Source organism: Hyperolius riggenbachi, chromosome 12 (assembly GCF_040937935.1).
Source record: "Hyperolius riggenbachi isolate aHypRig1 chromosome 12, aHypRig1.pri, whole genome shotgun sequence".
Classification (NCBI taxonomy): domain Eukaryota; kingdom Metazoa; phylum Chordata; class Amphibia; order Anura; family Hyperoliidae; genus Hyperolius; species Hyperolius riggenbachi.
In genome coordinates, this window is record NC_090657.1 from 46,265,296 (window position 1) to 46,337,384 (window position 72,089).

Here is a 72,089-nt window from a genome sequence, read left to right on the forward strand (position 1 = left end):
ACCTTACTGGAAAGAAATATGTTAATTACTTTTCTTCCTCTCTTTGCGACACCACGGCAGGACCGGACTGAGGCATATGCGTGTATGTAGCTAGTAAAAGGTGAGGTGTTTTTAATTTCGTTTTCTCCCATTTAGTTGACTCTTGGGTTTTTGATTTAGTTCCCACTAGACTGCTAATAAAAACTGGCATGTTTGCATGGTTAGAGTAAGACTCACCAGATCGGGGACACTTTGGCGCAGTTGGTAAGCTTAAGCGCGTTAAAGCGTAACCAAGAGCCCGTCACTGTTTTCCTGTTGAGTGCTGTAGCCCCTCTGTATATATATATATATATATATATATATATGTATATATATATATATATATATATATATATATACATATATATATATATATATATATACATATATACATATCTATATATCTATATATATATCTATATATACATATCTATATATCTATATATATATCTATATATACATATCTATATATCTATATATATATCTATATATACATATCTATATATCTATATATATATCTATATATACATATCTATATATCTATATATATATATCTATATATACATATCTATATATCTATATATACATATCTATATATCTATATATATATCTATATATACATATCTATATATCTATATATATATATCTATATATACATATCTATATATCTATATATATATCTATATATACATATCTATATATCTATATATATATCTATATATACATATCTATATATCTATATATATATCTATATATACATATCTATATATCTATATATATATCTATATATACATATCTATATATCTATATATATATCTATATATACATATCTATATATCTATATATATATATCTATATATACATATCTATATATATATATCTATGTATACATATCTATATATCTATATCTATATCTATATCTATATCTATATATAGATAGATAGATAGATAGATAGATAGATAGATAAATCATGCCAAATTTCTAGCGTACATGTGTATGTGAGCCCAAAATGGGGGGGGGGGGAGAGAGGGAAGGGGGATCGGGGGGGAGGGGCCCAGGCTGAAACTTTCTTGGTGGGCCCTTGGTGTCCCAGTCCGACCCTGCTGGTGGGGGTTCCGCCGACACCTGTGCGGTATCCATTATTTCTGGGTCTCGCCATTTGTTCCCCACTGATGACACTGCTGCTGCTGCTGATATTCTGATAGGCGGAGGGTGTGTTCCCAGTACGCCCTCCGCAGATGTAAACAATAGTCAGCTGACAGCACGGTGTCAGCTGACGTTACAGCTGACACCTAGGCAGGGCTTTGCTGTGTGATTGGATGTGTGGAGTGTGGCCGGCCACTGATTGGATGATGAGTTGTATTTAAATCTGCAGAGTGCTCCCAGTCACTGCCCGTGATAAGCATAGCTTTGGCTAGTTGCTCGGTGTGCTCTTACTTGTAAGATTGCTGGATACCGACCTTGGCTTGTATTTGACTATCCTTGTCTTTTGTGATTAACCTCTGCTTGATTACTGGAAACCCTTGCCTGCTGCCTGGACTGACCTTGCCTGGTACTGGAAACTCTTTGCCTGCTGCCTAGACTGACCTTTACCTGTTACTGGAAACTCTTGCCTGCTGCCTGGACTGATCTCTGCTGGTTACTGGATACTCTTGTCTGCTGTCTGGAGAAACCATTGCCTGTTTACTGGAGACATCTTGCATGCTACCTGAACTGGACGATAAGTATACTCAACCTAATTCCTGTCAGTTATTGAACAACTTGCATGTAGACTCATATGAACTATATCACATACTGCCTGAAACATCCATTGCCTGTTGAATAACTCTGCATGCAGACTTGCATGAACTGTATCATACCTAGATTACCCTTTGCCTGAATCTTGCATGTGGTCTTGCTTGATCCCTCTTCTGATACCTGGAAACCTGCACTTGTCATCTCTGCTATTACTGACAAACGACGCTGATAGCCTCATTCATCTGAATTAAGGTGGCCATACACTGGTCGATGTGCCATTAGATCGACCAGCTGACAGATCCCTATCTGATCGAATCTGATCAGATAGGGATCGTATGGCTGCCTTTACTGCAAACAGATTGTGAATCGATTTCAGCCTGAAACCGATCACAATCTGTTCAGCTGCTCCTGCCGCCTGTCCCCCCCCCCGTATACATTACCTGAGGCTGGCTCCCGGGCGTCTTCTCCGCACTGCACCGCACCGCTGTTCTTGCTCCATCCCGGCGCTTCCTGTGTTACTCCGTGACCAGGAAGTTCAAATAGAGCGCCCTCTATTTCAACTTCCTGGTCACCGGAGTGACACAGGAAGTATAAGCGTACACTGGGACATGCGGAAATGCGGTGCAGCGGGGAGAAGAGGACCCCGGAGCCAGCTTCAGGTAATGTATACATGCTCGGATCGGGCCCGAATCGTACGCCGCAAGCGACGCGCTCCTACCGCCGGGCGATCGAGGGTAATTTCCCGCACGGCGCGATCGACGGTCCGATCCGATTTCGGGAGGGAATCGGATCGGCGGGTGCGTTTAGCGCAAGCGATTGGCAGCAGATCCGATCCCAGGATCGGATCTGCTGTCGAAACGGCCGTGAATCGAGCCAGTGTATGGCCTGCTTAAAGGTAATAACCCTGTGTGATACTGATAAACTATTGAACTGTGTTACTAGCCTCATTAGGGTTCTAACAGGTTATTCCTCTCTGCTTCAATCTGTATGCCTTGCTCGTTAAGACATGAGGGTAACCGTAGTCAGGAGACAAATAACGTGTCCTGTTCACACGGAAACTTGTCAATAGGTGAAGACGTGGGCTGGGCTCAGAGCCATGGTACTAGATAGGGGCATACAGACTGGCTGGGGACATAACCTGTCAAGCCTTACAGTATGAAGGACCAAAGCTGTATATAGCTGCAGCACCGAAGCAAGGGGGAGAGGAGCATAGCAGCAAGATACTGTGTTTTAAAACTTTTCCTCTCCAGTTGATTTTAGGGTAAAAAGGTGCATCTTGTATTCTGAAAAATATGGTATTTGAAAAAGTACTGTCAAGTTTACTATGAGTATTTGCCTGCTTGCTGGTAGGTAAATAAGGAAGTTTATTGATAAGGTGGGATCAAGCCCATTGTTTATTTTAGAAATTATTACCTGGTTGCAAAGTGAAATGAAAACATAATTTTTAATAACAAACTAAAAAAACACTATGTTTAAAAACTTAAAATGAAACACTAAGTTTACCACAGATTTATCACAAAAGTGGATTTGCCCTTTAACAATAATCAAAGCAACAGGATAGATATTTGAATTTTTTAATTCTGCTTAGACTTAAGGTGTCCACGCATCATACAATTTTTTTTTAGTATTTTGGTTCAATTCGAGCATTCCGATACAATTTTCCAACTGATCAAAACTTTTGATCGGAATCTTTGAGGTACCACACATATTTTCAAGATTGCCGCAATTTTGGAATAATAGATCGTAAATTCCAGAAAAAATTGGTTGGTTAAAAAAAATTGATAGAAAAAGGTGAATTTTTGAAACACAATGTACAGCCGAAATTTACGGTTTAATGTGATATTCCTGCGATTTTGCTTCCATTGTCAAGCAACATGCTTATATAATATTATACATAACTACAGTATAATATATATATATATATATATATATATATACACACACACACATACATATATAATATACAGTATATATCCTTTTTGTGGTTTATACAAGCCATAATAAAGTTTGGTATGTACTGATTAGTTACATACAAATTTCTCTGGTTGAATACAATTTCACAATCCATTGCGCACCATACAATTCTTGATAAAAGTGGTCTTAATTTTCCAACATGTGCAATCTCAAAAAAAAAAAAGAAAGAAAATTGGAAATGTAATCAGATTTTTCGATTAAAAACAAGAAAAGGTTTATATTGTTTTGGGACAACCGATCGTATTGTGTGTGGCTCTAAAGCTTTCACTTACTGAAAAATACTGCTGACTCCTGTACACATTTTGGGAACTATTGATTGATTCCAGACATTTGACGCTGGATTCTGTTAACTGTCCCGGTGTGCCTTTGAGAAGGACATGAGAGCAAGGCTTGTGAAATAGTAGTTTCTGTAAAAACGTTCAAAGTGTACTGGGTTGCTCAGACTTTATTTACACAGACAAGAAACAAAAGTTTCTGGTACAGGGCACTCTGTACATCAGGCAAATAGTATACATGATTCATTTACACAAACAAATGTATTCAGAAAAGAAGAAAGAACAGCTCAGCTCATACGCATCACCAATTGTATAAACATATAACAATATTTATTAGGTCAACAAAATCAAACATACCGTATATAAAATGCACAGTGACAATCGCTGCACACTATGTCACAGCATGTCACAGTCTCAGACTGAGAGGAGCATAAAGGAACTGTAAACCTTAAAATGTCCACAGACTGCTTAGCCATTGTACCCCTACCCCACTCCCTTCCATGACCCCCTTTTCCCCTTACTATGGCAATGCCTGTATGAGTCTTGGTCATGCCAATAAAACTATCTCTCATTTGATTTGATAAAACCAGCTTTTGAGGAATCGGAATGCTCTGCCCGCAATACTGATGGAGCAGAGTGGTCTCTGTACACGCAGATAGGCACCCGGTATAACAAGTTAGAAGTCTTAACTGAAGAAAGCGTACAGAGATAAATCATACACCACCATCAGGTAATGCAGCTTACTTAGAACAGAGAAGAACACAGAATAAATACAGGAAATCACAATACCATAGAGATAATTGCAGCACATTATAGACCGTGACATCTTGTGGTCGCTTTAATATACTGCATTTTCAGTAATCCTATTGTTAAATCTAACTTCCCTTCCCCAACAGATTAGCCCTAAACTGACAATATAGCAAAGTGATTTGTCAATGTTATTTTTCAATGTTTCATATGTAATTTATTCACTATTTCTGCATACAATGGATAGTTCTATAGCACTAATACACCGTACCATACTTTCTTGAACCCAGGTTCAGTGTTAGTGGGGTTCCATATTGAACCTGTCCAAAGTACATCATTGTATAGAGGTCCTTACTTGCTATTAACCATTTCAGCCCGTGGGGATTTTTCACCTTATGCATCAGAGCAATTTTCACCTCCCATTCATTTGCTAATAACTTTATCACTACTTATCACAATTTATAGATCTACATCTTGTTTTTTCCGCCACTAATTAGGCTTTCTTTGGGTGGTACATTTTGCTAAGAATTATTTTTTTATAAATGAATTTTAACAGGATTAATAAGAAAAAAATTGAAAAATTCATTATTTCTCAATTTTCGGCCATTATAGTTTTAAAATAATCCACGCTACCATAATTAAAACTTATGTATTTTATTTGCCCATTTGTCTCGGTTATGACACAATTTAAATTATGCCCCTATCACAATGTATGGCGCCAATATTTTATTTGGAAATAAAGGTGCATTTTTTCCGTTTTGCATCCATCACTATTTACAACCTTATAATTTAAAAAATGGTCGTAGTATACCCCCTTCAAATGCATATTTAAAAAGTTCAGACCCTTAGGTAACTATTTGTCTTTTTTTTATTGTATATATTTTTTTTCCATTAAAAATTTTATTTGGGTAATATTTTGGTATGGGAAATAAACAGTTAATTTTTAATGTTATGATATGTGTAAATTTTAATGTAAAAAATATGTAGATGTAGTTTTACTATTTGGCCACAAGATGGCCACCTTGAATTTTTTTTTTTTCTCCTTGTGCTTCTCGCTAACCGGATGCACAAGGATGGCGCGGAAGATTTTACGTGCAGAAAGACTGAAGCCTCTTGTAAGAGCGCTTCGGTTTTTCTGCTGGAGGACACGGATCGGTGATCGGGAATTATGTTCCCGTTCACTGATCCCAGGGCTACTGGGGGACAGCACGGGGGCGCGCCCGCGATCGCGCCGAAGCACGGCACTGCAGCAGAGCAGCTGCCCGGACGTGAGCTTCACATCCGGGCGGCAGAAATGGTTAATGTATACAAATTGTATGTATATCGGAGATGATACAGTTTATTATCATTTTAAATGGTTTTATATGTTTGTTTTTGTTGACCTAATAAGTGTTATACATTTATACAGCAGGCAGTGCCGAGTTGCCATTCTTTTCTCTTTTCTGAATGCAGTGTGTTCCTTATAGCACAGCACATGTAGTGTTTGGACTGGCGCAGCAGATTTCACAAATTAAAACATCAAGCTCTGAAAATGTAGCAATTTTCTTTGATCTTCACAAGGCGTTTAAAATAAATTATTCTAATTTACTGAGGAAGGTCTGGTCTCTCATTGGCTTACAATGCTTTCCTTTGTTTACAGAGATCCACTGAGAATTGATGCTCTATGGGAATGTTTGTATTCTACAGAGATTTCCTGAGATTTGGTACTCAAGATTCACAAAGATCTGGTATTTTACAAAGATTTCTTGACATTTGGTACTTGACAGAGATCCACTGGGATCTGGTACTCTACCAAGATTCACTATGATCTGGTACTGTACACAGATTTCTTCAGGTTTGGTACACTATGGAGATCCAGTGGGATCTGGTAATCTACAGATGTTCATTCAGATGTGGAACGCTACAGAGATATCTGGAGTGTTGGTACTTTGCAGAGATCCACTGGGTTCTCAAGACTCAGAAAGATCTTTTAGGAGAAAGAGTGCATTGGATCAGGCCTACCGCGTTTGATTAATAGTTTTAGGCCCCTTTTTCCACATGCAGGCTTGACCTGCGTTGCATTATCCTGTTTTGCTGCAAGGGGCCACAAAAGCAGTGAAAGTCTATGGAGACTGTCACACTTACTGCAGTCCCTTGCGGTAGAAAAAGTGAATTGGTTCAGGCCCGGTGAGTTTTATCTTTCAGCAGGGAGAAGCAGTGAGGGATCAGCGCCTGCATAAGGAGGTTGAGATCCAAATAGAGTAGTGCAATGTAGTGAGAGTATTTTTACTCAAAGAACAATATCTGATCTGTAAGTAATTGATCATTTTCTGAATCCGGTATTTATAGAATAGGGCAGATGTTCTCAACCTGGGGTCCGCAGTCCTGTCAGGGGGTCCCCCAGGAGTGCTACCTATACTGGGGCACCACCTGTACCTGGCTATCTATACTGAGGAACCACCTGTACCTGGCTACCTATACTGGGGCACCTAAAGCATGCTACCTATACTGGGGCACCACCTGTACCTAGCTATCTATACTGGGGCACCTATAGCTCACTACCTATACTGTGGGCACCTGGCTAACCTATAATGGGGTACTATCTGTACCTGGTTACCTATACTGGGGCACCTATAGCTCACTACCTATAATGGGGGCACCTGTACCTGGCTAACATATACTGGGGTAACCTATGCCAGGACAGGAGGACAAGAGCTGACACAGAGAGGGAAAAGAAGTGATACAGAGGGACATAGAGAGGCACAAAAGAGGCACAGGGGGACAGCAGGAGAGAAAAGAGGCACGGGGAGAACAGAGATGAGACGGGAGACATGAGGTGACACAGAGGGGGACAAGAGAGGCACAAACTGAGGTGACACAGAGGGGGTCAAAAAAGAACGGATTCAGGTTTAGGTTAGGCATCGGAGGGGGGTTGTTAAGGTTAGGCAGCGAAGGCAGTTGGTGAGCGTTATGCATTGGTTGAGGGAGGGTTCTGTGTGAGAATAGGGTTTGGTTTAGCTGTAGTAAAATATTGGTATAATTTACTGATATTTTACGGAATTAGCACTACAAAAGTAGAATATCGAAACATTTACCAATATGTTACTATCGGCTATTTCTGGGTGCACAAATTGTCAGTCGCCCTTTTTGCATGTATGTTTCTCTCACCCCACTCTGTTACTCAGATCACGCAGCACAATATGAGTACAAGGTAATGCTTTGTCAGTCACTGGATGGGGGCATGGAGATTAGGCAAGTCGAGTTCACTCAAGAGTTCACTCAGATCCATAGGATGGGTGTACGGTAATGGAGGTGCATGAATAGATAGGAGACCCAAGGTGGAGGATCCTGCCCGAAAGGCTTACAATCTAGAGGGAGAGGTAGGGCCACGTTAAGGTAGGGGACCAGAGTTCAGCTGCGGGTTTAGAGCTCCAGTGGGGAAGGGGGGGGGGGGGCGTATAGGCCAGAGTGAAAAGGTGAGTTTTGAGGGCCTTCTTGAAAATGTTGAAGGAAGGGGAAACCCTAATGGGGGGGAGGTAGGGAGCTCCATAGTGTTGGAGTAGCTCTTGAGAAGTCCTGGAGGTGTGCATGGGACTGGTTGATAGGGGGGCAGACAGGCAAAGTTCATTGGAAAAGCGGAGTAACCGACTAGGTGTGTATTTCTAAGTAACATCGGAAATGTAGGTTGGGCAGGTTTTGTGGACGGATTTGTAGGCCAGACACAGTATCTTTAATTTGATTCTGGACTGGATAAAGCCAGGGATTTACAGAGGGGAGCTGCTGTAGTGGAGCGATGGGAGGAGTGGATAATTCTGGCTGCTGCATTTATTTTATTTATTGAAGTACTTCAATATAGCGCAGACATATTACGCAGCACTGTACAGAGTGCCTTGTCTTGTCACTAACTGTCCCTCAGAGGGGCTCAAAATCTAGTCCCTACCATAGTCCTATGTCTATGTATGTATCGTGTAGTTCATGTATCGTAGTCTAGGGCCAATTTAGGGGGAAGCCAATTAATTTATCTGTATGTTTTTGGGTTGTGGGAGGAAACCGGAGTGCCAAGAGGAAACCCATACGGACATGGGGAGAACATACAAACTCCTTGCATATGTTGACCTGGCTGGTATTCAAAACCGTGGGCCCAGCGCTGCAAGGCGAGAGCGCTAACCACTACTCCACCATGCTGAATTCCTGATGGCCTGCAGCGGGCACTTTGGGTCATAGGCAGGCCAGACAGAAGGGCATTGCAGTAGTTGAGGGCATGGATCAGGCGTTTGGTGGTGGCAGAGGTCAAGAAAGTTCTTGCAGATGTTACAGAGGTGGAAGGTGCAGGACTTTGTGAGATTTTGAATGTGTGGAGTGAAGGAGAGCGCAGAGTCCAGGGTGACATCCAGAAAGCAGGCTTGAGAGGTAGGGAAATGATAGTGTGGTTAACAGTGACATTCACATCTGGGAGGGTCAGGGATGGCCGGGGTGGGAAGATCATAAATCCCGTTTCGTTGAGGTTTAGTTTCAGGAACCTAGCGGACATCCAGGAGGAAATGGCTGAAAGGCAGGAGGAGACCTTTTCCATGGTGGTGGTGGATAGGTCACTCCTTTGTTGCCTCTTTGTAGTACTAATATCTTTTGCTCAATATTTAGAGTAAAAAAAATGACGTTGGAAATTTGGGCACACCAGGCACCGCCATAGGCCGTAATGTGAGTTATGACTACAGCAGCACTCAGCTAGTAATTTGTGCATGGTCAAAATTCGGAGCCCAAATTACAATAAAAACTGCGTAATTCTGACACCAGCAATAGCGGATAGCCGAATTACATCTTACCCCACAGTTGACGGCGGCCTGGAGGGGGTACAGTAATTAATGGCACCCAGACTTTTGCAGGAGACGGGTTAGTCATTTCCCTGCTTCACCCTGCACCCAAATTTACCAGTGCCTTAATTACATGTACACCAATATTTACCCTTTTTCAATTATCTCACCTCTTTTCCATCCTCTCACTTCCCTCTCCCGCTCTTCTTTCTTACTCCCCAATCTACCATCTGACCCTTCTTTCTTCCATCTCCTCCATTCCTCTTGCTTATCCATTTTAATCCCATCTTTCAATAATTCATCTTGGGCATCTCCTCCTCCTTTCATCTAAAATCTTGCCTCCTTACTCAATCTTCCAACTCACCCTTCTCCCCATCTAACCAATTCCTCATCACAGCTACCTCTTTTTCCCTTATATCTTGCCACTATCTCCTAAAAACTCCTATTTATCCAAGCCCCTCTTTCTCGTTCCTCAATTTTACTATCCTCTTTTGTCTTGCCCTTTCTGTTGTGCTCTGTCAGGAGTAGTGTGTGTGGGAATGTAACTTAGTTCTACCATTACCGTAAGTTGTACACAGAAAAAAAGTACATCACAGATATACATTATTGTCTAGTTAATCTTATGGGATGTTTAGTGATCAGACATACTTTTATTAAACAAACTACACAATACCACATGGTCTACTAATCACACTATAATTACGGCAGGAAACACACTGCTGCACGCCTCTAGTTTCCATCCGCCATGGTTGTTGCAGGGAATTCCAGTTGGACAGCTACTCAGGGTCCGGAGGGACTGCAGCAGCGATGGCGATTATGAAAGGGAGGCTGAGGAAATGTGCAGTAGATTTAGGCGACAGGGTTATAATCAGGATATCTTGGAGAGGGCAAAATCACAGAGTGATGGGACTCTGAGAGAAACACTCTTAATACAAGAGAAGAAAAACACAGAACTCAAAGATGATGTGGCACGATTGGTTACACAGTATGGAACACACTGGAACCAGCTAAGACGATTACTTGCTAAACATTGGCATATATTGAGACTTGCCGCCAAAATTATTCAGGTGGTAGGGGAATATCCACACATGGCGGCAAAAAGGGAGCCTAACCTACGTGACATGATGGTGAGGTCTGAATTTCAGTCCACCACATGTCAATCATCACGTATGTGGTTGGGCCCTTCAACCCGACCTCTTGGAAAGTTCCCCTGTGGTAGATGTACTGTTTGCCACCTGGTTGATCGTGCCAGAGTGTTCATGGATTCAAATTTGAGAAAATCTTATGATATACGGTCTTTTATAAACTGTGAAAGTGAATACAACGTGTACATGATCAAATGTCCTTGTGGACTTAAGTACATTGGGAAAACAACACGTATGTTAAAGAAAAGAATACAGGAACACGTGAGCAAAAGAGGGGGATGAAACTAGCCCATTGGGACCTCTTTTTCAGCTATTCCATGGGAGGAACCCACATTCCCTGAATTTTAAGGGGATTATTAAGATGCAGGTACCATCAAGGGGCGGTGACTTGGATAGAAGATTATGCCAAAATGTGTCAAGCACGATCTTTAGATTAGGTATGGTAATCCCTAAGGGCTTAAATTCTGAGCTGCTACTATCACCTTTTCTACCTATTTAGAGATATGAGAGATATTTGTGGGTGAAAAGAATGAGTGATGTGGGCTGCAAGGGTCACTTTAAGAGGCTGTGCGAATAAATGGAGGAACCACGAAGGTCCCACTGTGTCTATGAGTGCCATCCTACTTGGATGAATTGTATTGTAGGTAATGTCAATTGAAAGTGCTTTACAATAAGAATGAAGGTGCCCAGCAGTATAACTATGTGTCAAAGTTGTGTGTAAGATGATGTGGCCAACCACTGAGAGAGGAGGCGGAGATACGCAAATGGTTGAAGGAGGATGGCTTTTAAAAGTAGGAAGACGGTGCCGCTCACGTGACCGTCTGACGAAGAATGAGGGGCGGGCGATACTAGTAACGGAAGTGAGCCGGAGGGTGATGTCACCCGCCATGCTGTGCTAGGAACCAGGACAGCGCGGACTCTGTTTTGTATGGCAACGTGTGGGGTTGAGAGGAGACAGCGAGCCGTAAGATTATACAAGCTGATGCAAGGGCATTGTGGCGGGGAAACAGCCATGAAGAGGTGGTGAGAGCCCTCTGGGCACCCCTCTATACTGCATGCTAGTCTCCACTCCCCCATATAGCAATATGTCTATTTGTACAGTATGAACTGTCAGAGAAATAGGAGGCAAATCGGTGGAGGTGCCCTTAAAACGTATTAAAGCCAATATAGGGTATTCTAATAAAAATAAAAATATAAAAATAAAAGAGGTGTCTTACCTCATCAGAAGACTCACATAGGTGGAAAAGGGAGTTTTTTTTTAAAATTAAAGATTAAGCTGTAGACAACGCATTTCACGGTACACAGCCCGCTTCATCAGGTCAATAAACAGAAACCGTAATTGCCAGCCGTGCAGTGCGGGGGCGGGTTTTTTTTCCGCATGCGATTGTCATTGGTTGCATCAGGGCAACCCACCTTTGTGAGTATTCATTACACACATCATTATATAACCCACTTGTTCTAACGATACTACACCATAAGGGCTCCTGGTCTCATCCTTTCCCTAGGCTGAAGACGTTCTCCCCCTTAGTGTGGTGATCGTCAAGGACCTTCTCAGACACTTGTCAGAGCAATAACTCAGCATGCACAGATGTTTATCCTTGGAGCGGTTAACTCTTGACAGGATTTATTGAACCTGGACTGTGTTATCCACACTTCCTGGACCCAAGTGCACACTTTTTGATGCCATACAATAGGAGAGACCCTCCCGGGAGTTTAGGACATTAGTGTGTATGCAGAGTATGGATGCTTAGTGGGTGTGACACAGCCGGCTGTGTTGGTTAGGCTGTAATACACTTTGAAGGCTCACGTTTGTACGGGGGATTGTGGGATGTTTTGTTATGCAGACAGAATAATAAATTATAGTGTGATTAGTGGACCATGTGGTTTTGTGTGGTTTGTGCAGTTAGCGGTTTTCCACATTGAGGCTCCCCTATTTATAGGGTGCACACACTTATGTGTACTACTTGAGCGCTGGATACTAAATTTTGAATGTACATACTTTTATTACACAACTTGATATCTGAGGGTTGACAATATTTCCCAAAATAGTGGATTGTCAACGCTTATCTAGGGAGAGTGGCGCCCCCACCTTCATGTTTGAGAACATGTTTATCACAATCCCTGTGTCCACAATGTTCTCCTCAGCTATAAATAGGGGAAAGCACCAGAGTTCATTACAACAATTTCACAATGAAGCTCTTCAGTGTCCTCCTTTTGGCTGCTCTGGCTGCTGGCAGCTTAGCACTAGACAAATGTACCGTGCTGGATGCCTTGAGAAATAGTGATGTCATCGGCATTAAGGGCTACACGCTTGAAGATTGTAAGTATTTTTGTCTATCTTTTTGTTAATCAAGGACTATAGTGTCTATAATTTAATAAAAATATTATTTTTTTTTTGCAGTATTTATTAATCAATGATTGAGGCTGGTTTCTCAGTGGGACGTTAAAGTCCCACGTTACAGCAGCCAGTAACGCAGCCCACCGCACAGTAATGAAAAATCAATGGGCTGTTCACAGTGCCCACGTTGCGTTACATAGTAACGCTGCACATTCTGGTAAAGTACAGCATGCTGTGCGTTATACTGGGCTTTAGCAGCGTTAGGCTGCTTACACATGCTCAGTGACTAGCCACATGGCTAATTAATATTCACTGCATTGTGCTGACGTAACCTGGACTCATAGTGTTGTCCAGATCATGAATGAATCGTTCATTTGATCCGGATCTTTTTTGTGAGTCGAATCATCCGGATTATCACAATGAACGATTCTGTTCACAGTGGATGTCTGTCTGAAAGAAACAAGAACATACAGAATGTACAGTGCAGGGAAAGTCGTGTCCTGCTTGTCATTTCTTCCCGAGTTTGCTTCCCTAGTAAAATGATTAAAATGATTCAGTTCCAAGATCCGGATCTTTTCAATGATCCGATTCAAATCATCCGAATCCTTGAAAAGATCCGGACTTCCCATCACTATCCTGGAGCGGCTGTTCTATCAGTATAGATAGAACGAAAACAGCGCACCAAGAGCCGCATAACGCGGCTCAATCTGACGTCCAACTTCAACACCACCACGCGTTGCGTTAGGGGCACGTTATGCGATCTTAACGACCCCTAAAACGCAACGTCTTGGTGTGAAAGAGGCCTAAGTCAGCGTTTGCTCACTGTGAAATATTACCTTACCCTGAGGTAAGACATATGGGGGAGGGGGGGAGGCAGAAGGAGTCTTAGAGTGGAAACATTTTTAGATTTTTGTGTCACTGTGAAGTATAATTAAAGGAAATCTAAAGTGTAAAAACAAAAAAAAATCAGTTTAACTTTTGTGGGTCTTTTTACAGCCCCCTGCCGTCCTTATGAGTCCCTCCAGCCAGCAGCTGCAAACCCCACAAAGCTGGCCAGCCACATGTCTCCTCACTGTGCTCCCGCTTTCTGGGAGTGTTCCCCGCATGCGCAATACATGAAAATCGCTACTGCGCATGCAGAGAGCGCTCATGGCAGTGGGTGCGTGATCAGGGTGCGCTCAGCTTGGCGCCGCACATGTGCAGCAGCTGCCAGCTGGTGACCAGCTTTACAGGGGTCGCCGCTGCTCGATGGAAGGACTTGGAAAGACTCCGTGAACACAGGATGACTCCAGGGGGCTCCAAGAAGTCCCAGTTTGTTTTTTAGAGGACAAATGGGGTGTTCTTTTGATGACATATGTTGAGTGGTATTTTTTATATTTTTACAGAAATAGGAGAAAAATAAGGCCAAAAATGCAATTATCTTAGCTAGAAAAGAATATGTAAGAAAAAGATGCATTTATTTATTTATTTTAAAAATGCAATTTTTTGTGCCTCTTGAAAATAGTGCCGGCAGACCATAATTAAAATTGATTGCAACCTCAGATTCCAAGCTAAATGAGAAAAAAGTAAAAAGTTACACACATGCATTATTTACATTGCCTGTTATGCACAGCACAAGTTATGCAGTACATAGCGAGTTACATAATTTGCGTAAATGAAACAAGCGCACTCTGCACACGTTGTGTTGGCAAATTTAGGCCAGTGAGAGAGGAGATCAGCAGCACAAGGATGCACTTCCCCTTTTATCGCGATCACTGTGATTGGATCTCACATTAAAGGGGTACTATGGTGAAAAATTTTAAAATTTAAAATATGGCAAACAGACAAATAAGAAGTACGTTTTTTCCAGAGTAAAAATAGCCATAAATTACTTTTCTCCTATGTTGCTGTCACTTACAGTAGGTAGTAGAAATCTGGCAGAAGCAACAGGTCTGGACTAGTCCATTTCTTCATAGGGGATTCTCAGCAAGGCTTTTATTCTTTTTAAAGATATTCCCTAAAAAGGATTTAAACAATGATGCTGGCCAGCTTCCCTGCTCGCTACACAGTTTTTTGGCAGTTGGACAGAGCAACTGCCATTCACTAAGTGCTTTTGAAAATAAATAAATCCCTGAGAATCCCCTATGAAGAGATGAACTAGTCCAAACCCTGTCACTTCTGCCAGATTTCTACCACCTAAGTATGTGACAGCAACATAGGAGAAAAGTAATGTATGGCTCATTTTACTCTGGAAAAAAATGTACTTCTTATTTGTATATGTTTGCACATATTTACAATTTTACAATTTTTCACCATAGTGCCCCTTTAATCATATTACTTGAAGACACTTGACTGCCTTTTCAGGCGAAGCCGTCCTGAAGACCCTGCATCACTCCACTTCTAGCGCCTGGCCCTGCCTCCCCTCGGAGAAAAAACGTCAGTCTTTTTACCCCAGGTTTTTCTCGGAGGAGAGGGGAGACAGGGCCAGGCGCCAGAAGTGGAGCGATGTGGGGTCTTCGGGACGACTTTGCAGGACATCACACCACAGGTAAATATAACTTTTCTTACGGCAAGGCTGCATGATTTTGTATATCAGCCTGAACGTTCTCGTTAAGTATCTGCATGTTGTGCTGCTGCTCTACATAAAGTGGGCATAGAGAGTGACAGGCCCCCTTAGATCCCAAGCAACCACAAGAGCTATTGTTGCGCATATTTTCCAAAGAACAGAAAGAAATAGGCAGCGCTCCTAGGCTGCAAAGGAAATGAAACCAACAGAGGTGTGCAGCTCCCCCCCTGGGATTTATACACACCTTGCATACAAATCAGATGCAAACTATGTACTAATCCCTAATCTAAATAACTTGAATGCAAACTGATACACATGAATGCAGCTAGTCACAAGTAGACTAAGGCCTCTTTTCCACGGACTGTTGAGCTGTGTGCTCGACAAGCAGTTACCAGGCAGCAGTGAGCAGTTGTGAGAGTTTGAGAGGCATTTCACTGCCTACCAACAGTCCGTGGAAAAGAGGCCTTACATTTTTTATACAAAAGGAGGAAATGGCAGCGCTTTCAAATACAGGCTGCACCCAAATTAACCAGCTACATAGATATGCAGAGCCCAAACATGGGCAACTTACACAACTTCAGGGATGTTCATAGTCATCCAACTTCGCTACGCAATTACGCTTTGCCAAACTACGGCTTTGAAATAAAATATTCGCTTTGTATGCATTTCGTAGACTAAGCGTTAAAATACGCAATTACGCTTAGTGGATGCGGATGCTTATGCCCATATGCAGAAAATTTTACGCAATAATTTCTCTTATACCGGGACCTCTTCTATGCGTACATTCCCCTTTGTAAGCATACAATTGCACGCGGAAAATTAGACGCGAGTAATGCATTTGTAGTTCACTACGCAATACACATTTTAACTATGCATAGTGGGCGTAAGCGTAGTTTTGAAACTTCACCTACGAACTACGATGCGTAGATGAAAACTATAATGCGTAAATTCGCACTGGCGTACTTTCTGCTCATCCCTACAAAAACTTGCATTCAAAACGAAGCAAAGTAGGACGTTAAAAGGATACCCAAGGTGACATGTGACATAATGAGACAGACATGGGTATGTACAGTGCCTAGCACACAAATAACTATGCTGTGCTCCTTTTTTTCTTTCTCGGCCTGAAAGAGTTAAATATCAGGTATGTAAGTGGCTGACTCGATTCTGACTCAGACAGGAAGTGACTACAGTGTGACCCTCACTGATAAGAAATTCCAACTATAAAACACTTTCCAAGCAGAAAATGGCTTCTGAGAGCAGGAAAGCGATAAAAAGAGCCAATAGTTCATAGATTTTAGCTCTGACATACTTCAATGAATGTGTCATTGAGCAAAAACAATAAAACAGTTAAAACTTAAAAACTAGATTTAAACATACAACTGTGGAATATCTTAAAACAGTGGTCCTCAAACTAAGGACTGCGGGCCGAATGTGGCCCCTTGAGGCTTTTTTACTGGCCCCCCACACACAAAATGTATTACTTATAGATACAGTCAGCTACATCTTTAAATATTGGTTGCCCGCATATAGAATAGCAGTGATGGCACCACCCATCCACATGGAAGCCAGAAAGCAGTCATTTGCTGGTCTCCAATTAAATTCCACATTAGGTAACACTGCTGTCTAATTGGACTGCAGGTTGTCACCTGGGTATGCTTCACTGTCTGGCCCACAAAGACTTCTACATAATGTTATATATACTCTGGCCTCCCCCCCCCCCCAGCAGTCTGAAGTATGTTGACCTGGCCCTCGACCCAAAACGTTTGGGGACCCCTGTCTTAAAAAGTCATTTTAGGAGAAGGAAGAGAGATACAATTGTTTATTTCATTGGTTTATTTTCGCCTCAGGTGTCCTCTAAAATATAGGCTGCACCTGAATTGACCAGCTGCATAGATATGCAGAGTCTAGTATTGAACAATCTGTGCACAGGCTGTTTTTGAAGCCAACGTCCTCCTTTGCCGCATCTGTTTTGAATACAAGTTGCATAAGTTGCCCATGTTTGGACTCTGCACACCTATACAGCTGGCCAATTCCGGTACAGTCTATATTTGAAAGCGCTGCCATTTCCTCCTATTGTTGCGCATATGTTGGGGACAACTACTTGGGGTGCAGTTACATTTGGAAAGTTAAGTTCTATTTATGAGTTATGCGTATTTTCCCTCTTGCAGTTATGTGCATGGTTCATCATGCCAGCTTCTACGACCACACCCTGAACAGAAGTCCCCCTGAATATGGCATCTTCCAGATCAACAGCTACTGGTGGTGCAATGATGGCTACACTCGCGGGCGCAAAAATCTCTGCGGAGTATCTTGCAATGGTTAGTTACAACACAGAATCCATCTCCTAATATATATTTCAACTCTATTCATCTTGAATCACTTTACTAGTCAAAAAGATAAAATGACCCTGTAGTACAAATTGCATCTCATAAATTATCTCACAAGCCCTAATACTGTAATATTGTTTCTCATGAGTTATTACCTGCTTCTCACTAGGGTTGGCCAATGAGGTTCCAAAAAATTCTCTTTGCATTCAAATTTCATGTAAATGTTATGCAGCTTGAACTGTGGCTGGATAAAGGTTAAAGTGGACTTGAACTCAGAACTTCCTCTGGGCTCTAAAAGATAAACAGCAGCATAAAAACCTTTAACCACTTCAGCCTACAGTGTCGAAAATCGTATGCATCCAAGCAACGTTCACCTCCCATTTTTTCACCAATAACTTTATCACTACTAATCACAATTAATTGATCTATATCTTGTTTTTTCCGCCACTAATTAGGCTTTCTTTGGGTGGTACATTTTGCTAAGAATTATTTTTTTTCTAAATCCATTTTAACAGGAATATTAAGAAAGAAATGGAAAAAAAATCATTATTTCTCAGTTTTTGGCCATTATAGTTTGAAATGAATACACGCTACCATAATTAAAACTCCTGTATTTTATTTGCCCATTTGTCCCGGTTATTACACCATTTAAATAATGTCCCTATCACAATTTATGGCGCCGATATTTTATTTAGAAATAAAGGTGCATTTTTTTCAATTTGCGTCCATCACTATTTACAAGCTTATAATTTAAAAAAATATAATAATATACTCTCTTGACAAGCATATTTAAAAAGTTCAGACCCTTAGTTAACTATTTGTTTTTTTTTATTGTAATTTTTTTTCTATTAAAAAATGTATTTGGGTAATTTTTGGTGTGGGAGGAAAACAGCCAATTTTAAATGTATTGTAATGTAATTATTTAATAAAAAAATTTATGTGGGTGTAGTTTACCATTTGGCCACAAGATGGCCACAGTCAAAACATTCTGAATGCGAACAATCTCGCATCCATGAACTAGAAAGAAGATGGGAAACTTTTCTTTGGGCAGAAATACCGCGGCCTCTGATAAGAGACCGTCGGTTTTTCTACGGGGAACTTAGATCGGTGAATGGAAACTATATTCCCATTCACTTATTGGGGGGCAAACGGCAGGCAAAAAAGAATTGAGAGAAAGTTATTCTGATCGGTCCAAAGCTAAATTGCATATAATTTACATGAATAATGAATGCAAGGAAAAATTTGTATTGTATACAGAATGGGAATAAAATTTAAAATCATTTAAACATTTTAAGTAGAAGAATACATATATTATGACAGATCTGTACAGGAGTCCTGAAAAAGGTACAAATGAGGAAGGAAGAGAGACGGTCTCTCCAAAAGAAGGACATTTGAGAGCTGAGAGGTTAACTGACCCTGACAAATACTGCTGATTATTCCCCAGAACAGAGATCACATAACATTCCTAAACAAGCATAGCATTATGGAAGCCCCTGTCTTCCTGAGCTCCCCCCACCCAGCAGTAGAAGGGCAGACAACTGTGCAGGAGATTCTCTCACCGCCATTGATCTTCCTGTGCTTTGAGACCAGCAGCATCTCTCAACACACATCACAACGTGGAGAAGGAGGAGATGCCAGCCACTAGGGGGAGCAGTGACTGAATAACGGTATAGTATGGCAAGGTGATAGATGCAGAGATTCTGTTGGGTAATACTCTGGGAAGATGAGCTGATAAAGCGGGACAAAGAGGGGGCAATGCAAGACACAGGATCAAAACGGGAGAATCCCGCGAAAATCGGAACTGTTGGACAGTATGCTTGTAGTTCCTTAACAGCTGGAGAGCTAAGTGTGCTGATTACTGTAGTAACCCATCTCTCATTCATAGTAAACCATTATCCACCAATAGTTGTGATTGATTGATCATGGTCACACTGCTAGCAGCAGTGACTTTTTTCGTACATATTATTGGATGTTGGGCAAGAGTGAAGTCAAATGGCATGATGTGCCCATTGTGGGCAAATGTAAATCCTGCTCACCCAAAATTCTTTGAGGTCACCACCGTACCAGACATGCATCATCATCATCATCATCTCTAACAACAACATACAAACCAACCTAGATAATTGCATACCATTCTTTCCAGTTGTTGTCAGTGGCTATGGCCCTGGGACTGAGATGGTTGAGGTTACAGTAGATTTACCTGGCATTTATAAGATCACACACCACTCACAGATCACATACACTTTACCCAAGAGTGGGAAATTCACATGACCTGGTGCTGAAGCTGTTGGGGGAGGGGGGGGGGGGGGGTTAGCCATCTGACATCGCAAAGTGGATTGTGGTGGGGAAATCTGCCGACAGCCATGCACAGACTACTCTGCTTGGGTGACTGTGCTTCTCTTTTTTTATGAGCTGTGTTCTATATAAATTCTAAATTTGCCCTCTTTATTTTTCCATCTTTTCAGCAAATGCTATCAGACTAGTAGTGTGAGGGTGCTCATTTATGAGATGACATAGAATTTGACAGCTTTTTCAAACACAGATGACTGTCATACTTGAGTTACTACCAGTTACAAACAGTAGGGCATATACCTTAACCTTCCTGGCGGTAAGCCCGAGCTGAGCTCGGGCTATGCCACGCAGGAAGATATCTCAGCCCCTGGTGGGGCGATTTTCGCCATTTAAAGTGCTGTGTGCGCAGCTAGCACTTTGCTAGCCGCGCGCACAGCTTGATCACCGCCACTCTGCGGCGATCGCCTGCACGCAGCGGCAGAAGAGGCCCCCCCCCGAGCCCTGCGCTGCCCGGACCAATGAGTTCCGGGCAGCGCTATGGGCTGGATCGGAGGCGTCTGACGTCCATGAAGTCATTCCGATCGTCGCCATGGTGACAGCAGAAGCCAAACAGGGGAGCGCGTTATATATGCGTTCCCCTGTTTGCTATTGATGCCGGCGACGATCGCACTAGAGGGACACATGCGCCCTCTAGTGCTGTTTTATGTAGCTACCACTCTGGTAGCTTTACATAAAACAAAAAAAAATTAAAAAAAAAAGGATTTTTGCCTATTTGGCAAAAAAAATTAACCGCCAGGGAGGTTAAAGGGTAATAAAGGTGAGAGGGATATGAAGGCAGACATGCTTATGTCCTTTTAAATAATGCACATTGCCTGGCTGTCCTGTTGATCCTCTGTCTCTAATACTTTAAGCCATAGACCCTGAACAAGCATGCAGATCAGATGTCTAGGAGAAATCTGGCAAGATTAGCTGCATGCTAGTTTCAGGTGTGTGATTCAGACTCTACTGATCAGAAAGGTCAGCAGGGCTGCCAGGCAACTGGTATTGTTTGGAAGGAAATAAATATGGCAGCTTCCATAGGTCTCACACCTTCCTTTTAAGACTAAAGTGGCTGGATTTTTTTCTTAACAATATCTTCACAATGCAATGGCAACAGAGGCGTAGGTAGGTACACTAGTCATTATATTAACCACAACTTCTGATTTATTAATTACACACAATTTAGGTCTCCATCTGGGAAATGTAAAATATAACTTAATTTTTAATCATTAAAATTGATGATAATTACGTTGTGGATGCGTATTACAGCTCGAGACAGGGCTTATTTATATATTGAAGGGTCATGTATGTCCTCCTATTAGGGAGGCTTTAATGACCTACAGCCAGGGTCAGACTGGGACACTAAGGGCCCATCAAGGAAGTTTCAGCCTGGGGCCCGCCCCTTACTCCTCCTCCCCCCCGACCCCCTCTCCTCCTCCCCCCCCCCCCCCATTTTGGGCTTACATACACATGTACTCTAGAAATTTTGCATGATTTTATGGTAGGGAATATATTGTGAGCACTTCTGAGGACAGTCTCCAATAGGGATATGTCCACATGCCGCAGCAAAAATAAATGAGTGTCACCATGCACTGGAACATGGGCGTGGTTATGATTCGTGGGCAGACTTTAAAATAATAATTTAAAAAAATTAAATTAAATAAGTAGCAGTATTATTTACAGAGATTAGGTCTGACCAGATACATTTTAGATAAAATCATCAAGTAGTTAAATGCCTCATGATAATTCATCAAGTAGTCAAATGGCAGCAGATTTCTCGACAAAATGCAATCAGATTGGCAGCAGATTTCCCCACAAAATACAATCATATTGGCGGCAGATACCCCCACAAAATGCAATTCGAATGCCGGCAGATATCCCCCACAAAATGCAATTTGATTGGTGGCAGATTTACCCACAAAATACAATTATATTGGTGGCAGATATCCCCACAAATTGCAATTAGATTGGTGGCAGATATCCCCACAAAATGCAATCAGATTGGCGGCAGATTTCCCAACAAAATACAATCAGATTGGCGGCAGATATCTCTACAAAATGCAATTAGATTGGTGGCAGATTTCCCCACAAAATACAATCAGATTGGCGGCAGATATCCCCATAAATAGCAATTAGATTGGCAGCAGATATCCCCACAAAATGCAAATAGATTGGCAGCAGATATCCCCACAAAATGCTATCAGATTGGCGGCAGATTTCCCCACAAAATGCAATTTGATTGGTGGCAGCTTTCCCCACAAAATACAATTAGATTGGTGGCAGATATCCCCACAAATTGTAATTAGATTGACAGCAAATATCCCCACAAAATGTAAATAGATTGGCGGCAGGTATCCCCACAAAATGCTATCAGATTGGCAGCAGATTTCCCAACAAAATACAATCAGATTGGCGGCAGATATCCCCACAAAATGCAATTAGATTGGCGGAAGGTTTCCCCACAAAATACAATCAGATTGGCGGCAGATATCCCCACAAATGGCAATTAGATTGTCAGCAGAAATCCCCACAAAATGCAAATAAATTGGCGGCAGATATCCCCACAAGCAATCAGATTGACGGCAGATTTCCCAACAAAATACAATAAGATTGGCGCCAGATATCCCACAAAATGCAATTAGATTGGCGGCAGATATCCTCAAAAAATGCATTTAGATTGGCGGCAGATATCCCCACAAAATGCAATTACATTGGCGGCAGATTTCCCCACAAGCAATCAGATTGGCGGCAGATTTCCCAACAAAATACAATTATATTGGCGGCAGATTGGCCACAAAATGCAATTCGATTGGCAGCAGATATCCCCACAAAATGCAATTTGATTGGTGGCAGATTTCCCCACAAAATACAATTAGATTGGCGGCAGATATCCTCACAAATTGCAATTAGATTGGCGGCAGATATCCCCACAAAATGCAATCAGATTGGAGGCAGATTTCCCAACAAAATACAATCAGATTGGTGGCAGATATCCCCACAAGGGCAGGTCTCCAGTTAGTGGGGGCCCCAGAGCTGAGAAGGAGGGGAGCACAGCACAGGAAGGGGGGAAATTGTGCACAGAGCAGCGGGGAGGGGGGGAAGCCTCCCCCCTCCCTCACCAAGGCCCCCCCCTTCTGAGCTCCCCCCCTCCATAATTGCAGCCAGCCAGCCAGCGGCAGCAGCGGGGAATCACTTACCGGGATGATCAGATCCATAGCTCTGCGTGCCGCTGGCTGGTCCGGTCTCCTGCACTGCACTGACCAACCACCCCTCTTCACAGGAAGTACTGCGAGAGCGTGATTGGTCAGTGCAGTGCAGGAGACCAGACCAGCCAGCGGCACGCAGAGCTATGGATCTCATGCCGGTAAGCTATTCCCCACTGGCTGGCTGTAATGTTGGAGGGGGGTGCGGAAGGGGGGCCCCTAGGGGAGGGAGGGGGGAGGCTTCTCCCCCTCCCCACTGCTCTGTGCACAATTTCCCCCCTTCCTGCGCTGTGCCCCCTCCTTCCCAGCTCTGGGGCCCCCAGGAGGCGGGGCAGCCGCGGCCCACCGATGGAAAAATCGGTGGTTCGGTGGGTTAGTCCGAGCCTGCCTACAGCCCTATTGTCTCGAATAGAAATGCTTTAACTTTTTCTTACATATAAATTACAAAATAACCCCCCACCAATCCAACATGATTCAACTCCTTAAATGGAGCCGTCATCAGGGAAAAGTTCTCAGTGCAAGGTGCATATTTGAGAAAGGCATTACAATATAATCACATCATAAAGAAAATAAAAAACGAGAACGATGTGCTCCCTAGCTCTGTCAGAAATCAAATGAGCCTGCTCACTGACCTCCTTTTATACTCTATGGAGATGGGTGGATACCTATTTGTCTGGAACCTCCCTTTATTTCTCCCCCCATTGGCCAGTTTATCTGGCATTCTATTGGTTCTCCTATTCAAGCCTATATAATCTCAAAACTATGTTTGCAGATAAATTAGAGACTCCAAAATACTTACATTTAATATATCCTATATCGAGGTATAATATTCTTGCAATAGAGAAAGCAGGGTGAATTGGAACATATAAATCGCAGATCAGCGTGGAGATACTCTCCTCCTGCACATACTGCCTGCCTAATGCCTAAACTCCACCCTCCCTTCCCGCCCCCCTCCATGGGCCCTCTTTCTATGCTCCCCTGCCAGAGTAGGACACAGCAGCGCAGCTTGTGTGTGAATCTCACCTGAGCCAGATGTGTTCATCCTCCTTGGCAGCCAGCTGCTCTCTGCCTGCCTGATCTCTGCATGTTGTGTTTAAAGTAAAAACCCAAGGTGAGAGTGATATGGAGGCTGCCATATTTATATCCTTTTAAGCAATACCAGTTTCCTGGCTGTCCTGATCATACTCTGCCTCTAATACTTTTAGCCATAGTCCCTGAACAAGCATGCAGCAGATCAGGTGTTTCTGACAATATTGTCAGACCTGACAAGATTAGCTGCGTGCTTGTTTCTGGTGTTATTAAGACTCTACTGTAGTCAAAAGGATCAGCAGGGCTGGGATTGTTTAACCATTTCAGCCGCCCAGACGTGAAGCTCACGTCCGGGCGGCTGCTCTGCTGCGCTCTCCCGATCCTGTGCGCGATCGCGGGCGCGCCATCGTGTCCCCGCGGTTTGTCCCCCGGTAGCCCTGGGATCAGTGAAAGGGAACATGGTTCCCGATCACCGATCCCTGTCCTCCACAGAAAAACCGAAGCGCTCACCCGTGAGGCTTCGGCTCTTCTGCCCGGAGAAATGTCCGCATCCCCCTTGTACTTCCGCTTAGCAAGAAGTACATGGAGGGGGGAAAAAAATGAAGGTGGCCATCTTGTGGCCAAATAGTAAAACTACATCTACACATTTTTTACTTTACAATTTACACATATAGCAACATTAAAAATGTACTGTTTATGTCCCACACCAAAATATTCCCCAAATAAAATTAATAGAAAAAAAAATACAATTAAAAAAGACCAAAAATAGACAAAAAGTTACCTAAGGGTCTGAACTTTTTAAATATGCATTTGAAGGGGGTATACTACAAACATTTTTTAAATTATAAGCTTGTAAATAGTGATGGGCGCAAAACGGAAACAATGCACCTTTATTTCCAAATAAAATATTGGAGCCATACATTGTGATAGGGACAAAATTTAAATGGTATAATAACCGAGACATACGGGCAAATAAAATACATAGGTTTTAATTATGGTAGCATGGATTATTTTAAAGCTATAATGGCCAAAAACTGAGAAATAATGAATTTTTTCAATTTTTTTCTTATTAATCCTGTTAAAATGCATTTACAGTAAAGTGGCTCTTAGCAAAATGTACCACCCACAGAAAGCCCAATTAGTGGCGGAAAAAACAAGATATAAATCAACAAATTGTGATAAGTAGTGATAAAGTTATTAGCGAATGAATGGGAGGTGAAAATTGCTCCGATGCATAAGGTGAAAAATCCCAGAGGGCTGAAATGGTTAAAAGGAAATAAATATGGCAGCCTACATATCTCTCTCACCCCGGGTTCATTTTAATTATGAGGAAACAGGTAGTAGAGTGAGCAGTTGCCTGCCGAGGAGCATGGACACATCGAGATCAGGTGAGATTCACTCACTCACCCTACTATGCAGGGGGACACAGGAGGGAACAATAAGGAGAGGGAGGTATTATATGCCCCTCCCCACAGAGTGTGTGTGTGTCTGTGTCTGTGTCTGTGTGTGTGTGTGTGTGTGTGTGTGTGTGTGTGTGTCTGCGTGTGTGTGTGTGTCTGCGTGTGTCTGCGTGTGTCTGTGTGTCTGCGTGTGTGTAGTGTGTGTGTGTGTGTAGTGTGTGTGTGTGTAGTGTGTGTGTGTGTAGTGTGTGTGTGTGTAGTGTGTGTGTGTGTAGTGTGTGTGTGTGTGTGTGTGTGTGTGTGTGTGTGTGTAGTGTGTAGTGTGTAGTGTGTAGTGTGTAGTGTGTAGTGTGTAGTGTGTAGTGTGTAGTGTGTAGTGTGTAGTGTGTAGTGTGTAGTGTGTGTGTGTGTGTGTGTGTGTGTGTGTGTGTGTGTGTGTGTGTGTGTGTGTGTGTGTGTGTGTGTGTGTGTGTGTGTGTGTGTGTGTGTGTGTGTGTGTGTGTGTGTGTGTGTGTGCGTGTGTGTGTGCATGTATATGTGCGTGTATATGTGCGTGCATATTTTTTTTTTTTTTTTATTTATAAAAAAGGTATATCTCTGCATATACAACTACCATACCAAGGGCAGCACGGTGGCGCAGTGGATAGCACTCTCGCCTTGCAGCGCTGGGTCCCCGGTTTGAATCCCAGCAAGGGCACTATCTGCACAAAGTTGAGTATGTTCTCCCCATGTCTACATGGGTTTCCTCCGGGCACTCAGTTTCCCTCCCACACCCCCAAGACATACAGATACGTTAATTGGCTTTGAACTAAATTGGCCCTAGACTACGGTATAAATACTACACCATACATGCATAAACCTATGACTACGGCAGGGATTAGATTGTGAGCCCCTCTGAGGGACAGTTAAGTGACAAGACAATATATTCTGTACAGTGCTGTGAAAATAATGCTAAACAATAATAATACAAAAAAATACCATAACATTTCACTCTTATCCTTAAGCCTTGCTGAACACAGACCTTTCAGATGACATAAGATGTCTGAAAAGAATTTTGAGAGATCCAAATGGACTCGGAGCCTGGTAAGATGAAGCCATCATTAAAGCAATGATTTGAACTTCAGTCCCTGTGAAATTATTTTACATAATCTCATTTTATGCTTACTTCAGCTGAACAAATACTCCTCTGCTATCTTCATATCAGGTCTAATAAGATAAGGAACAGAAAATAATTTGGTATGGGGGACTATACAATTTGTAGCATGTTTTCATATTTGGTACCACCAGAGAATTATTATTTTTTTTTTTTTGGGGGGGGGGGGGGGGGGAGGGGGAGTCAGTCAGTGACCCAAAGATCCCACCAGCAAGCATGGAGCTGGCAGCAGTGTGGATGGTGTTCCCCAGCTATTGAACAGCTTACACGCTCAGCTCCTCCCTGTGCTGCTGAAAGATTAACTCTTTGCAGCCAGCACTATAGGTGTGGTAGATTCTTTTTATTATGAGTCATACACTGGAATTGCTGCACCAGCTTTTACCATCATAGGTATACAGTATGTGAGATGATGCAGTAGGGAATAAGACTGGACAGATTTATTTTCAGATTTCTTTCCAGTACAGATATGGAACAGGAAGAGCCAGTCAAAAATATATGTTTAGTATGTTTATTGCATAATGTGCAAAAACTTGGCACACAAAAGATTATCCTTTACTAATTAATGTTTATATTATAATATGCATAAAAAAATAAGGAGATGAGCTAGGGCTTTAGGGTTCTCTGTAAAATCTATAACCTAGGTTCGCAATGTGTGGTACGTGTACCCCAGGGGGTACGTCTGATGGTTCCTGGGGGTACTCGGGCTTGACATACTTAACCAAGTATAACAAATTTAGAGTTTTAGAAAATGATAAGTCTTATTTAATCAACGCCAAATTCATGTTTTAGTTATTTAGTTATAACAACTAATTAAAAGCAATAGTAAATGCTTGTAAATTGTTTATAACCAATTGTAATGTACTATGATTAAATATATATTTGTCAAGGGGTACTTGTGATAATGTTTACTATGCTAGGGGGTACTTGGTGAGTACAGGGTTTTAAAAGGGGTACATACCAATAAAATGTTGAGAAACACTGATCTATAAGACATCAATGTCCACACTGAAACATATTTTGTCTACATTTTATAATTTATTATGTTACTTTTGTCCAAAAATTGACTCACGGACCAGGGAATATCTGCTTACACTGAAGCAGAAACAAGTTCAGGGCGGGCACCAGCGTAAATTCACCAAAAACTGTTTATTTCTTCAGCAGAAGGTGTAAACAAAGGAGGCCCCCGATGGAGAGCGCTCCCCTGTATCTGCTTACGCCCCTGGTGGAAAGATCATTTTTAATATTAATTTATAAAATGACCTGTTTAGCACTGATAGGGCAAACTCATTATTTCAACATCAGCTTACCTACTATTAAAGAGAATTTGAAGCCAGATTAAAAATGGCTTTCTAGCTTATATTCAGCAGGGGCATGTTTGCCCCTGCTAAAAAACGCCGCCATCCCGCGGCATAACTAGGGGTCTTTACCCCCTAAATCCCCTCCGAGGTGCCCGGGGAGCGCTTCCATGTGAGGCAGGGCTATGAGCTGCAGCCCTGCCTCACACGCGTCTGTCAGCGGTGGATCTCCGCCTCTCCCCCGCCCCTCTCAGTCTGTCTTCGCTGAGAGGGGCGAGGGAGAGGTGGAGATACACGCTGATAGACGCGTGTGAGGCAGGGCTGCAGCTCATAGCCCTGCCTCACACGGAAGCGCACAGGGGCAGCAAAATCCATGACCAAGAAAGTTGTGGATTTTGCAGGGGGGATTTGGGGGGTAAAGACCCCTCGTTATGCCGTGGGATATCGGCGTTTTAGCAGGGGCAAACATGCCCCTGCTGAATATAAGCTAAAAAGCCATTTTTAATCTGGCTTCAGATTCTCTTTAAACCGTTGGAAAATAAAAAAAATTGGCATGGAATAAGCTCAGATGTATGTAAATTGATTAAACATTATTCATTCTTCTTACAGGAGCGTCTGGACGAGGCACTGCAGAGGTCGTTCCCTTGGTTCATACACCAGCGGATGTTAACTGCATCTAATAAACCATTTGTTGAATAAAGAAAAAATGGTTGCCAATTTTTGCGATAGAAACAACTTCAAACAAGAAATTGTAAAGCAGGCCATAAAATATATAAAACATTGTATGATCTCATCCAATCTTCCCACTTCCATGTGCTATGAGAACTTACCCAAACAATCTGCTCAATAGTGTTGACGCGTTTGGGTCTGGGTTCTGATCAGAACCTGCATGCGGACAACAGCAAGGGGTGTTAACTTACCATTGTTGCTGCCTTTGCGTGCTGTGCAGCAGCCAGGTACTGCGACCAAGGGCGAGTTAACAGCCCCTGCGACTATCCACATACATGGTCAACACCCAAAATACTCTATGCTACAAAGATGTAGTAATTTATGTACACGACTGTGCAATCAAGATTGTGTTATGTATGGCCACCAATTACAAGCTGTTTCTATGTCTTTGCTTATATCAGGGGTGTCAAACTCAAATACAAAGTGGGCCGAAATTGAACACTGATATCAAGTCACGGGCCATCCTCAATGTCTACTGGCCACCTTATAAAGGTCCCTGGTGTCGAATTTCCCCTCTTCAACTCCAATACAGTTCCCTGGTGTCTAGTGCCCCCCCCCCATACAGTTTCCTGGTGTCTAGTGGTCCTCCTCCCTCCACTATACAGTTCCTTGGTGTCTAGTGCCCCCCCCCCCCCCATACAGTTCCCTGGTGTTTAGTGCTTTCCCCCTACCTCCTCCATATGCCTTCCCTGGTGTTCTAGGGCTTCACCTCCAATATAGCTTCCCTGGTGGTCTAGAGTGGGCCAAACATAATGCAAAGTGGGGAAACCCCTAGAGGGCCAAATTTAATGGCTCTGAGGGCCAGATTTGGCCCGTGGGCCAGAGTACAACATGTATGGCTTATATGGAAGTTTGGGGTTGATGCGCAAAGCAGTTGTAATATTGCTGTATGCAGACAGCACACACAAATATCAGTTACTACCGCCAGTTACGCTATTACAACAACCCTCAGTACTCGAATTATGCAAACGTTGTTATGGTAACATGTGAAGGTGCCCAAAGAGTACATACATTTTTTTGAAAATGAGCTAAAAATGAAGGTAAGTGTTGAATATTTTAGGAGGAGGAAAGAGACACAAAGACACCGTGTGCCCATTCTGATGTAGTATATGGTTAATGGTTAGAGGAAGAAAAGAATAGTAATGATATTCTACTCACAAGGCAGGATTGCTCAAGAAGCAGCCACTTAATAAGCATGAGGGAAAATGCCACGCCCTCTCAAGCTTTTATAGAGAAGTAGGTCGCTGCTCCACAAAAAAGCCAGCCGGATGGAGATTCCCACTGCAGGTGTACCTTGCCAAAGGGATAAACAATGCAAAATAATGAATAGGAGGTGCCCAACAGTATATGCATATGGAACAATAATATATATAAGATGATTGGGTCCTACCTTGAGGCTACTTGCACACCAAGACGTTGCGTTAGGTGCCACGTTAAGGTCGCATAACGTGCACCTAACACAACGTATGGTGCTGCAAGAGCCGACGGTAGAGTAACGCGGCTCTATTCCGATAAAGTCTCCCAGAGTGGCGCTGATTGGCCGGCGGGACCACGTGACGCGGAGCGAGACACTCCGCATCACGTGGTCCCGCCGGCCAATCAGCGGCCGCCAGTGCAGTGAATATTAAGTAGCCATGTGCGCGGCTACTGTAGCTGGCTCTCCCCGCCTCCTCTCCGCCCCCTACTGCGCATGTGTAAACAGTCTAACGCGGCTATAGCCGCTCTAACGCCGTAGCATGCTGCACTTTCCGGGCAACGTACAGCGTTACATGTAACGCAACGTGGGCTGTGTGAACAGCCCACTTGAGTTACATTGCTGTGCGTTGGGGGAGCGTTACAGGCGCACTAACGTGCGCCTGTAACGTCCCTGTGTGTAAGCAGCCTCAAGGAACGGAACTCACTAGAAGTTTCAAAAGTAACTTTATTAAAGCACTGTACAACGCGTTTCACTGCCCACAGAGGTTTCCTCAGGTCAATAACAATGCTTAAAAAACAAAACACATGCTTCAAATCAAATATTCATATGGTTAATCTAGACGACAAATTAAAAACAAAATTAATATGTGGATTGTATCAACAGGTTAACCCTATAGGTTTTTACAATATTCCATAAATGTATGTATAATATGTTTACATCTGCAGAGTTCTAGCTACAGTATGAGAACAATGTAAAAAAAATGTAGTGACCCTAAAACAAACACAGCCATGGATAGATACATTCACTGTTATAAAACAAACATAAAAACAGCCATGGGTACATATAATAAAATAATATATCATGTAGAGTGAAAAAGATAAAAACAAAAACATATAAACCCCTTCCCCACCACTGGTAAGCATATTTACACCCCTGGAAACTTCACTTAACAACCAGGGGTGTAGACAGAATTAAAGCCAGCGTCAGCAAGACGTCACGCTTACATTTACAAAGTGAAAGTAAAACTGTTACACAACACTTCCTGTGTACTGTTTATAGTACTCAGGAATTAAGTTAAGTGCCATCTTGTGGCCAAAAAGTAAAAATGCATCCACATACACCATTTTATAAAAAAAAAATGTTTTCTATACATTTTTAACCGCTTTCACCCCTACCCCATAGTAACCAAAATAAAACACAATAAAAAGAAAAATGACATTAAAAAAAAGTTACATTAGGGACTTTCTAATATGTCATGAGGGTATAGTACGATTATTTTTGTAAATTAATGCTTGTAATTATTGATATAGTGTAAAATAAATAAAAAAAAAAAAAACACTGGAAAAAGATACACCGTTATTTCCAAATGAAAGAATATCGCTATACATTGTACTGGGGATACAATTTTAATGTAGTAATAATCAGGAAAAATGGGCAAATAAAATGTGTGGGTTTAACCACTAGGCGACTGCGTCACGCCGATGGGCGTGGATGCGGCGCTAGCCCCAGGACCGCCTAACACCAATCGGCGTAAAGTCCTTGGGGCGTGGTTTGCAAGAGATTGCGCACGCGCACGCATCTCCACTCCGCCTTCAGTCTCCCAACGGTGATCGCTGCTCAGAGGATGAAAACCGCCGTCTTTAAACATGGTACAGCGCTGCGATTTATGGCAGCGCTGTACAGGGGGACAGCCGTGTGACACAGCTGTCCCCGTGGGTGGCACAAAAGTGATCTGCTGTCGTAGGCTGAAGCCTATGACAGCCAATCACATTGATTGGCTGGTGGGGGGATGGAGGGAGGGGGGATTACAAAATAAATAAAAAAAATAGGTAAAAATATAATTAAATAAAACAAACATTTATAAAAAAAACAAACACACATTGGGAGAGCGATCAGACCCCACCAACAGAAAGCTCGGTTGGTGGGGAGAAAAGGGGAGAGGGGGGGGGGGGGAATCACTTGTGTGTTGAGTTGGATGGCCCTGCAGCGAGACCTTAAAGCTGCAGTGGCCTATTTGGTGAAAAATGGCCTGGTCTTTAGTGCGGTTTAAACCCGTGGTCCTCAAGTGGTTAATCAATCATAGCACATTTTATTTTAAAGTATAATGGTTAAAAACTGAGAAATGTTATTCCCTTTGAAATGCATATAAAATAAAATAATTCTTAGCAAAAAGTACCATCCAAAGAAAGCCTAATTTATCACGAATAAAGCAATATATTGATCATTTTGATGTGATGAGTAACGATAAAGTTATTGCCGAATGAATGGGAGGCGTGTGATGTGAAAATTGCTCTGGTTTTTAAGGGGAAAAAAGCCTGTGGTTGGGAAGTGGCTAAATAATGATATGGTAGAATGCAATAACAAAAACATGTATAAAAATATATTAGAACATGAAGGAAAGCCTTATATGGCATGTAGCAGGTGTATATACGGTATACTGGTCTGTAGTGGTATACGCTAGAGATCAATATAATTAAAGCAGCTGGATGCAGATACATTTTGCTGATATAAAAAGGTAGCGCATCATAGGGTCACTTTCTCTCCTTTTTTCATCAACAGCTTTAACTACTAGGTGACTGCGTCACAACGACGGGCGTGACTGCGGCGGCAGGACCGCCTAACGCCAATCGCCGTAAAGTCCTGGGGTGGGGATTTGCAGGAGATCGCGCGCGCATCTCTGCTTGGATGACGGAACTCTGCCATCAGTCTCCCAGTGGCGATCGGCGATAGGAGACTGTTAGCCGGTGAAACCGACATCTATTTACATAGTACAGCACTGCGATCTACGGCAGCGCTGTACTGGGGACAGCCGTCGTATGACACGGCTGTCCTCCTGAGACATGCAGGAGCAATCTGCTGTCATAGGATGAAGCCTATGACAGCCGATCGCTGTCATTGGCTGAGTATAGAAGGGAGGGTAGGGAAAAAATGTATAAATTATTAGGGAAATATATTGTGAAAATAAAAACAAAAATATTTGTAAAAAAATAAACACTGAGAGAGCAATCAGAGCCCACCAACAAAGAGCTCTGTTGGTGGGCAGAAAGGGGTGGGGGGCGAGGCCTTAAAGCTGCAGTGGCCTATTTTGTAAAAAAAAAATGAACTGTTCACTAGGGGGGTTTAAGCCCTGGTCCTTAAGTGGTTAAAGTACCCCTGAACAGAGTTTTTTTCCCCTTCATTTAATAATGTTTTTTTCTGCGGTGCTGTGCAGAGCTGGGACATGCACAAGGCAAACCTATACAGTTGCCTAGGGCCTGGAGAGAGTCTAGGGGCCTTGTGTATGCAAGCCCCAACCAATCTTACTAAAAAAGCCAGGGGGTAATCAGCGGTTGGAAAAAAAATGCTATCTTGCCTAGGCCCATTTCATCTTAATCCTTTTTTGGTCTCACCCTTCAGTGTTCCCCGTGACCTCTGCACTGCTTAGTCTTTATTTTGGACTGAGCTGAATGCATATTATGAGCAGGAAGGAACTGGCTCAAGCACGTCCCTAGGAATGCCTCTTTCACTTTCCACGTATGGTTCCGATACACCGTGCCTATGCAGTGTGCAGGGGAGCTGCAATGTGTGCGGGAGCCACAGGGGGCACTGGAGGGTGAGAATGTTGCTGTGATGTGTTAAAGGGAACCTGAGATGCGGGGTTATAAAGAAAATATACATATCTGGGGCTTCCTCCAGCAACCTCTGGCCGAACCGCTCCCACGTCGTCCTCTTCTGCCGCTCCGTTCTCCAGGGGACAGGGGATTGCACCTGGCCCGGACTGCACATGTGCCGACAGGCCGCAACTGGAGGATTTTCCAGGGACAGTTGTGGGCGAATGGCATACTTTAACCTCCCTGGCGTTTAACCCATAATGGTGATGGGCAGGAAAAAGAAGATCAAAGCAGTATGCCTGTCACCATTACAGGCATGCCGCCCAGGAGGTTTCCTAGACTACAGCTGTCCCCAGTATATGTTAGAATGGTATAGGGAGTTATAGGGCTCTAACTTATACTGGGGAATACCTAAACATGGCTACCTATACTGGCCAGAATGTACCTGGCTTCCTACACTGGGATAACACCCAAACCTGGCTACCTATACTGCCCACACCTCTACCTGGTTTCCTATACTGGGGAACACCTAAACCGGGCTACCCATACTGGCCACACCTGTACCTGGCTTCCTATACTGGGATAACACCTAAACCTGGCTACCTATACTGGCCACACCTGTACCTGGCTTCCTATACTGGGTAACACCTACACCTGGCTATCTATACTGGGGAACCTATACACCATCAAAAATAATGTTCTCGAGTGTGGTGCAATTTTTACACTCTCGCCCTAAGTGCAATTTAGCCAATAAACTGCCCTGATTTGGAAGTTGAAGCTTAGCTTCCAATGTGCACTCTGCATCACGCACATGAGGGGGGGGGGGGGTCTTATAATCGAGTCGGCTTATACTCACCATTAGAGTTGGGCCGAACGGTTCGCCTGCGAACGGTTCCATGCGAACTTCAGTGGTTCGCGTTCGCGTCCCGCAGGCGAACTTTTGCGGAAGTTCGGTTCGCCCCATAATGCACCATGAGGGTCAACTTTGACCCTCTACATCACAGTCAGCAGGCCCAGTGTAGCCAATTAGGCTACACTAGCCCCTGGAGCCCCTCCCCCCCTAATAAAAGGCAGGCAGCGGCGGCCATTACGCTCACTCGTGTGCCTGCGTTAGTGAGTAGGGCGAGCTGCTGCAGACTGTCTCTCATAGGGAAAGATTAGTTAGGCTTAGCTTGTTCCTGGCTGCATACCTGTTCTGTTCAGTGAGCCCACTGGATACCTGCATACCTGTTCAGTGAACCTGCCACTGCATACATGTTCTGTGAACCCACCACTGCATACCTGTACTGTGAACCCACCACTGCATACCTGTTCTGTGAACCCACCACTGCATACCTGTTCAATGAACCCGCCACTGTATACCTGTTCTGTTCAGTGAACCCGCCACTGCATACCTGTTCTGTTCAGTGAACCCGCCACTGTATACCTGTTCAGTTAACCCGCCACTGCATACCTGTTGTGTTCAGTGAACCCGCCACTGTATACCTGTTCTGTTCAGTGAACCTGCCACTGCATACCTGTTCTGTGAACCCACCACTGCATACCTGTTCTGTTCAGTGAACCCGCCACTGCATACCTGTTCTGTTCAGTGAACCTGCCACTGTATACCTGTTCTGTTCAGTGAACCCACCACTGCATACCTGTTCAGTGAACCTGCCACTGCATACCTGTACTGTTCAGTGAACCCGCCACTGCATACCTGTTCTGTTCAGTGAACCCGCCACTGTATTCCTGTTCAGTGAACCCACCACTGCATACCTGTTCAGTGAACCTGCCACTGCCTACCTGTACTGTTCAGTGAACCCGCCACTGCATACCTGTTCTGTTCAGTGAACCCGCCACTGTATTCCTGTTCAGTGAACCCGCCACTGCATACCTGTTGTGTTCAGTGAACCCGCCACTGTACCTGTTCTGTTCAGTGAACCTGCCACTGCATACCTGTTCTGTGAACCCGCCACTGTATACCTGTTCTGTTCAGTGAACCCGCCACTGCATACCTGTTGTGTTCAGTGAACCCGCCACTGTATACCTGTTCAGTTAACCCGCCACTGCATACCTGTTGTGTTCAGTGAACCCGCCACTGTATACCTGTTCTGTTTAGTGAACCTGCCACTGCATACCTGTTCTGTGAACACCACCACCACCAGCACTTTAGGCCTGTCATTTAGCATTCAATGTGATTTCTGCCCTTAAAACGCTGCTTTGGGTCAAATCCAGATTTTTCCCGGGGACTTTTGGCATGTATCCCACTCCGCCATGCCCCCCCTCCAGGTGTTAGACCCCTTGAAACATCTTTTCCATCACTTTTGTGGCCAGCATAATTTTTTTTTTTCAAAGTTCGCATCCCCATTGAAGCCTATTGCGGTTCGCGAACTTTAACGCGAACCGAACCTTCCGCGGAAGTTCGCGAACCCGGTTCGCGAACCTAAAATCGGAAGTTCGGCCCCACTCTACTCACCATTGGTGTGCTGATCCCTTGTATCTCTGATAGTGCCATGTTACCAGGCGATTGGTGTTGATGACGCCAGGGTCACTTAGCATCATCAACATCTGGCAGCAGGGGTGCTCAGCAGAGCTCGAATATTCGAGTAGCTCGAATATTCGAGCTCTTTTTCAGCTATTCGAGCTCGGTATTCGAGCTCGAATAGCTGCAGCTATTCGGATGGGATATTCGAGTGAACTCGAATAGCCCACTCACTATTCGCGCTATTCGAGCAAACAGCGCTATTCGAGCTCGAATACCGAGCTCGAATAGCGGCATAGCCCAGATTGATGTCCTTAGAGCCAATCAGAGGGCTCTCAGGCCCTCTGACGGCAGCCAATCACAGAGGGGGACCCTGGCCAGCCCCTACCCTATAAATAGCGGCCGCCGTGTTCGGTTTTTCCGTCCTTGCTTGAGACTTGTACAGAGAGAGATCTGCTCCTTTGTGCTTTGGCTTAGCAAGTGCTCTATTGTGGTCAATCACCTAGCGTTTTTGCTCACATACACCTGCTATACACACCTATATTGTTGTTAGCTAGATAGAGATTGTATTTTAGTTAGTAGCTTGTGTGTTACATAGAGACAGCTGCTGCTGCAGGCAAGCTTACACAGCTTTAGGCCTCAGGGCCTTGCCTGTGTGGGCAGCTGTCCTCCTGTCCTCTGTTAGTTTATTTCTCATCTATACCAGTGTTTGTGCTGGGTATTCTACCCTGTCTTGTCCCTTACTACTGAGTGATTATTGTATTTTGTAGTTATACTGTACTAGGGACACTCACTGTCACTGTTCATAGCTCCTGCGTGTGTGTGTGCGTGCACTGTCTGTAGTGTACACAGTACACACTCTATTCCCTTCTACTGAATCATCTGATTACTACTGAATCTGATTATTCTATTTTCTAGTTGTACTTACTGTACTAGGGACACTCAGTCCCTGTTCATAGGCTAGCTCCTGCGTGTGTGTGTGCGTGCACTGTCTGTAGTGTACACACACTCTATTTCCTTCTACTGAATCTGATTACTACTGATTATTGTATTTTCTAGTTGTACTAGTGTACTAGGGGACACACTCACTGTTCACTGTTCACACTTACTGATTACTGATTATTGTATTTTGTATTTGTACTGTACTAGTAATCACTTAGCGATCTAATCACTTAGTGATTAGTGTCACCTCACCCACCAACCCACTCCATTAAAGTACCCCACTTTTTCACCCGCCCTTTTAAAAAACTTTTTTGTTTACGCCAAAAACATCTAAGATGTCTGGAAGTGGCAGCCAACGCAGTTTGGGCAAGGGGAAGGGCAGCAAGGGAATCAGGAGGAGAGGGAGCAGCATTGTGGCAAGCAGCGCCACCATGCACAGTTCCGCAGCAGCAGCAGCTGCGTCAGTGGCCAACATTCCGCCTATAGCCACTGGCCGTGGACGCCTTGGGCGCCCAGCAGGAGCATCTGCAACTCACGCTGCAGAGACACAGCAGCAGCAGCGTGTAGTACCTGCTCCTATTTTCCTCTAGCCGGGTCGGAAACGTCCCATTGAGGAAAAGGATGCAGCCATTGTGATGCAACTGATGATGGAGGATGAGCAGCCCGCCATCAGCTCTGCATCCGAGGCCTCCACCCTCACCACCACCACCACCACCACCCCTGTTCGCAGCAGCCGCCCAGCAGGGCCTGGGGAGGAGGCCAGTTCACCGTCAGTTGGCGACCTGTCATTCAGCAGTATTTTGACCCCAGGCATCATGAGGGAATTGTCTGCTGTTGTTGGCGATTTTGAGGAGGAGATGCTGATGGGCACTTTGGGGGAGGAGGGATTGGACAGCAAGACTGTGGCGACAGTCAAGCAGCCCATCCAGGCATCAGGAGAGGAGTTTGGGGGGTCATCATCCCAGCAGGACATGTTTCAGGAGGGGGAGGATGATGATGATGATGACACTGAGACAAAGACTGGGTGCCACTAGCTCCTGGGGAGGTCATCATCAGCAGCTCTGAGGAGGAGGAGGAGGAGGATGCGCTTGTGGGCCTTGCAAGGAGGCGCATCATTGCAAGCATTGGCAGCAGTAGGCAGGTCCCAAAGCCTGCTGGTGTCTCAGGCTCAGCAGCAGCAGCATCTGCCAGTACCACCACCAGCCGCACCCAAGCCCCCCCCCCCCCCCCCAACCACCACAGGGAGACAGGCAGCAGCGGCTCCAGTCCGTAGGGGGTTTTTCACGTCACCAATCTGGCAATTTTTCACCATGCCCACAGTTCACAGCAAGTACGCCACTTGCAACCACTGTCAGCGGAAGTTGAGCAGAGGTGCAGACCCCTTAAAGTTCAGCACCAGCTCTCTTATCAACCATCTTGCTGCTAAACATTACCACCAGCATGAGGAGTTCAAGAGGCTGAAGGCATCTGGTGCTGGCAGTGGCACCACACCCAGCACTGCACAGCCTTCAGCAGCAACAGCAGCCACCCGCCCTCCTGCTCCTCCAGCACCACCAGCAGGAGTGCGGAAACGCACTGCTCCTCCCCCCTCTGCAACTCCTGCCGCCGACACTGAGGCCTGTTCTGGCAGCCAGTCCTCAGTGGACTCCTCTGCTGTCTCCGCTGATTCCCGTGCTAGCAAAAGGCGACGCCAGAGCCTTTTGAGCGAGTCCTTCCAGGGGGTGGTTAGGGCTCTGCCTCCCAGCAGCCATCGCGTGCGGCAGCTGAACGGCTTGCTGGCATGGGCCATGTGCTCCCAACTCCTGCCGTAAAAGCTCGTGCAGGAGGGGAGCGACATGCGTGCGCTGCTTGCTTGTGCAGCCCCAGACTGGCAGCTCCCCAGCAGACACTTCTTCGCCTGCCAGGTCATGCCTGCACTGCACCGCTTTGTGATGGCCAATGTGGAGCGAGGGCTGGAGCACGCGGTTGGTGAAAGGGTCCACGTCACCATGGACTCCTGGAGCAGCCGCTTTGGGACAGGCCGCTACCTGTCCTTCACTGTCCACTGGGTCAGCTTGGTGGAAGGGGGTGAGGATGGGAGAGCAGCAGCGGGCACAGCAGCAACACAGTGGGTGGTGCCACCCCGCAGGGTCAGGGGAACTGCAGCAGGTTCCTCCGATCCTCTGCCATCTTCCAGCACACCTGGCCAAACCCCCCGCCTCAGCATCAGCGTGAAGCCACTCCACTGCCAAGCACTGCTGCAGTTGGTCAGCCTTGGGAAGACCAAACTGACGGCAACCCATGTGTTGGCCAAACTCCAGGAGCAGGAGAGGATTTGGCTGACCCCCAGAGGCCTCAGAGTCGGAGAGGTGGTGGCCGACAATGGGGCCAATCTGGTTGCCGCAATCGACAGGGGAAACCTGACCCACATCCCCTGTCTTGCCCACGTGCTGAGCCTGGTGGTGCAGAAGTTCTTGCGCACCTACCAGGGGATGGGCGAACTGCTGGAAACGGCAAGGAATGTTGTGCGTCACTTCCGGCGCTCGCCTGCAGCCTCTGCGAGCCTGGAAGACGTGCAAAAGGAGCTGGAGCTGCCACGCCATCGGCTGATCCTTGACGTTCCAACTCGCTGGAACTCCACCCTGGCGATGTTGGAGCGTCTGGTTGAACAGAAGCACGCTGTCAACCAGTACCTTGCCCTGGCCACTGTGTCCGCCGCTCAGAAAAGGGACAAGACCAGCAACATCCCGTCCATCGTCCCCGATGACGACTGGGGGCACATGCAGCAGGTGTGCTTAGTGCTGGCTCCCTTTCTGCAGGCCACCAACATGGTGAGCAGGGACCATGCTATGGTGTGCGAGTGGGTGCCCCTGGTTTGTCTGCTGAACAGGGCCCTCGATGCTTTGCTGGAACAGGGAGCGGCAGCCTTGGCCCAGCAGGAGCGGCATGCAGCTGCACAGTCCACCTCTGAGGGGGAGGAGGAGGAGGACTTGGTGGAGGTCCCTGACCTTGCTGCTGATGAGGGGGATCAGCACAGTGCAGCTGAGTTGGTGCGGGGGTGGAGAGAGGATGAGGCGGCAGAGGAGGAGGATGAGGACAGCACTGCCGTCGATGTGCCAGCACACGTGGCCCACCTCTTCCCAATGGCAGCGCACATGCTGACGTGCCTGCGCAGGGACCCCAGGGTGATCCAGATGAAACAGAGGGAGGACATCTGGATCAGTCTGTGGACAGACTGACGTTTCTCAACATGAACCAGGCGTGGGTGGAAGGCGAGTTCCTGGCCCCTGTTGTCAGCGAGAGGGGGACATGAACTGGCTGCCGGAACCATCGTTAATATGCCTTACCACCCTTTACCACCTCCTGGCTCCTGCTCACTAAGCCAGCCTGGTTCAGTTTGACTATTACGTCGCCTGTAGCCACACATTTTACACCTACAGTGGGCTGCTGTGTACTGCCCTTCTGCTGTCTGTCTGTGTTTCCCACTGCCAGGGTACGCAGATTTACCTTCTGCTGCCACTCTGCCACCAGCTATTACGTCCAACAATAGCTATCTGTTTAATTTGCTTTAAAAAAAAAAAAAAAAAAAAAAAGGTTTAATTTTTCTGAGGTGCCCGGGTTGAAAACTGTGTTGTCCCAGTTGTGTATTGGACACGATGTGGGCTGCACGACCGCTGTCTGGGACCTCCTGTTGTGTATTTATGGGCTGGTGCCACCGCTAGGTACCACAGCCTATTATGTCTCGCTGCCTGCCTCATTGACTGCCTGCTGCCACACAATCATCCTCCTCCTGCTGCTGCTGCTGAATTTACCTCCTGCTGTCTGTGTGTTTCCACTGCCAGGGAGCACATACAATGGCGCTTCCACCATGCGCCACCAGCTATTTATTACGCTCAAAAATAGCTGCATTTCTTTAAAAAAAAAAAATATATATATATATATATATATATACTTTTTAATACTTTGTGATATTATTTTTAGAGGTGTCCGGGTTGAAAACTGTGTTGTCCCAGTTGTGTATTGGACATGATGTGGGCTTCACGACCGCTGTCTGGAACCTCATGCTGTGTATTTACGGCCTGGTACCACCGCTAGGTACCACAGCCTATTATGTCTCGCTGCCTGCCTCATTGACTGCCTGCTGCCACACAATCATCCTCCTCCTGCTGCTGCTGAATTTACCTCCTGCTGTCTGTGTGTTTCCACTGCCAGGGAGCACATACAATGGCGCTTCCACCATGCGCCACCAGCTATTTATTACGCTCAAAAATAGCTGCATTTCTTTAACAAAAAAGAAAGAAGTGAAGAAGAAGAAGATATAGAAAAAGAAGAAGAAGAAGGAGAAGAAGAAGAAGATATAGAAAAAGAAGAAGAAGAAGATGAAGAAGAAGATGAAGAAGAAGAAGAAGATGAAGATGAAGAAGAAGAATAAGAAGACGAAGAAGAAGACGAAGAAGAAGACGAAGAAGAAGACGAAGAAGAAGACGTAGAAGAAGAAGAAGAAGAAGTAGAAGAAGAAGAAGAAGAAGATATAGAAGAAGAAGAAGAAGAAGAAGAAGAAAAAGAAGAAGAAGATATAGAAGATAAAGAAGAAGAAGAAGAAGTATATACAGTACTGAACAGAATTTTGGACACAACTTCTCTTTCCACTTTTTTTTTTTTTTAAAGGAACATCCCCACATAATCACTTGCTGTTGTTACTTGGAAAAAAAGATGTTTCTTGCATCCAAAACAAGTGTTGGAAGCTATTTAAGGCCAATTCGAATAGTCAGCTCGAATAATGAGCTCGAATACCGACTCGAATAGTGAGCTCGAATTCCGAGGTCGAATCGAATAGTAAAAAATATTCGAATATTCGACCGAACTCGAATAATTTACTATTCGAATTCGACCTAACTCGAATAATAAAAAGGGGTATCCGAGCATCACTGTCTGGCAGCAAACTCATTTTTTGTGTATTGAATACAATACAATAACCTGCGGGGTATTCTGAGGACGGATGGGCACCGCACAGTCAGGTAATACAGTGGGTTGCAATTGCGCGCGCAAAAGTCAGCGATCGCGCGAATCGCGGCACTTTGCGCGCGCAAAAGTCCTCGAAAAAGTTTGCACCGCTTTGTGAATCAGGCCCAAAGATATGTTTTGTTTTAAACCATTCCATTGTTGCCCTGGTTTTATGTTTAGGGTCATTGTCCTGCTGGAAGGTGAACCTCCGCCCCAGTCTCGCGAATCGCGGCAAATTGCGCGCGCAAAAGTCCGCGAAAAAGTTTGCACCGCTTTGTGAATCAGGTCCTATGTGTTAGAATGGCCCAGTCAAAGTCCAGATCTAAATCCAATTGAGAATCTGTGGCAAAATCTGAAAACTGCTGTTCACAAACCCTGTCCATCTAATCTGACTGAGCTGGAGCTGTTTTGCAAAGAAGAATGGGCAAGGATTTCAGTCTCTAGATGTACAAAGCAGGTAGAGACATACCCTAAAAGACTGGCAGCTGTAATTGCAGTAAAAGGTGGTTCTACAAAGTATTGACTCAGGGGGCCGAATAATTACGCACACCCCACTTTGCAGTTATTCGTAAAAAATGTTTGGAATGATGTATGATTTTCGATCCACTTCTCACATGTACACCACTTTGTATTGGTCTTTCACGTGGAATTCCAATAAAATTGATGCATGTTTGTGGCAGTAATGTGACAAAATGTGGTAAACTTCAAGGGGGCAGAATACTTTTGCAACCCACTGTATATAAATGCAGTGTACATTTATACACTGGGGGGGAGCGGTGAGGTGGCGGGCTACGTCGATTCCCAAGACATTTCATGCTAAAATCGACTGGGAATAAGCCTGCGGTGTATGGACAGTCGACAGATCTCTCTCATCAGATTTGATCAGAGAGAGATCTGTCTCTTGGTCGAATCTGCCCATCATCGCTAGATTTACGACCACCTATACATTTGTATTAGTGCAGGTTGAGCAGCTGCACCTCAGAAGTGTAAACGATCAGAGATTTATTTTGGGAAGTAATTTTGATATTTAGTTTTGAATTTACTCAAAATGTATACTAGATGCTCGTTTGACACGTTTTGGTAAGTTACAGGAAAAAAAGGTTATAAAAAATAACTGAAACACTTTTTGCTTTTCCACCCAGGACTATTTCCTGGGTCGTGGCTTGGCTTCCTATTGGAGGAAGCTAACAGAGGCGGAGTGCTGCAGGGGAAGCCTGTCATAGAGACGGCGGTAAGGAGGAGGCTGATTGACAGCCTCGCATAAATAAAGCAGGCTAGCGACAAACAGATTTTCGCTAGCTTGGTGATCTTTTAACCACTTGCCGACCAGGGGATTTTTTAATGATCGGTGCTGCATGGGCTCTACAGCCCACAGCACCGATCAGGAGTGCAGCAGGGCGATCAGACTACCCACCTTTTTTCCCCACTAGGGGGATGTCCTGCTGGGGGTGTCTGATCGCCGCCGGCTGCATTTGCTTAGCGGGGGGGGGGGGCTCTTCAAAGCCCCCCTCCGCAGCGTTCTCTGCCGTCTCGAAGCTCCCTCCCTCTCCCTTTCCCTGTGAGTAGTGTTGGGCGAACATCTAGATGTTCGGGTTCGGGCCGAACATGGCTGCGATGTTCGGGTGTTCGAGCCGAACTCCGAACATAATGGAAGTCAATGGGGACCCGAACTTTCGTGCTTTGTAAAGCCTCCTTACATGCTACATACCCCAAATTTACAGGGTATGTGCACCTTGGGAGTGGGTACAAGAGGAAAAATTTTTTAGCAAAAAGAGCTTATAGTTTTTGAGAAAATTGATTTTAAAGTTTCAAAGGGAAAACTGTCTTTTAAATGCGGGAAATGTCTGTTTTCTTTGCACAGGTAACATGCTTTTTGTCGGCATGCAGTCATAAATGTAATACAGATAAGAGGTTCCAGGAAAAGGGACCGGTAACGCTAACCCAGCAGCAGCACACGTGATGGAACAGGAGGAGGGTGGCGCAGGAGGAGAAGGCCACGCTTTGAGACACAACAACTCAGGCCTTGCATGAGGACAAGAAGTGTGCGGATAGCAATTTGCATTTTGTCGCCATGCAGTCATAAATGTAATACAGATGAGAGGTTCAATAAACAGGGACCGGAAGCGCTAACCCATCATAGATGTTCATTGTTCATGTTACTTGGTTGGGGTCCCGGGAGTGTTGCGTAGTCGTTTCCAATCCAGGATTGATTCATTTTAATTTGAGTCAGACGGTCTGCATTTTCTGTGGAGAGGCGGATACGCCGATCTGTGACGATGCCTCCGGCAGCACTGTAACAGCGTTCCGACAGAACGCTGGCTGCCGGGCAAGCCAGCACCTCTATTGCGTACATTGCCAGTTCGTGCCAGGTGCCTAGCTTCGATACCCAATAGTTGAAGGGTGCAGATGGATTGTTCAACACAGCTATGCCATCTGACATGTAGTCCTTGACCATCTTCTCCAGGCGATCGGTGTTGGAGGTGGATCTGCACGCTTGCTGTTCTGTGTGCTGCTGCATGGGTGTCAGAAAATTTTCCCACTCTAAGGACACTGCCGATACCATTCCCTTTTGGGCACTAGCTGCGGCTTGTGTTGTTTGCTGCCCTCCTGGTCGTCCTGGGTTTGCGGAAGTCAGTCTGTCGGCGTACAACTGGCTAGAGGAGGGGGAGGATGTCAATCTCCTCTCTAAAGTCTCCACAAGGGCCTGCTGGTATTCTTCCATTTTGACCTGTCTGATTCTTTCTTCAAGCAGTTTTGGAACATTGTGTTTGTACCGTGGATCCAGAAGGGTATAAACCCAGTAATTGGTGTTGTCCAGAATGCGCACAATGCGTGGGTCGCGTTCAATGCAGTCCTAGGCCGAAGAGGTCATAGCCTAGGGTCACAAAAACCTGTTTATTTGGGCAATTTCAATGGTGGCGAGTCTGACATACATAAATCGCAGCAATGGCCGTTAGCAAGGTCTGAATCTCACGAAATGTCTCATGCAGGTAGAAGACATATTGTTAGACTTGGGCTCCAAAGATGGGTTCCCTACATCTCTGCAAACCAGAGTTACAGGGCTCCAAATTTGGTAAAATCCCCCATAGGCTTTCATTGGGCCTCCTATTTACAGTTCCAAAATCTCACATCTTTTCAAAAGGCAATTGCTCAGCAGTGGCAAATTTTCTAGCATTGTAGGGACCCTTAGGGGGAACATGACTGGTGAGTTTCGGGCCCCTAGGCCAAAGAGGTCATAGCCTAGGGTCACAAAAACCTGTTTATTTGGGCAATTTCAATGGTAGTTATGCTGACGTACATAAATCTCAGCCATGGCCATTAGCAACGTCTGAATTTCACGAAATGTCTCATGCAGGTAGAAGACATATTGTTAGACTTGGATTCCAAAGATGGGGTCCCTACATCTCTGCAAACCAGAGTTACAGGGGTGCAAAATTGGTAAAATCCCCCATAGGCTTTCATTGCCTCCCTATTTCACTTTCCAAAATCTCACATCTTTTCAAAGGGCAATTGCTCAGCAGTGGCAAATTTTCTAGCATTGTAGGGACCCTTAGGGGGAACATGACTGGTGAGTTTCGGGCCCCTAGGCCAAAGAGGTCATAGCCTAGGGTCACAAAAACCTGTTTATTTGGGCTATTTCAATGGTAGTGATGCTGACGTACATAAATCTCAGCCATGGCCGTTAGCAACGTCTGAATTTCACGAAATGTCTCATGCAGGTAGAAGACATATTGTTAGACTTGGATTCCAAAGATGGGGTCCCTACATCTCTGCAAACCAGAGTTACAGGGGTCCAAAATTGGTAAAATCCCCCATAGGCTTTCATTGCCTCCCTATTTCACTTTCCAAAATCTCACATCTTTTCAAAGGGCAATTGCTCAGCAGTGGCAAATTTTCTAGCATTGTAGGGACCCTTAGGGGGAACATGACTGGTGAGTTTTGGGCCCCTAGGCCGAAGAGGTCATAGCCTAGGGTCACAAAAACCTGTTTATTTGGGCAATTTCAATGGTGGCGAGTCTGACGTACATAAATCGCAGCAATGGCCGTTAGCAACGTCTGAATCTCACGAAATGTCTCATGCAGGTAGAAGACATATTGTTAGACTTGGATTCCAAAGATGGGGTCTCTACATCTCTGCAAACCAGAGTTACAGGGCTCCAAAATTGGTAAAATCCCCCATAGGCTTTCATTGGGCCTACTATTTACCGTTCCAAAATCTCACACCATTTCAAAGGGCAATGGCTCAGCAGTGGCAAAACTCACCAGTCATGATCCCCCTAAGAGTCCCTACAATGCTAGAAAATTTGGTACTGCTGAGCCATTGCCCTTTGAAAAGATGTGAGATTTTGGAAAGTGAAATAGGGAGGCAATGAAAGCCTATGGGGGATTTTACCAATTTTGCACCCCTGTAACTCTGGTTTGCAGAGATGTAGGGACCCCATCTTTGGAATCCAAGTCTAACAATATGTCTTCTACCTGCATGAGACATTTCGTGAAATTCAGACGTTGCTAACGGCCATGGCTGAGATTTATGTACGTCAGCATCACTACCATTGAAATTGACCAAATAAACAGGTTTTTGTGACCCTAGGCTATGACCTCTTCGGCCTAGGACTGCATTGAACGCGACCCACGCATTGTGCGCATTCTGGACAACACCAATTACTGGGTTTATACCCTTCTGGATCCACGGTACAAACACAATGTTCCAAAACTGCTTGAAGAAAGAATCAGACAGGTCAAAATGGAAGAATACCAGCAGGCCCTTGTGGAGACTTTAGAGAGGAGATTGACATCCTCCCCCTCCTCTAGCCAATTGTAGGCCGACAGACTGACTTCCGCAAACCCAGGACGACCAGGAGGGCAGCAAACAACACAAGCCACAGCTAGTGCCCAAAAGGGAATGGTATCGGCAGTGTCCTTGGAGTGGGAAAATTTTCTGACACCCATGCAGCAGCACACAGAACAGCAAGCGTGCAGATCCACCTCCAGCACCGATCGCCTGGAGAAGATGGTCAAGGACTACATGTCAGATGGCATAGCTGTGTTGAACAATCCATCTGCACCCTTCAACTATTGGGTATCGAAGCTAGACACCTGGCACAAACTGGCAATGTACGCAATCGAGGTGCTGGCTTCCCCGGCAGCCAGCGTTATGTCGGAACGCTGTTACAGTGCTGCCGGAGGCATCGTCACAGATCGGCGTATCCGCCTCTCCACAGAAAATGCAGACCGTCTGACTCAAATTAAAATGAATCAATCTTGGATTGGAAACGACTACGCAACACTCCCGGACCCCAACCAAGTAACATGAACAATGAACATCTGTGATGGGTTAGCGTTTCCGGTCCCTGTTTATTGAACCTCATCTGTATTACATTTATGACTGCATGGCGACAAAATGCAAATTGCTATCCGCACGCTTCTTGTCCTCATGCAAGGCCTGGGTTGTTGTGTCTCAAAGCGTGGCCTTCTCCTCCTGCGCCGCCCTCCTCCTGTTCCATCACGTGTGCTGCTGCTGGGTTAGCGTTACCACCAGTCCCTTTTCCTGGAACCTCTTATCTGTATTACATTTATGACTGCATGCCGACAAAAAGCATGTTACCTGTGCAAAGAAAACAGACATTTCCCGCATTTAAAAGACAGTTTTCCCTTTGAAACTTTGAAATCGATTTTCTCAAAAACTATAAACTCTTTTTGCTAAATTTTTTTCCCTCTTGTACCCACTCCCAAGGTGCACATACCCTGTAAATTTGGGGTATGTAGCATGTAAGGAGGCTTTACAAAGCACGAAAGTTCGGGTCCCCATTGACTTCCATTATGTTCGGAGTTCGGCTCGAACACCCGAACATCGCGACCATGTTCGGCCCGAACCCGAACATCTAGATGTTCGCCCAACACTACACGTGACCCGTTCGGCCAATCACAGCGCTAGCCGAACGTTCGGGGAACGTTCAGCCATGCGCTCTTAGTTCGGCCATATGGCCGAACAGTTTGGCCGAACACCATCAGATGTTCGGCCGAACTCGAACATCACCCGAACAGGGTGATGTTCTGCAGAACCCTAACAGTGGCGAACACTGTTCGCCCAACACTACCTGTGAGCTGCGCAGGACGGATTTCCGTCCTGCACATTGAAGGATAGGCTTCAGCCTATCATATGCCGGCGATCCCCGGCCAATCAGAGGCCGGGGATCGCCGATCTGCCTTACGGTGCTGCTGCGCAGCAGCGCCGTATGATGTAAACAGCGGGGATTTCTTCCCCGCCTGTTTACATTTTGCCGACGAGCCGCGATCGGCGGCTCTCCGGCTGTTCACGGAGACACCCTCCGTGAACTGACATGGAAAGGCCGCTCGATCGAGCGGCCGTTTCCATGGTAACCCGCAGACGACCAGTTTACGCCAATCGGCATTAGCTGGTCGTCAAGAGGTTAAGGGGGTACAGCAGAGTTCAGGGGGTGCTGGCAGCGGAGGTACAGTGACCCTGAGAGGCATGCCATTGTGCACACGACATTCCTCTGGGTCCTATTAGGATTACAATATGCCACCTCAGGTTCTATTTAACCTTCCTGGCGGTAAGCCCGAGCTGAGCTTGGGCTCTGCTGCGCAGGAGGATTTCTCAGGCCCTGCTGGGCCGATTCGCATAATTTATTTTCTGGTACAGGCAGCTAGCACTTTGCTAGCTGCGTGTACTGCCCGATCGCCACCGCCACCCACCGATCGCCGCGCCGCCACCCCCCCCAGACCCCGTGCGCTGCCTGGCCAATCAGTGCCAGGCAGCACTGAGGGGTAGATCGGGACTCCCTTAAATGTCACGACGTCGGTGACGTCATCCCGCCCCGTCGCCGTGGGAAGCCCTTCAGGAAATCCCGTTCTTTGAACGCTCCGTCCTTCCCTCTCCACATCCGCCGGTAGTGACGTCACCCTCTGTGCTTCACCACTCTCCAGGCATGTGTCGGCTTACTTCCTGGATAAGGGTATACAGAGGGGACAAACTAATTGTGCAGACTGCGCTAAGTGTTGGTAACGCTGCGCATAAGGATGCACTTACAAGACGGATTCTTGATTTTATTGCATGTAAAATGTGTATCCCGATCCGGATTTCGGCCTCACGCCTTCATCATCCCCAGGAAGTAAGCCGACACATGCCTGGAGAGTGGTGAAGCGCAGAGGGTGACGTCACTACCGGTGGATGTGGAGAGGGAAGGACGGAGCGTCCCCGCGCAAGCTTTGAGTTCAGCTGCGCTTTTGAGGGACCTTTTCCCCCACACTCCGCAGTTGTCCACACAGTGTGTCTTCCGCATTTGATGCTTATGGGACTTGGCTAAACAGCCACAGTGACTGTTTATATTAGCATCATTTTGGATCAGTATTTGAGCGCTAGGTGCTCCCATTATATTTTGTACCAGTGGTGGAAGAGTCTCTTGCATACCTTCCATCACCCGGTTCCACCACTGGGTGGCGCTATAATGCTGACACGGTCTCCTAGATCCGATCATATGTCATATCAGGTGGTCGGATGTAATCGGGACCTAGAAGACCTGCCGGAAGTTCAGAGCCGCCGGTGGAGGAAGAGAAAAAGCCACCTGGAACAGGTAAACTTCTTACTGCCATGCCCTCATTTGGCTGCACTAAGCAACCAAAAGTGCTATGCCACAGCGCACAAGCAGCTTTCAAACAAAGCATTCTGTTTGAAGCTGCTATTTGGTTAATCAGCTCCTCCCTCTACCCACATACAGCAGTAGCTTCTGTGCATATACAGTCCTCATGTGAAAAGACTCTCGTTCCATGTGTGTCGTCCAACTGTGTACAGAACACATGGGTGTATATCAGCACTAGGGACACATAAAATAATTATTTTTACAGCTGTTGCTCACAACCCTCATTTAGTGTTAACACCTTACTTGTAAACTAATTTTTCCTTGGGTGTTGTCCCAGTATAAAAATATATCCTCTTTAGTTTCCTGCTGTTGCAAATTCCCCTCAGCATATAAGGAGCCTTTAATTGAAAGAGACTCTGTAACACATTTTTCAGCCTTCGTTCTTCTATCCTATAAGTTCCTATGCCTGTTCTAATGTGTTCTGGCTTACTGCAGCCTTTCCTAATTGCACTGTCTCTGCAATAAATCTTATCTCCTTTACTGTGTCGTGTCTGTTGGGCTAAGGCTTGAATGTGTGGAATGTGCAGGGCTGCTTGTGATTGGATAGAAGCGATACACACCCTCTGCTGGCCCCCTGCACACTCTGTATGACTCACACACTCTGTTTATGTGAGCCTATCGCAAGCTGGTTAGTTTGTTTGTAAACACTCAGGGACGGATCTAGGGGGGGGCAAGCGGGTATCTTGCCCCAGGCGCAGTTTGTTGAATTCTTAAAAAGGCGGCAAAATGAATGGCAGTTTAGGCGCCAAAACCTGACCTTTAGGCGCCAAAACCTGACCTTGCCCCAGGCGCAACTTGGTCTTGATCCGTCCCTGTAAACACTGCCTAAAATTGTTAATTACAAGCCAGGATTGCAGCAGAGAGTGGCAGAAACAGCACAGAGGGACCCAGGAGAAAATAAGGAATAGAATGGTATGCTTTTTAGTGTAAAAATATTAGAGTACAGATTCTCTTTTATTAAAATAGATCCAGTGATTATGAATAGCACATGCATTCAGCAACAAACATTTAGGGAAATGAAAATCTTTTCTGATTGTGAATACCAAGTGCATTGAGGTGCATATACAGGCTAGTCTTAAAAGGACACCCGAGGTGAAAATAAACAAATTAAATAAACAATTGTTTCTATCCTCAGTCTTCTAAAAATGACTTTTTAGTTATCCCACAGATTTATTTTATATTTAAATCTAGCTTTTACTATTTACCGTTTCATTGTCTCTGCTCAATGACATATTCATTGAAGTATGCCAGAGCTAAAATCTATGAACTATTGACCCATTTTATCTATTTCCTGCTCTAAGAAAGCCATTTCCTGCTAGAAAAGTGTTTTATAGTTGGAATTTCTTATCACTGTAGTTTGACACAGCCCTGACTGACAGAAACTGCCTCTTACATACCTGATGTTTAACTCTTTCAGGCAGAGAAAGAAAAAAAAGGAACACAGAATAGTTATTAGTGTGCTAGGCACTGTACATACACATGTCTATCTCATCATGTCACATGTCGCCTCGGGTATCCTTTAACTTGACAGGCACCACTCCTGAGAATCTAGCAGACCACAGGTTAAAGAGGAACTCCAGTGACAATAATGTAATAAAAAAAAAGTGCTTAATTTTTTAAATAATTCTCTATAAATGATTTAGACAGTGTTTGCCTATTGCAAAAGCTTTCCTCTCCCTGATTTAAATTCTGACATCCAGGGCTGTGGAGTCGGGACAAAAATCTTCCGACTCCAACTCCTCAGTTTATGAAACCACGACTCCAACTCCGACTCCGGGTACCCAAAATGGCTCCGACTCCGACTCCTCGACTCCGATTCCTTAGCCTAACACTTAACAGGGCTGTGGATGTTGTACAAAAATCATTCGACTCCCGACTCAGACTCCTCAGTTTATGAAATCAACGACTCAGACTCCGGGTGCCCAAAATTGCCCCAACTCCGACTCCTTGACTCCGACTCCAACTCTGACTCCACAGCCCTGCTGACATCAGATGGTGACATTTTTACTGCTGGCAAGTGATGTCACTGGGAGTAGCTGCTGCTTGCTTTTTTGGCAGTTGGAAACAGCTGTAAACAGCTATTCCCCACAATGCAATGAGGTTCACACACAAGAAACTGCCAGGACCATGGTCCTTACAGTTTCCTGTGGGAGGGGTTTTTACCACAATATCAGCCATACAGAGCCTCCTGATCATCCATTTGTGAAAAGGAATAGATTTCTAATGGGAAAGGAGGTATCAGCTACTGATTGGAATGAAGTTCAATTCTTGGTCACGGTTTCTCTTTAAGTATGTCAATAAGCATGTACAGCATGCATCTCTTTACTTGGGAAGTGGCACCATGCATGAAAGGTACTCTGAAAAATGCGTTCACAAAAAGACCTGCAAAATATACATAGCCCAACTCTACCATCTGCTCCTTGTGCATTAAAAAGCTAAGATCTTACACATACAGTATAGTATATGCCTAACCAGGGGCGCCTCTAGCCATTGCGTCACTCCAGGCGAGAAAACCTGTGGCGTTCCCCTACCCCCCTTTCCGACCCGACCCCCCCCTCCCCCCCGTTGTGCCCCCACATGAAAATAATCGTATGTGGCAATCTTTCATCAGAAAATAATCATAATGCAGCAATGTTTCACTAGGAAATAATCATAATGTGTCAATCTTTCACCAGAAAATAATCGCAGTACAGCAATGTGTCACTAGAAAATAGTCGTAATATGTCAATCTCTCACCAGAACATAATCGCAATACAGCAATGTTGCATCACAAAATAATCGTAATGTGGGCAGCGTTTCACCAGAAAATCATAATGCAGCAAAATGTTTCACTACAAAATAATCGTAATGTGGCAATCTTTCACCAGAAAATAATCGTAACGCAGCAATGCTTCAATAGAAAATAATGTGGCAATCTTTCACTAGAAAATAATCATAATGAGCGTTTCACCATAAAATAATCTTAACGCAGCAATGTTTCACCAGAAAATAATCGTAATGTGGCAATCTTTCACTAGAAAATAATCGTAATGCAGCAATGCTTCACTAGAAAATAATGTGGCAATCTTTCACTAGAAAATAATAGTAATGCAGCAATGATTCACTAGAAAATAATGTGGCAATCTTGCACTAGAAAATAATGTGGCAATCTTGCACTAGAAAATAATCATAATGCAGCAATGCTTCACTAGAAAATAATGTGGCAATCTTTCACTAAAAAATAATCATAATGTGGGCAGCGTTTCACCATAAAATAATCGTAATTATGCAGCAATCTTTCACCAGAAAATAATCGTAACGCAGAATGTTTCACCATAAAATAATCTAATGTGGGCAACGCTTCACTAGAAAATAATTGTAATGTGTCAATTGTTCACTAGAAAATAATCATAATGTGTCAATCGTTCACTAGAAAATAATCATTTTCCATGTTTGCTGCCTCTGACTGAAGCCAATCATGATGTAATTTCCTCCCTTGGCACATAAACCCACTAGGAACTAATTTCTGAGCGCTTTGCAATTTGAAAACTCTTGCTAATTTAATGCTATAAGCAATGTGATTTTATCAAAATCCCCCATAGCATTGCATTAGCAAGAGCTTTTTCAAATCACTCACGATTAGAAATCGCTCCTAGTGTGTTTCTGGTCTCACTCTTTTTTTTCTCCCAGAAACTGCTCTGTCATATCTAACTTGCTTTGTAAACATGTGAGCATAGCATACATCGTATTTCAGTAGCTTCTTTCTTCTCAGCCTTGTGTCACACTGAACTGCCCTCAGCTAATCAGTGAGGTGCAGGAATGTGGGAGGGGCCATAAACTTCCTTCTCATTTGTAATGTACTAAATGGAGCTAGGCTGACAGAGAAGATGTATTATTATGATTATATTTATTATTATATTGGAATGCTTGCAATGTAGTGTTAGGTTGATGCCTGTATAATAAACAAAGAGCAGTGGGTAAACTGAATTTGATTTGATGACTGACAATCCTGCTTTAAGAGTATGATGTCATCCTCCAAAAAATGTCAGTGTAGTATAGAAGGTATAGGATAAAAAAACAACAAGCAGCAATACTTAGTGTAGACTGCTTTAATATAATATAAAAACAAAACAGAACCGTAAAACCACTTACATAAAACCCCTGATGACTCAAGTTTGCAAAACCGGTCGGGAAGGAGACGGGAGACACCTTTTTTCTTTTTATACTTACTACTGGCCAGCACATCCGTGCTTTTTTTTTATCTTGGGGTACCCATGGTCTGGGCCCTGTAAGTGGTTTTATGGTTCTATTCTGTTTTTATAGTCTTATACCTCCAATACTACACTGACATAGTTTGGAGGATGACCTCATACTCTCAGGCTGCTTGACATAGTTTGGAGGATGACCTCATACTCTCAGGCTGCTTTCACAGTGAGACGTTACAGGCGCACGTTAGTGCAGCCTGTAACGCACCCCACCGCACAGCTATGAAAAATCAATGGGCTGTTCACAGTGCCCACGTTGCGTTACACAGTAACGCTGCACGTTCGTTTGAAGTGCAGCATACTGTGCGTTCTAGCGGCTTACGCCGCGTTAGAATGTTTGCACATGCTCAGTATGTTTTTTTTTTTAATTTTGTGGGCGGAGAGGAGGCGGGGAGAGGCCGCTACGTAGCCAGGCACATGGCTACTTTATATTCACTGCACTTGCAGTGCTTACTTCCAGGAGCGGCCGCTGATTGGCTGGAGGGACCACGTGATGCGGAGAGCTCCGCTCACGTGGTCTCCGCAGCGCCTCCCACAGAGTAGGCACACTAAGAGCTGCTTTTAACGCGGCTCTTGGTAGCGTCCTCCTCCAACACCACCAGGCGTTGCATTAGGGGCACGTTATGCGCCCTATAACGTCCCCTAAACGCAACCTCCTGGTGGGAAAGAAGCCTCAAAGTGTAGTGATGAGCCTAATGACTTAATTATGATTATGCGAAATTTGCATTATTTGCGAAATTACTATTATGGACATAATGGAAAATTTGTAATTTGGTTAATCATTTTCGTAGTGGAAATGAATCGTAAATTTGTGTTTAATGCGGAAATTCGTCCGTTCTCGAAATTGTGTTCAACGCGCAGGGACCTTTGCATTATCAGATATTGCAAGGACCAAAACCAAGTGTCTCAGCACGCATGACCGCTAAGTGCACCTTGGCAAAGAGCATCTGTCTTAGAAGTAGCTACCGCTACAGCCTCCTGATACATTTAAACAGCACATGCAGGGGTCTTTGCATTATCAGATATTACAAGGCCCAAAACCAAGTGTCTCAGCATGCATGACCACTAAGTGCAGTTTGGCAAAGAGCACCTGTCTTAGAAGTGGCTGCCGGTAGAGCCTCCTAGTACATTTAAAGCGACAGTACGTGCAGGGACCTTTGCATGATCAGATATTGCAAGGTCCAGAATCAAGTGTCTCAGCCTGCATGAACGCTAAGTGCACCTTGGCAAAGAGCACCTGTCTTTGCATTAAGCCGTCAGGGCCCTTTGCATTATCAGTAATTGCAATCAGTAATTGCATTTAATGAGTGACTTTCCTGAGTTCAGTAATTAAATTTGCATCATTATTAAAAAACGAAATGACATCCATTTTCTTAATTTAAATCACTGTTTCTATGGAAAACATACGAAATTTCGCTTTAAACACGAATTTGCGGCGAAATGCGAAATTACATGACAGAAATTTTGCTTACGGAATTCCGAATTACTGTTTGTATGGCAATTACGAAACTATGAATTTGCGCCCGTAATTATGGAAACATGAAATTACGCACATTTCGTCTCAACACTATTGAAGTGTAGCTGAGACGAGGAGCATCTCTGGTAACATACTTACCTGGGGCTTCCTTAAGCCCCCTTGAGGCCATTCGTCCCTCACTATCTCCCCGGGTTGCTCCTGTCACCCGCAATAGTGCCCAAAAACCTGGCCAAATAGCACTTTGATGCACATTCGCAGCCCGGCCAGGCACGCTCCCGCGGCTAGGATCGTCCTGCGCTTGTGTAGTACTACTGCGCAGGCACAAAACACTCCCAGGGACGGGTAATTAATACAAGGACTGAAGAAAAAAATGTTCATGAAAAACCGATAAAAAAAATCCATTGGTCATGTCCAGGGATGAGCAGAAACTACGCCAGTGCGAATTTACGCATCGTAGTTCGCATCTACGCATCGTAGTTCGAAGGTGAAATTTCAAAACTACGCTTACTAATTTACGCGTAGCGAAGTACAGCTACACGTAGCTTACGCCCACTATGCGTAGTTAACATGTGTATTGCGTAGTGAACTACAAATGCGTTACTCGCGTCTAATTTTCTGCGTGCGATTGTATGCTTACAAATGTACGCATTGGAAAAGGGAATGTACGCATAGAGAGTTCCTGGTATAAGTATTTACAAAGGAATTAATGTGTAAAATTTTCTGCATATGGGCATAAGCATCCGCATACACTACGCTTCGCTAATTGCGTATTTTAATGCGTAGTCTACGAAATGCATACGAAGCAAATATTTGATTGCGAAGCCGTAGTTTGGCTAAAGGTAATTGCGTAAAACTACGCATAGTTCCAGCGTAGCAAAGTTGGCTGACTACGACCATCCCTGGTCATGACACAGAAATGATGTAGAGATAGGAAGCGTATACACAGCAGTCACAGAGCAGGCAGGTATTGCGAGAGACACCAGCAGCCAGGTACACAAGCTCACTTTTAGAAGCTATGGAAACTAATAACTGAGAATTGCAACATACTAATGACTGACGAGTAACATGAGTCATGGATTTTATCATGCTGAATAGCAATTACAGGCAAAAGCCGGTTTAATGCAGAAAATGTAAATAATAAAAGTGAAACTATGTGGAGTTAAATAGACAACTGGGCAGAGAGGAATATGGAAAATGCCATATTCATTTCCTTTTAAACAATACAGTCCTGCTGATCTTTCTGGTCATGACTCATGAGTGTCTAAATCCCACACCTGAAACAAGCATGCAGCAAATGCAGTCAAACTTAGGGCTCGTTCCCACTGTTGCGACGCGATTTCGGCCGCATTCCGACGCTTGTAAAAACGCATGCGGATGCGTTTCCACATGCGTTTTTACCCGCGATTTCGCCTGCGATTAACCATGACACTGCCAGGGCTAAATAAAATTGAAAAAGGTGCGAAATCGCACGCGAAATCGCGGGTAAAAACGCATGTAACAAACGCATGCGTTTTTACTATTAAATACATTAGCGGCGATTCGCACGGATTCCCGACGCAGGCGAAATCGTTGGCTCTTTTGTGCGTTTTTTTCACGCTGAAAAAAACGCACCTCAACAACGCTACAGTGGAAACAGGCCCATCCACTTGTATTACATGTGCGGATCTGCATGCGTTGGACGCATGCAGATTCGCGATAGTGGAAACGAGCCCTCAAAGTGTATCTGAGACATTGCTTCTATTAGCTTTTATACATACCTGGGGGCTTCCTCCAGCCCCATGCCAGCCTAGCCTCCGTCACCATCCTCCTGGGCCCCTTTGTTCCTCTGCTGTGCCCCCTGGTAAGCTCTAGGTCATGCTTCAGTGCGCATGCACACCCTGTATCACTCTTGTAGCCAGGACCATTCTGTGCCTGCACAGTTAATACTGTGCAAGCACGGAATGGACTGTATTACCGGAGTGACACAGGGAGCATGTGCAGCCCGGCCCTGCATGCATAGTGGGGTGTGGACTGGCCACGAGTGAAGGACATATCAGGGGGCACAGCAGAGGAATGGAGGGGCCAAGGAGGATGGCGATGGAGGCCACGGCCAGAATGGGGCTGGACTGCACAGAGCATAAGAATAACATGGAGAAATGTACCCTGTATGTATTTAGAGAGTTAAGCCTGTCTAATCTCCCCTCATCTGTGACTAATGACAACTGTAATTTGATCTCTCAGCTAAGTCAGCTGGCTTCCTCCACAGAGCAGTTAATTTGTAAACAAAGGATGTTAACCCTAAGGTCTGCTCCCATGAAAGCACACTGTGGGAGGGGTTTTCACCACAATATACGCCATGCAGATGTCCCTGATGATTTATTCGAGAAAAGGTAAAATATTTATTGCGTGAAAAGGGGTTATTGCCTATTGAGATGACACTCAAGTTTGAATTCCCCTTAAAGGACAACCATCAAAAAAACTGGTGTTCTGCAAACCCCACATACCTATAGAGCTATTAGCCAGTAACAATAGAAGAATTTACAGGAGTCTCTCATCACAGCCTGTGTGAAGGAAACGCCTTGTGTATCAGAGCTTCTTGAGTCGGTAGCGATACCAGGATGTTTCCATGTAGATAGGTGCCACTTCCCTATCCTTATTCACAGGGGAATGATTTACTGCCCTGCCCACACATACTGCATTCTCACAGATCATATGAGAATAGCTGAGAGATTTTTCAACTACAGAGAAAGGATCTAAAGAGAAGTATCCTTACTTTATTCCTCTTCTTAGATGCTTACACCCACCATTCAGAATGAGCTCTTCCTGGCTGTAATCTTCTACTGTTTACTTGAGAACTGCGTGAAGCAGAGACACAGCAGAGATCAAGGCAAACTGAGCTGCAGCTGATGAGTTAATTGAACACTGTTTTGATGCTGTATCTCTGCTTTCTGCCATTCTGAAGAGATTCCAGTCATAGGATTACAGCCAGTGAGGACTGTTTCTGTATGCTGGGTGTGCTGGACACAGTCCTCCATAGAAATGCCCACAGTGAAAACTGCTCTCTGTAAATGTTATATTTCCTTTACATAAGAAAGATGAACAAAGCATTCGTATTGCTATTTTCTAGGAATTACTAGCAAGAAGTTTTGAATCGGGATGATATCATTTGTTGGCTAACTTAGAGGTAAATAAAAAGTATGCTTTTGGCTAAGAAGCCTACTTCAGACTAAGTTCCTGCAGAAGGCATATTAGCCAAAGCTTACTTTTTATTTACCTCTAAGTTAGCCAACAAATTATGGTATCTTGATTCAAATTGTCTTGCTCAGGGAGGCTCATCCGGATTTCGGATATCCGGGTTGCCCAGATATCCGAACTTTTTTCAGCTATCCAATTGGGATTCGGATTCCGGATTTTTTTTTTAAATCCGGAAAGCTATCTGCGGATAGTTTCACCCATAATCCGGATATCCGCGGATTTCCCAGATATCCGAATCCGATTACTAGGTTAGTAACAAAAAGAACCACCACCACCCACCACCTCTCTCTCTCTCTCTCTCTCTCTCTCTCTCTCTGGTCTTCCAGGGATTTGTAGTATGTCAAAGGCAAGCTCACATACATTGGCCAGGAATCGAACCCAGGTCAACTGCTTGGAGGGCAGCTATGCTCATCACTATACCACCAACCACACACACAGCAAAGGACAGCACTTTGAAGTCTGGAAGATTTCAGGGCAAGGGTGGGAAGGATGAAAAGCTAGGTGGCCATGCAACCATTCCTGCTATATGAGACACATGCCGGGTGCAGGGTGCAGGGCTGTGTGTTGAGCTGTGTGTTGAGTCAACACATTGGCTTAAGACTTTATCAAATCCAATGCTCCAATATGGGGAAGCTTCTCTGTTTGCTGTTTTTTTTTTCAAGTGTGGTGTCACAGCTCACTCCTCTTCATCTACAAGAAAGGCCCAGGAGCAGGGCCGGATTTCTGGCAAGGCCACCTAGGCCATGGCCTAGGGCACCAGAAATTTAGGGGCGGCTCAGTGAGGGGCAGTAAAGCTGTTCTATGGAGCCATCCCTATCTACAAGGACAGCTTTAACCTTTTTTTTTTTTCATTGACCAAAAGTTTTATTGAAATATAAAACAGGGATGGTACAGAGAATACAGTATACAATCGTTGAAAAGAATTGAACAACAGGTAAGTAATACAAATAGTATACAGGTAGAAGTTATACAATAGTATCACTATCTCCATGACTTCACAGGGAGTGCAGGAGAGGGAAAGGGAAGTGGGAAGGAGGGTAGGAAAGTCAGGAAGGAAAATTTTGTTGGCATCCAGGGGTGAGTGTAGGCGTGGAGAGAGAGGGGAGGGGGAAAGGAGGGGGGTAAGGAGAGAGGTATCCGAGAAAATAGATACAATGATAAGAAACGAGAACAAACAACAGCATAAACATTGTGATTTGGATATTGTTAACCGCCTGGGTTCTCAATCCAGCGGTCCCATATCTTGTTAAATTTCGAGGGGCAGCCTCTGTGGTGGTATACTAGTTTCTTAAGGGGTAGAGAATTTTTGATCCTACTACGCCAATCAGCATATGTAGGGGCAGTTGGAGAGAGCCATCTGAACGCTATACATTGTTTGAGCATAAAGGTGGATTCTATCAAGAAGGTTTTGTCAAATTTGTTAATGTCTTCGTCGTAAATATTTAGTATACAGCTCTTAATGTCTAGGGCAATTGGTGATCCCATTACGTCATGAAGGAAGTCGACTACCTGTTTCCATAGGTCTGCTATTGGAGGACACTGCCACAGAAGGTGCATAAAGGTGGGGTTGAAGGCGCTGCATTTAGGGCAGTGGTTGGAGGTGTTGGGGTTGAATTTAGAGATGCGACTAGGGGTAAGGTAGCTTTGGTGAGTAATGTACAATTGTGTGAGGCGATCTTTGATACATGGAGATACTTGTTTGACAGCTAAGAGGCTATCTTCCCATTCCTCTTCGTCTATTTGAGTTCCCTGTTGTATCCATTTATTTTTGGATTGTTCTACCACTGGGCGAGCCAGATGTTCTGATAGTATAGAGTAGAGAGCACCAATATGGTGAGTTAATGGTCCATCTTTAATGGCTTCCATAATAAGGGAAGTGCCTGTTAATGGGAAACCTGAGGGAAATTGAGCCTGCATAGCATGCTGTAATTGGAAGTACATGTATTGGAAATGATGAGGAAGGGAGAATTTAGCAGATAGAACATCAAAGGGAAGGAGGCATTTGTTTTGGAGAATCTGGCCAAGGTATTGTATACCTTTGTCAGACCAGCGTAGGGTGTTAGTGAGCTTAGATAGCTCTGGCAGTTTGGGGTTCCGCCATAGAGGCGTAAAGTGTACCCATATGGATGTGGGGATTATTTTATTTACTTCATGCCAGGTTCGTGTGGCTTGGATCAGAATAGTGTTAGTGGGGTCTTTATGGGTAAGAGTGCCTTTAAGGAGGGCAAACGGTAGATTGTTTGCTTGTTCTGTGGCAGAGAACCCCAACAGTTCAGGGGATTGTAGAGAGTTGGATGTAAACCAGTGGGAAATTTGTTCCAATTGGGATGCCAGATAATATAAGAAGGGAGAGGGTAAAGCTACACCTCCTAGCGTAGTGGGACATTGTAGTGTTGTATATTTGAGCTTAGCCCGGGATTTATTCCAGACAATAGAAAGCATCAGAGATCTAAGTTGTTTGAAAAAGGCAGTAGGCAGGTGTATGGGAGAGTTATGCAGTATGTACAGGATTTTGGGCATTAAGACCATTTTAATTAAATTGACTCGTCCCATAACCGAAAGGGGAAGTTTTGTGCAGGAAGAGAGTTTATCACGGGTGTATTGGATAAGGGGGGCCACGTTGTCCAGATAGTAATCAGAGGGGGAGGCCCGAATCACAACACCAAGATATTTAAAAGAGGGAACAATTTGCAGGGGACAGGGAAGTGAGGACGCCAAGATCTCCAGGTTGTCTAGGCATAAGATGGCGGATTTGCTCCAATTGATGGACAGGCCTGAGTATGCTCCCATTTCAGAGATAAGATTAAATACAGTGGCTAGGGATTTATGGGGGTCGGCTAAGTATAAAATAGTATCGTCAGCATACGGACTTATTTTCTCTTCCAGCCCACCAATTTTGAATCCAGTGATATTAGGGTGTTTCCGTATTTTACAAGCAAGTGGTTCAGCAGACAAGGCATATAATAAGGGGGAGAGGGGACAGCCTTGCCTAGTCCCTCTACCTATAGGAAATGGGTCAGAGATATTGGAGTTCGTACAAACTTGAGCTAAAGGGTTACTGTAAAGGATTTGTACCCAGCGAATGAAGTTGTCACCGAACCCAAACCTGGAAAGGGTAGCAAGTAAAAATGGCCATTCGACCGCATCAAATGCTTTAGCAGCATCTAGGGAAACAACTATGCGCTTGCCTCGATTGTCATGGGGAGCTTGAATGTTAGCAAACAACCGACGAATATTAAGTGATGTTTTTTTGCCTGGCATAAAGCCGGTCTGATCTCCATGTACAAGGGACAGAATAACTTTGTTTAGCCGTGTGGCAAGAATTTTGGCCAGAACTTTGACATCTGTTGGGAGTAGGGAAATCGGGCAATATGAATCGCAGAGTGATAAGTCCTTTCCAGGTTTGGGAATCAGCACAATCAAAGCCGTCTGCATGGAGGAGGGGAGTATACCCTGCTCAAATGCATGGTGAAAGGTTTGCAGAAGGGGAGATGAAATAATTTCGGAAAATCGTTTAAGCACTTCACTGGGGATACCATCTAAGCCGGGTGCCTTTTTGTTAGGGAGGGAGTGAATAGCTAAGTCAATTTCATCAGAAGTAATAGGGGCGTCTAACATTTCCATATCTTCTGGGGATAATCGGGGAAGGGTTATTTCAGAAAGGAAGATCTCGGCGTCCTTACGTGTAAACTCAGATCTAGCGGTGTATAGATCCTGGAAATATGAGGCGAAACACACATTTATAGGCTTGGGGCCTGTAATCATTATGTTGGAGTCATTTTTAATGGAGAGAATGTGTCCTGATGTGGATCTGTCTTTGGCCAGTCTGGACAGTATAGTACCTGTCTTTTCCCCCTGCTCGTAGAAGGTTTGTTTGTGAAAGAAGGCTTTAGCTTGTGATTTTTCCTTGAGCAGGAGGGAAAGCTGAGATTGTGCTCTCTCGTTCGCCCCAGAGGAATCGGCCACATAATTCTGTTCCAACAAGGGAATTTGGGTTTGTAGGGTTAGAATAGTTTTATTGGTTTCCCTTTTGTAGTAAGATACAGCACTGGAAAGGAGGCCACGTAGGTACGGCTTAAAAGTGTTCCAAACCAGAGCTTTATTAATTTCTTCCCTATGGGCGTCAAAGTAAGAGTGTAATTTGTCTATGAGCCAGTCCTCCGAGGGGAACAAGGTGAGCAAAAATGGATTAAATTTCCATATAAAATCAGTGGGGGAGTCATTCCATGCCAGGGACAGACATATTGGAGAGTGGTCCAAGACAATTCGAGGTAGAAAAGTTATATCTTTCACCAGTGGCAGTAAATAGCTGGTCACAAAAAAGTGATCCAGTCTGGAGAGAGAGTTATAAGTTGCTGAAAAGCAGGTAAATTGTTGAGCTTTTGGGTTGAGGAGACGCCAGGTGTCATGTAATGACATCTCAGACATCAGGAGAGAGAAGGCAGTAGGCTTATTAGTGGCCGGTGGATGGCGATCTAGGAAAGGGTTGCATACCATATTAAAGTCTCCTATCCATATACTTGGGCACTGGGGAAGATTGGAGGTAAAGCGTAGGCCTTCTTTAAGGAGGGATGAGGAGTAAGGGGGAGGAATATAGAAGGCCAGCATGGAGATTAGTTTCTCGTGCAGGAGGCCATGTAGAAAAACAAATCGGCCAAATTGATCAATTTGGGAGGTAATTAGGTGAAATGGAGTGGATTTTTTAATAAGAATAGATACGCCCCTGGAGTATTGGGTGAAGTCTGAGTGAAAGGCTTTGCCCACCCAGTGGCGCATAAGGGATTTAGATTTACTGCCAGTGATGTGTGTCTCAAGCAGCACCAATATGTCTGGTTTGTGTTTATGCATGTAGTTAAGAATGATTGATCTCTTTATCGGATCGTTAAGCCCTCTCACATTCCAACAAATTATTTTAAGAGCAGCAGCAGTGGATGCTATTTAAGGGTATATGAGACAAAGTGTGCAGGGGAAGTTAGTGAGTATACATGTCCCGGGTGGGAAGGGGGGAGTACAATGGGTATAGTCAGAGAAATTATACTTTTAGCAGATTGGTCAATGAGTAACACGTAATATAACAACAAAAAACCCAGTAAACACCCTGCTTCACTGTAACTGGTAAGTGAAGGCTCTACCCAATCAAAACGCATAACAAATCAGATGGGTGATCTAGGGCCTAAGGCTCATCTAGATCACACAGAAGTGGACTGATCTGTGTAAGAACACTCTCTGTATATAACTAAGGAGAGTGGGTGGGGTGGTGACAGGGCGATAGGAGGCAGCGCCGTCCAGCATATTAAAGGGGGATGCAAGACCTAGCTTTAGTGTCTTAAAATCAAGTGAGCGTATATGATAGCGGACATATAGAGTGATATTTCACTGGACTCAGGTACGTGGGCATGTGAACTAAAATATATATATTAAAAGGAGTAGTATCGCAGCAGGCTGATTCATAGGTTTTTAACTTAGGAGAGACCCGATGTAGTTATAGGTGGGACCAAGGGTCAGGTTTGGCGTACATTTAAGGTAGCATTACGATTGTAATAAACAGTAGGTAAATTCACATTATGAAAATAAACATAGAGCAACACAAATCTACAAAGTATATATAACGTAGTTGTTAAGGATAGAGGTATGTAAATGGGGAGACCTCGATCAAGTCCTGAGGTAGTAGTGTAACTCAGAGACTGCCAGTTTGTTGCAGGGATTTATCGTTAGTTAGGGGGCAGAAGTATACCTAATCCGGATTCAGAGATGAGCAGATCAGCCCACCCAGTAGGTTCCCCTACAGTACCTGACAGAGTTTGAAATACTGCAAGTTGCATCGTGAGACAGTCATACTTGCATCTGTAATCGTGCCGTATATCATAGTGGTAGTGAGGGGGGATAATTGAAGCATACTGTAGGGGTTGTATGTAAGCTAGTGTTTATGGTAATAGTTACCCAGTGGTCAAGGTAGGAGTTCAGCGGTGAGGTGAGGTGCGGGCGGAACTTCGGGCACGGGTTTCAAGCCAGGTAATGATATCCTCAGGTTCGGTGAAGAAAAAGGATTTTTCATCGGTTAAGATCTTGAGGCGTGCGGGATATAACATTGCATATTTGAGATGTGCATCACGGAGTTTACGCTTGGCATTAATAAACTTGGCACGCTGTTTCTGCACCTCTGCAGTGAAGTCTGGGTAGAAGGAAATGGTGGCGTTTTCATATGAGATAGGGCACGGAGTACTGCATCTCGATCTCTGCAATTCAAAAGTTTGAAAATGAAAGTGCGTGGCGGTTGGCCTGGCGCTGGAACGTTAGGAGAAATTCGATGAGCGCGTTCAATAACGAAGACATGGGAGAAGGTATGCTCACCAAACAGATTCTTAAGGAGATTTTCTGTGAATTGCTCCGGCGTGGCGCCTTCAGCCTTTTCAGGGAGGCCCACGATCCGTACATTGGAGCGGCGTTGGCGGTTTTCTTGGTCCTCTTGCCTGTCGGCAATGGATTTAATACCTTTTTGGCTCTGCCCCATTTCTTTTTGTAGAGGTCGTACAGAGTCTTCCAAGTCACTGATGCGGTGTTCCGTTTGGCCTACCCGGTCTTTTAGGGCGCGTAGGTCTTGCCGGAGGAAGGTAACATCCGTTTTCACTGACTCCAGGGTGGAGGTAATGGAAGTCAGGGACGATTGGCAGTCAGAGATTGCTTGCAGGACCTGAGCGAGGGTGGGTTCGGGTTGCTCTGGAGCAGGAATGTTATCGGCTGAGGTTTGTGGATCTGATACTGCGACGCCATCTTGGCTCGTGCTGTCGTGGTCTCGGCGGAACTTTTCTAGTTTGGCCGCAGCCTGTGAGGCTCGGGAAGCTGCCATTTCTTGGCCCGGTGCTTCAGAGGGGGTGGTAATCACTTTTATGAGCCGGAACAATGCGCTTAAAAGTGGTCAGGATACTTATAAATGTGTCGCTGGACGGGAGCTCTGCCACCGCACGTCCTCACGCCATGAGCTTCAGGCCACGCCCCACAGCTTTAACCTTTGAACTATTTGTCCTGTACTTTTGTCATCCCTGCAAGACCTGTAAGCTCTGTCCTGCAGGTACACATCAGCCTAACTCTCATGGTGACACAATGAGTCCATCATTAAAGAGATGGCAAACATAACATATCTATACGGATATTACTAAAATAGTTAATGTCTGTGACATCCAATGATGGAGAGTAAGGAGAATTCTCATTGGGTCACACAGAGATAACAACCATACAGACGGTATAGTTGGCCTTGGGCGGTAAAAAGTACAAATCCGGCCCTGCCCAGGAGTAGTCTTACCTACCTTAATATCTATGTTACGGCAGGGCCCTTATAACACTTTCTCTTACAGGGCTATGGAAACTATTTTGCCCATGCGATAAAGCGAGGTGCAAAAATGATATCTCAACTAGCAGAGGATGGTTTTGATCAATCAACCACTGGGTTATGGGCCCAGCATGCTTCTGCTGCGCCACTCTGCACTAGAGAGAGATAAATCTACATGGCTATCTGGGGTTCTCTTTGGACAACTGTTGAACACAAAAGGCATGACCATCCCTGGGTGGGCTTGAACCATCAACCTTTTGGTTAACAGCCGAATGCGCTAACCAATTGTGCCACAGAGACTAGTTGTTGCTGCTAAATGATTTTATGGGGATGTATGTGTGTCTTTTGAAGTGAGGAAGTAAGTCTGCTCCAATAAGTTTAACACCACTTTTTCCTACAACAAAGCATTCCCTGTGTGGCAGCAGAGTGGTGCAGTGGAAGTGTGCTGGGCCCATAACCCAGAGGTTGATGGATCAAAACCATCCTCTGCTAGGTATGATTTCATTTTTGCACCTCGCTTTATCGCATGGGCAAAATGGTTTCCATAGCCCTGTAAGAGAAAGTGTTATAAGGGCCCTGCCGTAACATAGATATTACAGTAGCTAAGACTACTCCTGGGCCTTTCTTGTAGTTGAAGAAATGAGTGAACTGTGACACCACACTTAAAAAAAACAAACAGCAAACAGAGAAGCTTCCCCATATTGGAGCATTGGATTTGGTTAAGTCCTAAGTCAATGTGTTGACTCAACACACAGCCCTGCACCCTGCATGTGTCTCATATGACTAAGTAAGCTTTAGGTTAGCAGGAATGGTTGCATGGCCACCTAGCTTTTCATCCTTCCCACCCTTGCCCTGGAATCTTCCAGACTTCAAAGTGCTGTCCTTTGCTGTGTGTGTGGTTGGTGGTATAGTGGTGAGCATAGCTGCCCTCCAAGCAGTTGACCTGGGTTCGATTCCTGGCCAATGTATGTGAGCTTGCTTTTGACATACTACAAATCCCTGGAAGACGAGAGAGAGAAAGAAAGAGAGAGAGAGAGAGAGAGAGAGAGAGGGTGGTGGTATGTTTTTAGCTTCTAAAACGGTTAAGAATAATTTCCGGTTTGCAATCCGGATATCCGATACTTGGGTTGGATATCCAAATTCAATTCAGGTTTAAAAATTTCAAATTCAGATATCCGACCCGGATCGGATATCTGGGGATCCGGATCCGAATTAGTTACAGATAGTGAAAAGTGGGATCCGAGCACCCCTGGTCTTGCTTTTCCTGATGGCTAACGCGGTACAACACTCTGCTACTTTTAGTAATTACTAGAAATACATGTGGCACTTAGAATTTTGGTTAACTTTGATAGTTGTCCTTTAACCCTCCTGGCGGTTTGGCAAAATCCGCCAGGGGGCAGCAAATACGTTTTTTTTTAAATTTTTTTATTTTTTTCCATGTAGCGAGACGAGGTCTCGCTACATGATAGCCGCTGCTCAGCGGCATCCCCCCAGCCCCTCCGATCGCCGCCGGCGATCGGAGATCAGGAGATCCCGGGATCTCCTGGAGGGCTTCCCCCGTCGCCATGGCGACGGGGCGGGATGACGTCATCGACGTCGTGACATCAAAGGGGACTCCGATCCACCCCACGGCGCTGCCTGGCACTGATTGGCCAGGCAGCGCACGGGGTCTGGGGGGGGGGGCAGCTGCGGCGACGCTACCCGCGGATCGGCGGGTAGCGGCGGCGATCGGGCACTACACGCAGCTAGCAAAGTGCTAGCTGCGTGCAGCAAAAAAAAAATTATGCAAATCGGCCCAGCGGGGCCTGAGCGGTGCCTCCCGGCGGCATAGCCCGTGCTCAGCACGGGCTTACCACCAGGGAGGTTAAATATTTTGGTTAACTTTGATAGTTGTCCTTTAAATCCCAGAGTGTATGCAGTGAGAAAAATGAAACAAGGTACAAACTGTTTGAATTGATTACCGTATTTTTTGGACTTTAAGACACCTTTTCTCTCCCAAAAGTGTGGGGAAAAAGTCAATGCATCTTAACCTCCTTAGCGTTTTGGACGAGCTGAGCTCGTCCAGTAATGCCGGAGGACAACGCTCAGGCCCTGGTGGGCTAATTTGAATAATTTTTTTTTTAAACACGCAGCTAGCACTTTGCTAGCTGTGGGTTTCTCCGATCGCTGCCTCTCCGCCGTGTAATAGCCCCCCTCCCCCGAGACCCCATGCGCAGCCTGGCCAATCAGTGCCAGGCAGCACTGAGGGGTGGATCGGGACTCCCTGTGACGTCACAACGTTGATGACGTCATTCCGTTCGTCGCCATGGCGACGGGGGAAGCCCTGAAGGAAATCCCGTTCAGAAAAAATTAGGTTAAAAAAAACCACCCGCGGCCGCACGGCCGTGGAGATTCAGAACGCCAGGGAGTTTAAAGCAGGAGGATTAGCCATACTATGACCGGGAAAAAAAAACACATATAAGTAGATAAATATTTGATCTACTTACATAACACATGTATTGACTGTACACGTTTTGATTTCAGTGAATTTTATATAGTAAACAGAGAATTCTATTCCTGGTGGGGGCCATGTCTTTTGTCCACAGTTTGAGGCTAAATTTTGATGTAATTTCTTCCCTTAACTTTTTTCTTTTCTCCTCCAATCGTTGTCACCTCAGCCTTGCTTGTAAACACAAGTGAGCACAGGATCATATTTCAGCTAGGCAGGGAAATAAAGGGAAGAGGAGGAATATATTATAGATTAAAAGAACCCCCAGCATGTAACTGAATGGCAATGGCTATTAAAGGGCCAGTGCTCCTAAGGTATGTGATAACTCCAAACCATAACAGCAGAAAAAGTTGTGAAAGTTTTGAATGCAGGATTAGCATCTTTATCACTTAATCTACTCAGACCAGTTGCTGTTGAAATTTGATTTTTATGGTGACACTTTCGTTTTTTTAAAGTCCAAATAATACATATTCGGACCACCGTGCGTGTGTCCTCCATCCCCGTGTCCAATTTCCCTCTTCCTATGTCCTCCTATGTCCTTTGTTACTACGACCGCGTCATGCCAACGGGCATGATCGCAGCAGAAGCCCCAGGACTGTTTAACGCCGATTGGTGTAAAGTCCTGGGGCGAGGATTTGCAGGAGATCGCGCACCCCGATGCGTGCATCTCCACTTGGATGACTGATCTGCGCTCCGTCATCAGTCTCCCAGCGGCGATCGCAGCTAGGAGACTGTTAGACGGCGAAACCACCGTCCATTTAGTCTGTACAGCGCTGCGATCTATGGCAGTGCTTTACTGGGGATAGCCGGGGGCTAGGAGATCACTTGTGTGCTGAGTTGTACGGACCTGCAGTGAGGCCTTTTGAGCATTTTCTTGCTTGCCGGTGGTGTAAAAGGCATTTTATTTAAAGTTGTGAAAATATCACCTGGGGAAAAACTCAGGTGAAAAGGTGAATTGCATATGGGCCCAGGGCTGTGGAGTCTGTACAAAAATCATCCGACTACTCAGTTTATGAGACCACTGACTTAGACTCCGGGGGCCATATGCAATTCACTTTTTCTCCTGAGTTTTCTCCCAGGTGATATTTTCCAACTTGTCTATAAAATGCCTTTCAAGCCACCAGCAAGCAGGAAAATGCTAAAATAATTTGGATAGCACTTTTTCACCTGCTTTTTGGTACATTTTCCATTGCAAAGTGCTGAAAACGTATTCTAAACTGAAGTTGAAAAATGATCTCCTAGGTAAAAAAAGTGAATTGCATTATGGGCTCAGGTCTCAGAAATTGCTCCAACTCCTTAGTCTAATTTTTACAAAGGGTATGGATTTGATTAAAATCATTCGACTCCGACTCCCCAGTTTATTGAAACCACTGACTGACTCTAGGTACCAAAAATTGCTCCGACTCCTCCACGGCCCTGTTCCACACTGGAGTTATTTGTTTGCATGTGCTACATGTAGCATTTCTGCAGTGATTCTGACATGATTATAGAAAAGCAAAACCGCTTGCCCAAAATTGCTCCAAAATCACAAGGCGATTTTTGAGTGTAACAGCTTGTTTTATATGCAGGTTCTGAAGTGGTAAAAGGTAGGGATGGTCGGAAATGCCAATTTCCGATTCCGCGGTAAATCCGCATTCCGCCATTGCCAATTACCGATTCCGCTTTCCGGTACCAATTTCCGCAATCCAATGCAGAATTTCCGCCGAAAATCGTGGAAATTCCGCCTGACTTTAACATCGATTTTCTCAAAAACTATAAGGTCTTTTTGAAAACTTTTTTTTTTGCATCTTGTTCAGAAGATTCTGTTTAAAGGATACCCGAACTGAAATGTGACATAATGAGATAAACATGTGTATGTACAGGGCCTAGCACACAAATAACTATGCTATGTTCCTTTTTGTCTTTCTCTGCTTGAAAGAGTTAAATATAAGGTATGCAAGTGGCTGACTCAGTCCTGACTCAGACAGGAAGTGACTACAGTGTGACCCTCCCTGATAAGAAATTCCAACTATAAAACACTTTCCTAGCAGAAAATGGCTTCTGAGAGCAAGAAAGAGGTAAAAAAGGGGAATTTCTTATCAGTGAGGGTCACACTGTAGTCACTTCCTGTCTGAGTCAGGACTGAGTCAGCCACTTACATACCTGATATTTTTACTCTTTCAGGCAGAGAAAGAAAAAAAGGAACACAGCATAGTTATTTGTGTGCTAGGCACTGTACATACACATGTCTATCTCATCATGTCACATTTCAGTTCGGGTATCCTTTAATAAAGCCTGAAAATTTGGTGTTTCTAGACCTTACGGGGGCTTTGCTATTAACCACTAAATTCGGCGGATTTTTACTGTAATATAAATGCAGAAAATAGGCAGATGCAGATTTTCTGCATTTTACTTTACAGTAAAAATCTGCCGACTTTAGCGGTTAATAGCAAAGCCCCCGTAAGTCCTAGAAACACCAAATTTTTAGGGTTTATTAAACTGAATCTTGTGAACAAGTTGCAAAAAAAGTTTTCAAAAAGACCTTATAGTTTTTGAGAAAATCGATGTTAAAGTCAGGCAGAATTTCCGCGATTTCCGGCGGAAATCCGCCTAACACACTTGCATTACCGATTTCCGCATTCCGATGTGGAAATGAAAATTCCGATCGGAATTTCGGAAATTGCATTTACGCGGAATCCGAATGAGCATCCCTAGTAAAAGGATGGAAGTAATGTTTAGAGTAAATTTTTTTTCAGCAAAAAATACAAACATTTATAAAGATTGGTACATCTGTCCTATGAGGACAAATGAGAAAGATTGGGGGATTTGGTTCTGAAAATGGGACTTTTTGAAAACACTGAAAGCAGAAGCACGTAGGTCAGATATTTTGACTCAGTTAGCATGCATGCTTGTCATGGGTGTGTCGAGACAGGATTTAAAATTTACAAGGCAGTTCTTCTTGCTCTACAATGAGCCAAATCTCCCTTGGGCTGAACCATATATTTGCAGATGGCTTATCAGGTGTTGAACATTAATAATTTGTTGGATTAGATATTCATCTCATCTGTCAGATAAAAAGGCCTCTTTTAGATGGATGGCTGAACTGCACGTTTATCGAGCAGTTCAGCATCCAGTGTTCAAAACTAGATCCAGAAACTAATCCCTGAGGCTAGCCACTTTGCTGAACATGCAAAAAGTCACTTCGCTAAAGTGAACCTTAAAGGGATACTTAAGTCAAAATTAAAA

At 44.7% G+C, this 72,089-nt stretch overlaps 1 protein-coding gene across 1 annotated transcript; it reads left to right on the top strand.

The window, feature by feature from the left end:
• Window positions 1-12,872: 12,872 nt before the first annotated feature.
• On the top strand, window positions 12,873-29,015 carry LOC137541418 (lysozyme C-like). The gene is made up of 4 exons (XM_068262696.1): window positions 12,873-13,007; window positions 17,739-17,888; window positions 26,865-26,943; window positions 28,918-29,015. Exons 1-4 carry the CDS (start codon window positions 12,878-12,880, stop codon window positions 28,976-28,978), a joined length of 420 nt encoding a protein of 139 aa, XP_068118797.1. The 5' UTR covers window positions 12,873-12,877; the 3' UTR covers window positions 28,979-29,015.
• The last annotated feature ends 43,074 nt before the right edge of the window (window positions 29,016-72,089 follow it).

What these genes read in the sequence shown, in the direction of transcription:
- LOC137541418 (XM_068262696.1), top strand. Translation starts at nt 12,878, where the DNA reads ATGAAGCTCTTCAGTGTCCTCCTTTTGGCTGCTCTGGCTGCTGGCAGC. An exon ending in GGGCTACACGCTTGAAGATT is followed by an intron (nt 13,008 to 17,738) that starts GTAAGTATTTTT and finishes TCCCTCTTGCAG; the next exon opens with TTATGTGCATGGTTCATCAT. An exon ending in CTGCGGAGTATCTTGCAATG is followed by an intron (nt 17,889 to 26,864) that starts GTTAGTTACAAC and finishes CTTATCCTTAAG; the next exon opens with CCTTGCTGAACACAGACCTT.